The sequence below is a fragment of the Lepidochelys kempii genome, chromosome 8 (genome assembly GCF_965140285.1).
Source record: "Lepidochelys kempii isolate rLepKem1 chromosome 8, rLepKem1.hap1, whole genome shotgun sequence".
Lineage (NCBI taxonomy): Eukaryota > Metazoa > Chordata > Testudines > Cheloniidae > Lepidochelys > Lepidochelys kempii.
This window is the reverse complement of record NC_136387.1, coordinates 35,466,864-35,538,952: the sequence shown is the minus strand read 5'-3', so window position 1 is coordinate 35,538,952 and position 72,089 is coordinate 35,466,864. Positions and strand designations below refer to the sequence as shown.

The following is a 72,089-nucleotide window of genomic DNA, read 5'->3' as shown; positions in this document are numbered from 1 at the left end:
CCACTGAGGCTAGCTGCTGCTCTATTTGAAGATTCAGCTGAAATGAGCATTAATCAAATCTCTTTCCTGTCCCCCTCCTTGTATTTCCCAGGGAAGATGTGAAGACTGGAGACACTTGCCCTCCTAAATGTAAATGTAAGATGCCTCTCTCCCCAGCCAGCTGAGGGATATGTTCCTCCCTTTCCACACAGTTTAAGTTTAGACTCATACGGGGAGGAAGAGCTGGCCTTAAACTGCGCAGGGCACAAATAGCCCTGTGCTAGCTTCTGCTCCTACCTAATGGTGCTACAGCAATTCATCTGCCAAGCTTGAGCTCTCCGCTCTGGTGTTGCTCCCACTGAACCCTAAATCAAGACAGGAAGCAGCACTCCTCAGCCCCGGGAGGAGTTGGGGGGCACTGATGTAGAAAGGACAGTGTCCCCATTTAAATTTAAAGACATGTCCTGTACATTTATACTTAGCAGATAGTAGGGTGTGTTTTGCCCTGACACCTGAGCAACGCCCATTCAAACACAGGGTGACTCAGGCCAGTGCTAGCTGTGATGCTGGAGACAGAGTGAGCAGGAGAGCCTGACGCTGCATCCTGAATGTAGCCATGAGGGCATGGGTGGGCTGTCCAAGCACTAGGCAGTGCAACTCCAGGCATGAACACTGAGCACTCCAGCAAGCAGCCGCTCCTGGGATGGAGGGAGGAAGAGAAGTGCTGTCTGTCTGTTACCAGGGCTCAGAGCAGGTAGGGGCTCATGGGCTCTGGCCAATACCTTGCATCACAGCCTGACATGCAGTGCCTGGAGCCCTAGCATTATGTGCCGCTTCTAACTTGCTCTGCTCCGAAGGGGGGAGGGATAGCTCAGTGGTTTGAGTATTGGTCTGCTAAACCCAGGGTTGTGAGTTCAATCCCTGAGGGGGCCATTTCGGGATCTGGGGCAAAAATTGGGATTGGTCCTGCTTTGAGCAGGGGGTTGAACTAGATGACCTCCTGAGGTCCCTTCCAACCCTGATATTCTATGAAAGCAGATAAGTTCTGCCCCTCTGCATTCCTGACACTTCAGTGGTAGCCAGAGGTGGAGCACAGTGCAGCAACCCATCCTCAACAGATGTGGGGTAACTGCAGGGAGGCCTGCAGCAGAGAGGAAGGAGCACTGCCTCCTAGCCACCCCTAGAGAGAAACTAAGCACCTTGGTCGCTGTCAGTAGAGTCCTGTGGCTGAGAGCTATACTGAAAAGGGAAGCGATACAACCCCCAAAGCCAGTGCAGATCCAGCTCTTGCCCATCCCTCTAGATGCTCCCCAAAGCAAGTAGCATCACTTCCATCTCCTCTAGGCTAGGCACCTGTCACAGTGCTCTGCTCCCAGTGCCCAGTCATATCACTGGGAAAGCACAGAGACTACAGCCTATGGGTTTGATGAAACAGTTTCCCATCACAATGCCTCATACATCCCTGTGACCTTACCTATACGTTGGGCAGGAAGGGGTGGCAAGATCAGACCCAGTGAATCTTGCACACCAAAGTCTAGGGGGAACCAGCGTTCTAGGATCTCTTTGAGATGAAGGCAGGTTCTGTGTCCTCCCTGAAGAGCAGCTGTGCAAGCTCAAGAGCTTATCTCTTTTCACCAACAGCAGTTGGTCCAATAAGAGATTGCCTCACCCACCTTGTGTGTCTCTAATAGCCAGGGACTAACACAGCTACAACACTGCAAACTTCTCAGCAGCCTCAGGTGAATTAACTCCCAGCTAGTCACATGACAATGGGTGGCTACTTAAACAGTGTCTCAACTGAAGCAAGACAAGCCCTGAACTTGGGTCTTGGTAGGTAGGTAAAGGAAGAAGTGACTTTTCCCCTTTTCCTGTTGTGAAGATGCATGTATTTAGAAGCAATGCCCAGTTCTATCACGCTACCCCTGTATATTTTATGCTTTGAGATATTAAACAGTCCGTACCAATTACGGAAGAGCACTGGGATGGCAACTCTGACCTCAGCAGTTCGTCTTCTATCCACATGACTGGTGTGTGGCTCTTAATCCCGGGATACTTATCTTTACATATTTCAGAGTGGTAGCCATTTTAGTCTGTATTTGCAAAAAGGAGGAGTCCTTGCGGCACCGTAGAGACTAACAAATTTCTTTGAGCATAAGCTTTCGTGTCAGTCTAAGGTGCCACAAGTACTCCTTTTCTTTTATATGCAAGTGAGATTCCTTAGCTCTCTGCATTCTCTTAGGAAAAGGATTTACACATGGCACAGCTATCTACAGTAACCATCTGGCATGCCCATTGTTGGGAGGCATTACTGCCTCGCATGAAAGGCGATTTTTAAAACCTGGAGATTTGAGCTCAGTCATAGTGCCTGGTCTCAGTACTGGGGCAAACTCACAGGCAAAACAAACAAGTTTCCTTTTAAAAGGAAGAAAAGAAAGACTATGAGAAAATCTAACACTAAGGACAGTCTCACAGCTAAATATCTATTTACAATTATCTACAGAACAATGGGTAAAACACACAGTGAGCCAACAAACTCAGACACTGCAAGTTCCAACTCACAGCCATGATGGCAAGAAGGAACTGAGGGGCAGTTGGGGTTGCCCCACCCTTTATGGCCTTGGCAAAAGGCACAAGAACAGTTGGGGTGCAGGCATAGGCCCAATGGACAGCCCTGGCCAAAATCTGACTCCAAACTCAGACAGCAGTGGAATATGGATAAGCACACAGAGGAGGAAAACTTCCAAATGTAACTTGAATATAAACCACTATAATGCTATCTGCCTGCAGCTATAGACAGCTTGAAACAATAGTTCTGAGAGATGTAAACTTCCACCTTCCAGCACTGTGAACTCAAATCTAATCAGAGTATGGCTGGGGTGCTGCTGATTGTCTAAACCTATATTCTGATTTGGCTGGCCGGGCCTTTTGAATGTCGTCACGTCATGCATCAACTCACAGGAGTTTAAAGGTAGCACCTTGGACTCAAACATATAATATTCCTACACTTATTCCCCACAATTCAGGATAACACTTTCGCATGTGCTTAAATGCTACCCTGAATAGGGTTTCTTGAGTCAGGGGCATTATATTTAATGAGGGAGGGAGAGGAATGAGGCCACAGATTTTTAAAAAAGAAAAAATAAAATACTTCCCTCTGTATTAATGATATAAACAATTAACCATTTAGCTGCTTCTGGTTTTCATGAGAGCACTTCTCATTTGATCATTAGCATCCACCATTTTCTCCTCTTACAAAACTGGAGACACAAAGTAACACTGAAGGAACAAAGACTAAATCTTTCAGTTTTTAAGCAAGTGTGTTAACCGGATAGATTAATTTCCCATAAATGGCATTTGGAATTTCCATTGGCAGGAGCATGGAGCCAGTGACAGGGCACGGCTGGAAAAAACAAATATTCTCACTTGTAACATCTCAGGCAGCACCCAGTGAGGATGGGGCTGAAGCGGCAGGTGACAGGGCTGGAATAGTGAGCAGCTGGAAGAGGAAAACAGAGCTTTAAAGTGATCACAAAATGCCAAGCTGCAACAGTATAGTCCTTGAGCCACTTCAAACTCCTTTGCTAGAGTTAAAGCCAAAACCTGGGAGCTGTTCCCTGTTCCAAATTCAGGCTGAGATTTAGAAAGCAACTCAAGGGCTGTAGATATCCAATTTCCAGGCATCCAAACCCCTTTGGCAGCTTTGAAAAATCAGCCTGAACTCATATAAGAGACAGTGCACTACAATTAGTTGCTGGATTACTGCTGAAAAGGGTAGCTGGGATTCTGTGGATACAGGGTGGTGGGATGGAAGGGGGTCCAAATAATACAAGATATCTTAACAAAAGCAAGAAGATTATAAAACAGAAAAAGCACCAATATCTCCAAATTAGCAGAGAAAAATCTATTTTTCTCCAATGATTTTTCAGCATTATTAGGAACTACTTTTCCAGAGTGCAAGTATATTGTATATGTCATATAAAATCCATTCATTCAAATTTATACAACTAGTGAACCACCTAATGACATTATTGCAGGCTGTGCATAAATAGGCTCCTTCCGCTGTCTCTCTCAGCACACCAATGGCATTCAACCCTATCCCACTACTTCCATACTCAGAAGGGCCTTATGGCTCTATTTAAATAGCTCACCATTGTTATCTATTGCACAGCTGTTCATTTTAGTACCACTGGCCAGGGACCATCCTTACTCATTGCTGCTGGATACTGTGACAGATACTGGGGTGGGAAACTGGTTGCTGGAGTGGGGATGAGGACTTCTACACTCTTGTCTGAAAAAAGGAAACAGTCACCTCTGCCCTCGACTAGAGGGAGAGTGAACAAAGAGATGCATCCCCTCCTGAGAATCAAAAGTTTCAATTGATTCCTGGGTACCAAAAAACCAGACCACCTTCCCAGGTGCCTCCTACCATTGCAGGGGCCTCAGGCTCTGCTGCACCTTTTGTCCTCCCTGTTATCTGTTTAAGATACACAATAGTTTAGTCTAATTCTGGTTTGGGAGCTTGGTGTGAGGGGTGGCTAGTTAGTGTTTGGTGGCCTGTGATCTACAGGAGGTCAGACTAGATGATCTGGTGGTCCCTTCTGCCTTAAAACACCACATACAACTTTACTGTCCCCCACGCAGCTTCTTTCATTCCCAAACTTCCATAATACAGTTGTACATTGTCAATATAAAATTCTGCTACACTTACAAATTTTATGTACCAATGGCACTGTCCAGTTTCATGCTGGAGTCAACTATTACCTTGAGTTTGTTTTCCTAAATCTGCCACAAAATTTTTAATCTACTGCCCCCAAGCGCAATGGGAGCCTGGGGCTCTGCAGCAGAAGCTGGGCTTATTTTGCCAAAGAGAACATGGGGCCTTAAGTATAGCTTGTAAGCTAGCTGAATGACATCTAATAAAGTATGTTACTACTGATAAGGAACAACAAAGCCAGTTTAAAAGAAAAAGATACTGCAGCAAAAAAGAAGAGTTGGACCAAATGCACGGAAATCTGAAAGCAGATCTTGACTTAAAAAAATTAAGATGCTCCTAAAGCAGAGAACTTCACATCACAGAGAGCCTTGTCAGACATGGGTTGGGAACAGCCAATTAGGGTCCAGCACCAGAGCCCACTGAAATCAAAGGAAAAATTCTCATTAAGCACTGGATCAGGTCCAACCAGGGAATTCCACATTACCCAACTTACCCATGGAATCCTTTCTTGACATAATGGGTCAATTGCCATTAGCACAGGTGCTGGAGATGCATCTCCCTTGGTAGGCATCGGATGGAGCTGCTCTGCAAGGCGTTCAGTGCCAGGACTCTGGACTTCACTCACTACTTGCTCATCAGAGCTCATATTTGTCCGCCTTTCAGACACACTGCAAAGCCCCTCTCTTCTCTAGAGGATTTGGAGTGTTTGTGCTTGGGGCTGGAAGGTTGTTCCTTACATGCTTACCGTCCACAGAGAGAGAGAGTTCTATTGTGTGTTTTATAAAAGCCAGTTGAACACCCATCAGATGAAATGAGGTATTTGAATATCACAAGATAAACATAGGTGAAGGTTCCAAAGAGTCAGAATTTAAGGCCAGAAGGGATCAGATCATGTAGTCTGTCTGTATGTCACCGGCTATTAAAATTTCACTGTTACCTACAGATCCTATTATCAGTATAGCTGTAGTCTTAACAGCCTTAGTGATGGATCAGGACCCCTCTGGCTAAAGCATATCTTCCAGAAAGGCACCCAGTCTTGATTTGGCAACCAAACTCAAAGGAGTCACATGTTTATAAATCAACAATGCTAGTAACTGATGACTATAAATGTAGCTATTTAATTTCATAGTCAACAGCTACCAGAACGTACTCGAGAAGTAGGACCACCATCTATGCTGTAAGCACCACCTTATCCTCGTAACCAGATTGACTCTCACCTGCCTGTGTACAGTTGAGCTCTGTTCATGCCACAGGTTTAGGTTGTAAAAACCACACAACACAATAGTGTCACCTGTGCTTGTGCATCTACACCAGATACTCTGTTCAACTTTGTGCACGCATCCTGGGAAAATCTAAGCTCTTTGGCTGAGGCACTGTAGGATAAAGAGTGCCTGCAGGCTAGTGGGTGAGTGTACACAAAGTAGCATCAGTAGCGTATCAGGTCACACATTCTGGATGCCGTTCTTCATAGGCAGCTGGGTGGACGGGGGACCAGTCAATATAGTTACACAGGCCTATCTACACTGCAAATCAGTGAGACAACCTGTAAGATAAACAAGCTGCCCAGGAGGACAAAACTATGAGCTGCCATGATTACCCAGGCCCCTACGAAGTTATGTACATGCTTTACTCACCTCCATAGTCCTGTTGACCTCAATGGAACGATTCAAATGCATAAAATAAAGCAGGTGCAGAACACTTTGCAAAGTTGAGGCCTCAGAGTATTATCCACATTGCATGTTGCCACATTTAAAGCAGACCACAGCACTAGCAGCTCAAACACGGTTAAAAGCTGTAGTGAGACAGGGTGTTAGGCAATGATTCAAATGGGGGAATCCCCAAGCTATAGGAGCGCTTTGATACAATATGATAAGCGCCATGTTAATGGAAATCCAACACCCTAGACCAGAGAGCTACTGTGGAATTTTCAAACAAAACCAACCTGTCTGGTTAGAGAGATCCCAGTTTTATTTATAACAAGCACCTCATACTCCTTTCTCTTGCCCAAGGGAACGAGCATTAATACTCTCCACAGCTATGAACAGAATTGCTTCAGACTATTTTCTCAAAATTACTGTACCTCTAAAGAATCTGAGGCACATTGGACCCTTCTTACATGCTAATTTGCTTTCTGTATTTAAAACAGAACAGACCATAGTATTGCAATTTCTCCTGGTTAGGCAACCTGTCAAACAAGAGCCTCAAACCACTTCCATGACCCTAGCTCACTTTTTCCCTGTTTCCCCTCATCAGCCCAGCTGAATGCTGTACAGCTGAGAGAGCCCACAGCACCACACCCAATCCCCTAACGATGATCAGGCTGCTAGCCATCTTGAATTAGTCTTGTGAGTCAGCCTTCAGCTGATTTCAGGGGCAGTAGTGCCTGTAACCATCTGGGCAGGACCCAGAGACCAAATATGCAGTTAAGAGGAGAAATTAACCATACAATGTCTTGTCAAATCAGAGAAAGGGGAAGAAAGATGTATGCTAATGCCAGGGTATGGAGAATGTATCCTGAGTAAGTTCATTGGTGAACCTTTGTATTGCTCTCAGATGCAAAAATAGAGAAGTCACAGGAGATGCCCACTGATTGCCTAATGGGGCTAGAGTCCTCTGCCCACTGCTCTCAAAAAAAAAAAAATTCACTGCTCCTGGAGACTGAGCTTTCCAGGACCCGGAGAGTCTCGAGGGATTTGAGTTTGGCCTCAGCTAACCTAAACAGACCTGTTTACTTAATGAAGTTCCTGCCTCATGCCCCAATGTCAACAGATAGACAACTATCATGTCGGCCAATCTCCCCCCAATGTTCAACTTTTTAGTGATCCTTTAGGACAGGCACCACCAGTATGACAGCATGCAGCTGCAGGTTTGAGTGACAACCCTACACAGTGTGACATGCCTCGACCCTGATAGACCAGCACCTGGAGTAGTTCAAATCATGGTGAGAGCTTACTGAAGGTCATGTGGGGTTCAGCACCACATGAATGAGATCCAAGTTCCTTTCTGGTCTGAATCCTAAGGACTAGTTTTCCCTCAATGCCTCAAAGATGGCTCCACACAACACTTAAATCCATTCATGAAATGGACCCCAAGAAGCAGGTCTAAAAGGGAAACCATTATACCCCCTCACCAAAGAGGGGATGGACAACTAGTCTTGGTCTATCTTTTAAGGTTAAACTGTTTCTCCAGACTTCACCTTCAGTACAAAGGGGGAAAGCCTTTCAGCTGATGGCTCAGACATGTGGAGAGAGTTGCCTAGATGTGGCTCTTAATGGCCCAACTACCCAATGGGAATGCAGAGACCCTGTTTTCCCCCAAGAACAACTGTGAGCATTGCTAGCCCTCTGAATGTTCTTGCAGCTGACAAATGGGAACAACATGATACAGGAAATTCAAGTGGCCCAGGGAGAACTAAAGACTTTTAGTTGGAGATTGCAAAACAGGGGTATGAAAGTAGGGATCCTTCTATGTAGATACAAAAAGATCACCTCTCCCAGCTTGATTCTTCAGGTAGTGGCACAAAGTCTGCATCCAAAGATTCCATTTGGAGAGACCCTGCAAATTTCATGGGGACTAAGTAGCACTGGAACACATCCTCAGGAATTTGTGATTCACTCATGGCTCCAATTTCCAGAAGATTAAAATGACAACTTTTTTCCCCCACCACAGATTAACAGATTTGGGACACGAGTATTGTAGGGGTGGAGAGATGTGCGCACCATGTAAATGAGTTCTATAAAGCAAACTTGACCCATTAAGAATGTCCACTGGCCCCAAAAGAAACAGATCTCCCCTGGGGCGGGCATGGACAGTCAAAAGGACACAGACTAACTTAGGCAAGGGAGAGATGCTAAACTATCAGGCTACTGAGTTATCTATTACACTCATGCCAAATCTCAGACTGATGCCAATACATGACAAACTTTTGAGGAAGAATGGGAACCGTCAGGCAAGAACTCAAACTGTGGTTGGGGGCATCATGAGGCCTGCTGTGGGCACCAGCGATGCCACAGATAGCTCTGTGCTCCAAAGCATGGGTTTACTGCAGTGAGCGGGCCTGTAAAAATTGCCTTATGCTGAAAGGAGAAGGCAGCTATCAGCTCTGGCCTCCCTGCTGCTCACTGGAAAGTAAGGGGTGGTACTAGGGGGTGATGTTGCTCTCAGCTCCACCCCCTTTTCTTCCTGGGGAAGGAGAGCACAGAGCTGGAGGGAATGCCTATAGTAACTCCCCACAGCACAGGGACCAGGCAGAAACTGGATTTACAGGCAGCTAGCTAGTGCTACTGCATTCAGCCCTGGAAGCACTGTTCGTCTTTGAAAGACATCCTAGATTGGGGGAGGAAGTGGAACCAGATTAGGACTGCTGGATATGGCAACACCACCAATGATGGATGAAAGGAAGGAAGGGGCTTGTGATTGGATATAAGTGAATGTAGAGAAGTGAATGGATTAGGTAGAAGAATCTAGTCAGACAGAAGGAATGAGAGACCAGTTTAAAAAAGGAAAACACCAAAGTTAAGCAAAAGAAGCAGTCAAGCCACAGTAAATTTAATGTAATTATTTAATGGAGAGGCATTGTAAGACATTACAATCACACATGCAGATTTATGAACATACTCCCTGATTCAGAGGGGCAGTGACAATAGGGATTTCCCCCGTACTCTGTCTGTGGCTGCTGTTATTCATGCCTGGTTTGGCCTTTGCACCTCCAGAATGCTCAAGATTGTACTAAAATGGCAGGTTCTTTTTAAAATTCCCACAAGAATAACTTTAGATCCTTCAAAAAAAAAAAAAAGTCTTGCTCCTTGTAGCTTTGGCAGAAGTGGTCACCTGGAACAACTTCCATCTACAACCCCAACAGCGAAAAGTGCTCAGGACTCACAGAAGGGATGGAGGGGAGAAGAATCAATTTTGGTTAAAAGTATTAAAGACAGGGGCAATGCATGAGGTAGGGATCTATAGGCGAGGGAATCTAAGAGCTTCGGAGTAGCTAACCCGAGCACGGGTGGGGAGGGGGCAGAAGAGAGAAGACAGGCTTGTTATTCATCGTTTAAAAAGTTATGGAACTAAGATGTTACTGAAGATAAATTGCCATCCTCTGCTAGAAGATGTCACCCACAGGCCTCTGCTAGCTGCACTGTAATTACATTCACTGTCAGCAGCAGCGAAGCTTGTGTCATGCCCTTCAAACTCTCTACAGCAAAGCGATATTTTGACAGATTCCTAACTGCTCTGAGCAAAAAGATGCACTGACTTTTCCACTGCACCTCTCACATGCCCAGGTGCCAGAGCAGGCAGCTAGTGCTGCTCCCACAAGTGCATGTGGGTGAAGTGCGATGGGACAAAGAGGCATATGATCTGTTCTCCACGTCATCAAAACTCCAGGTCAGCAGGGCATCACTGGAGCTGCTTAACTGCTCTAAACAGCAGGAACATGGACTGGGATCATGGAGAAGGCAAGTAGGGCAAGACATATGTCTGTGACTGGCTGCTGCAGTCTGTGTGGAAACCACTACTGCTTGGCCTGCAGTAGCAAGGGCGAGACCACCATTTGCTTAACACCTACTCTAATACAGTGGTGGATATAAGGAAAGAACCTAGATGGACGCTGACAAGGACATTTTATGGTACATTACTTGACTAGTGCAGACAATATTTTAATAGAAAGTCTCTAAACACACACTCAAACATGCAGCTTTAGAGTATCAGCCCAATTACTTAATAGTCTCAGTTGTAAGTGCCAGAGCAGATCATCCTTTAACTACTGTTTGGTAAGAAGCGCAGCAGTGTCCTACAATTTAGGAACAAATTGGAGGATATACCAGATATAACACAGATACCTGTGTTAAAAGTTTAGAACCTACCCTAGAGACAATTTCATCCTGTTACATGCAAATCCCATCTTCTCAAGTTAAGTAACTAGGAAGATTTGAATAGATTTAGGCTAAAATTTGTAAGTTTATTTAGGCATTGCAACACAGAGCACAGCTACACCTGATTTAGAAGCCTACATCTCATTTTCAAAATATCTATATCCCACTGAAGTGCCTAAGCCCCTTTTAAAAATGATTGTAGACTCCTAAATCAGTTAAGCGTTGCAATGCTAAATGTAGCAGTGCCTAGATAACCAAAGCCCAGATTTTTAAAGGTATTAAATATAATCCTTTAAAAGCAAATCCCAGTGTGAAGAGGTTTAAGAATCAGGATTGTTTTAAGCTATCCTACCCCCAAAAACCCTAATGAAAAAACATCCAGATTCATTCCAAGACAAGTATTCCACAATGAAATTCAGACTAAATCATTATAACCATTTAATACAACAGACCAAGTGGAGTTCTTCTGTAAAGTGGAGTTTTCACAATTCAACATCCAGAACTGTGTGATTTAGGTTTATCCAGAAGTGACAGAATAAAGCACCAATTTGACTGAATTCTCAGGAGTTACAATTATAGAACATAACACATTGTTAAAGCTACAGGTAGAGAATTGGCAGATGATTTCATGAGGCTGCTGAAATTAAGATAGCTGGATGACGTTTTAGTGACAGTTCACCAGCTGAAACCATTTATCTTTAATCTGGTTTACTGCAGTATATCCCAGTCTTCATAAAAACATTTAAGTGATTAGCTCGATCAGATATCTTTACAGCCAGAGTTTTCAAGAAGGCTCAGACACCCACAATGTGGCCTTTTTTTTAATATAAGTAAACATTAGCACGCAGCAAAATGGGAACTGTTAGATGCAGAGTGCTTCTGAAGGTACAGCCCTATAAGTCACAGTTGTATCAGTTAAAGTGAACTAGTTAACTGAAACTGTAAAGTCATGACAAGCTCTCTGTTAGCTGCTTGGTTGGGCAAACTGCTGCAAAAAAACCCAGAAACAAAAGCTTCTTGCTACATGTAATGCTTCAGTATAGGTCTACTTTGTAGCCAGGGATGTGAATGCAAGCCCATGTAGACAGACGTTGGTTATCTGTACTCCAATTTGCATCAAGCTAATTTAAGTGTACATCATGGAATGGGCTTTAGCACAGGGTGCACCAGCCTGCTGGCCTCCACAAGTACATGCGTAACTGTGCTGAAGCCCCATGCCATAGCATCCTCACTGCTATTTTTAAATGAGTTAGCTAGAATACAACTAGCATGCACACATCTACACAAGGTGCTATTCACACCTGCGGATGCATGAACTCAGGTCCCAATAGATTAAAAGCCTTCACTTCGCCTACAGAGGGTAGAAGTCACTTTACTACAAGCGATGATATCCATGTGTAAGCTCGAATTTTGCAGAAGATTGAACACCCCCATGATTTTGCATTAGCTTAGATCTTATCTACTTTTACCTAGAACAGACTTCTGCCACCCTTTCTATCACAACTGACCATGCAAGAGCTTCATCACAGCTTTGAAACAGGCTCCCTTTGTTTCTTCATCTCTTCTTATAACCCTCCTCTACCCTTGCCCCTCAATCTCTCCCCCACCACACACACTTTGGTCTTCATCAGTAATTTAATCCATGACCACAAAAAGGATTGATTTAGATTATATATTCCACTCTCTGGCACTTACAGCAGACTATGGAGACTTTATACAAGATACTCAAAACAGATATGCGGTTAAAGGCAAGTAGTTGTTTAGTTATGCTTATCATTGAAGGTGGCAAGGAAGATCAAACATGGTATAGGAAGCTGTGCTGGTGACTTCACAGTACCCTGTGCTTTCCCCCAAGTGCCACAGTAGGTTACCAGCACAGTTCACACTGGAGCTTTTTTTTTTTTTTAAATTACTATTAAATATAAGGCCCCCATTATGGCTCATTTTTCTATGGCCGTAATATCATATGAACATAGGCAAATGCAATTATGCTCTTGGAGAATGCTTCAATAATGCAAGCCTTTCCCAAGTTCTTTTGTCCTTTCAGTGCAAGTTACTTCACATAAAATTGTACACCACTGTACTTTTTCCAAGAAGCAATCTATGTTCTTAGCACATCACCTGTTCAATATATGGCCATACATTCTATAGTTCTCTGCAAGTGAAACTCTGCTCTGTTTCAGAGCCATTTTAATCAGAATACTTCTCTTTTTCCCCATGCAATAACTATAAAAACCTCCAAGTGTAAACCATAGCAGTTACCATGTGCCTGCTATCAAGACTCATTTGTATATGCAAGTTTTTCTTGTAGCCTGCTGCACAGAAAACTCCAGAGGCTGCTAACATTTACATGCAGATGTGCATAACCAAGGACATTGAGAGATGAGACAACTGGAACAAATTTAGACCAAACGCAGTGGACATTTATTCCTCATTTGTGCAAGTGCGTAAAGATGCATTTGAAAATGGATGGGACAGACCCCTGTGGCTGGAGACTATAGCCTCTCCTTCATTTTGATGGCTTGGTTTACAGTTATACTAAAGGAGATAAAATTGCAGACTCACCTACTTCACATGAATGTTGCTGGCAAATACACTTGTTTACAAAGTAAAATTTCAAACTACATTTTCACTAAATTCAAGTGAAGACTTTGTTCAAATAAAAGACACATACAAGTACAATTTAAAACCATATGAACATTTGCAAATGTTTAGTGCAAAGTAAGCATGTAAAAGCTACATTTTATGAAAGTTTGTGCTGATGTGTGATCATTTTTACCCTTTTACATCCATTACTTTTAGTTACATAAGGTTTCACTTACCTACATATGCATTGTGTTAAGTCCCATGCAAATGGGAATAATACCATTAGGTTTTGTAAAATGTTGCTCAGATCTTCATTAAGTAAACTGCTTTTTTGGTTTAACAGTCAAGTTGCTGGCACACTACATCTCTGGAGTTCATGTAAGTGCTTTAACCTTACGTTGGTCTTGTTCAGGCGAATAGCCTTTTCTGATGCAAACTGAATTGCTCCATGATTCTGAAATGCAACTGTTTGTGAATGCAGACATTTAAGGACAAGCCACCATTAATTTTAGCCTGTAACAAACTGGTTTTAAAATTAAAAGCCTATTCACACAAAGTTATATGTAATGACTGTAGTAATCAGTTTATTACACAGATTAATCATTCTTGAACGTACAAGCCCCAGGGGAGCAGTTGGGTCTTTAAATATACACGAGTTTTCTGTCAAATGAATTTTTACCCTTACATCCAGAAAGACCTAAGCAGTTAAAAAAACTTAAGAAAAATAAGAGCTATTAGCTATGTATTAACTGAGAAACCACATACAAACCAAAAAAGTATGAGGGAGGGGAGAGAAGAGTTGAAATAAATCAACATCACTTGATGCACTAATAGCTCCAATCCATTTAAATGTTGACCATTTAAACTTAGACCTTAAACACAGGATGTGGGTACAGGTTAATCTTGTTGGTCGTAATTTTTACCTAAGATGTAGATCCTTCAGAATAAAATGAATACAGAAACAGCTTTGAGTTCTTCACCTTGGTTTTCCATAACTGTTATGAGTTTAAAAGGATTCCATTTAAAAAAAAATCCTCCCACAAGTCAGTGAACTGTCTCCAGAAAAAACGATGAAACCCACCACTCCTCCCCACTCATTTTATTACCCAATTTAAATCATTAAGGAATGCTTTTAGGCTCACAACTAAGTTATGACTGAAGAACTGGCTTTTCACACACACACTTCTTTGCTAGGAGTCAATGTTGGTACGGGGAAATACAGTATTTCTATTTTGTTGTTCCAAGTATGTACAACACGCAGCACTGCTGTATCAGGTAAACATGTGCACAGGGGAAGATGAGGCGTGGGCTCATAGAAAGCAGTCAAATGGAAATCAAAAGGACTTTCTCTTTCAGAGTTCCCCTATCTTTATTTGTAGAGGTTATCCAATAATTTCTTTAATTACATCGCATACTTCTGAGTCCATTCCCGAGCTATTCTGTTGTACCTGTATACATAAAAAGAGGATTTGCTTAACATATATCATCCACTCAAATGCAAGAGCTATTTTTAACTCCAGTGGAATGTTCTACACATGCCTTTCAGTTAAGTTCTCTTCAGCAACATCAGAGCTTTCAGGCAGGTAATTTGAAGAGCAAAATAAAGTTTCATGCAAATAAGTGACACAACTTAACCCTTTATCAGGGCAGAGAGAGTAATCTTTGCTGTGTTTATAATTATTTCAGCAAGCAGCAACAAAACAAAGTCTTTGGGGCAGAATTACATAAAAGATCTAGTGTTTTGACAGGAAGACTTAAATTTACATGTTTTCTAACCACTATCTTTGGGCAACAGTATGTTATTGTTGTAAATTTTATCTTCATAATAGTCTGAAAGCTCAGTATGATGTAATAACTACTTTGCAATGTTTTGCTTCTGCTTTCTCTCCAACCTTCATCAGTTGTAAGGAAAAAGTAATAGTTTCCCATAGATGCTGAGCTGCAAGATATTGCCAGATTCAAAATAGTGTTACAGCATTTGTTTATTTTGCCTCCAGCTATTATGGTTGACTAATTTGACAGAGCAAAAGAGGGACGAAACCTGGGCCATGACAACTTTCAAGGTGCAACCTGCTCCTTACAGACCCAATCCTACAGTCTTTTTGCACCCAGTGCATCCACTGGGGTCAGGAATTATGTACACAGAACATTTTGGATAGAGTCTTCAGTAAAAACTGCAATACCATCATGTTCAATGCACTACTAATATTTGGGACATCTCAATTCCACCTGTCACAAAAAAAGTGAGATATATTTCTTTTGCAAACACTTCACTCTAGAGAGTACATTCTATTAGCTAGAGGACACTTGGCCGCCTTATAATACAGAATTCCAACTGCATCTTTGTTCCAATAAAGCTATTTAGTCAACTTAACCCAAGAATGGTTCTTTGCAACATAACAGGTTTTACTAAGACAACCCATTATATCAACTTCAACATTGTTTAAACTGTTCAAAAGCCAAGTTCAAATGTGTTGATAGCACAAGACTAATATATTTTCATATTCCTTCCCAGAATATATGAACAGAACGGAATATATAAACTCAGCGGATTTGTCACTTTTACAGTTGTACCTCTTGCCGAACTGCTGAATACTAATCACGCAGCTTTGATGGCAGACAAGAATCACTGACTTTGCCCAGTATCTGCTTCTGAATTACCAAACATATTATCCAGAAATTTGCTTAATTTCACCTCCCTCCCTACTCACAGGTTGCTGAAGTGCTGTCTTGACTTCATTAGATGGTCGTGTAAGGGAACTGCTGATCAGTTCTGGAGTGGGAACAGCTCAAGGTGGGGAATTAGTTTACAATCATCATCATCAAGCAATTGCTCAGACAAGAAGTTCCCTTTTAAACTGAAGCAGTTTGAGTTACATTAATGCAATTTTTAATTTTTGCAATTTGCTCCTTAAAAGCTTTTAAGTCTTCCCCACATCTCTCTACCACTTTTATCCTTCCCTTGCACCCTAAGTGTGCTGTCAATGAAGCTGAATCAGAGGTATTGGTTACCTCCGTGTTCATGCCCCACTATCTAGAACATTAGTGCTTCCTGTAATAGTGTTTAGCTTGTTCCTTCTGCCAACTATATAGAATTGAAGCACAGACAGTGAAGGGCTTTTGAAGTGTGTGACTCAAACTGATGCTGCAAAATCTGTATAAAATATGGTTCTTAGTACAGATTACATTTGTGAGATTTTCACAGGTTTATCAGGGTATCAATCATGAAGGTAAACCTGTAGTTAAAGCAACTAAACAGATATAGATTTGCTTATGGGCTGAGAATTTAGTACACGGTTTTGTTTTGTTTTTTTGGTGGGGTGGGGGGTTATGGCTTACTTAGAAGTCCCTCAATACAGACGAACTGGAAATACAGACTTCCCTGTAGCAATGCCATTAGGTACTACTATATTAAGACTAGTGTCAGTGTGCACTGTATCTACAGTGCCTCTTCTAAGCAATATCCTTAGAAGACCAAGGCTTCCAACTGATCAAGACTACTTTAACAAATTCAGAGATTAGTTTTTTGTAAAGTAATCCCATTTTCTTTTACCTCTGGCTCTGAGTACAGATTCTGCTGTTTTCATATTAACTGAAGCATTTAACAGGTTTTTGGCTTCCATACTCACTTTTCTCTATCTGTTTTGTAGATCCGTGCAATCTCAGGCACTAAAGGATCATCTGGATTGGGATCACACAACAGAGAACAGATGGACAAAAGTACTAGAGAGAAAAAAACACTGCATTAGAATTTAAGTGCTGCTGAAAACACCTGTAGAAAGTAAACCTACTTGGTTGCTATTTTAACCCTTGATGTCTGGAGTCAAGATGTGACCACCACAACAAAATAGACATTAAACTCTAATAGTAAATTCCAGAAAATTTAGCCAGATTACTTTATATACTAAAGTAATTACCATTTCACACCTAAACTAAGGCTTTGCAGGACCATAACATTGTTATTTTGAGTACACCAGGCCAGTATGGAGACAGCTGGACAGAACTGTTCAATTACAAGTTGGAATCACCTTTAAAAAGGTGTCATGCAATTAAAAAAAATTTGCAAATATTATGTATAAAATTGCCAGAAAGGTCTTAAGACAAGATTTAAAACAAGAAAAACCACACCACTTAATAGAAATTTAGGTCCTGATTTGCCTGGAAGATAACTGGAGAACTAATGTTATGACATAGTCAAAGAGTGAAAGAGCAACCGAGAAGGGGATGAGATTTTAAGACCAACTGTTCACAACTTCATTTTAATGTTTCAATATTCTTTGTCCATATTGCTACTCATTTAAACTTAAGATTAGACAACTGAGGCCATGTCTAGAACAGGAAGAGCCATCATATTTGCCAACGTTTTGAACAATTTTAAAACACTGCTCTGCATCAAGTGTAAACAGGGAAAATCATATTTAGAATGTAGCACAACCTTCCCTGTTTGAACTAAGTGCAAAGTCGTACTTAAAGCCATTTGCTAAAACTTTCGCTAAGTATTTAATATGACTAATCTTCCAAGACTAGACATAGCCTGAGACATCCAATGGACCCTCCAGCAAAGCCAGGAAAGAACAGAGTTGACATTCTGATATTTCTGAGGTTTAAAAACAAGCAGGAAAAAAATCTTGAACTTATTAATACAGAGGAATAATATTAAGCAAGTTTTTAAAAATACACATCTTTACATCTTGCTATGACCTTGTCCATCTTATCCTTTGATGCTGCCACAGTAGTATAGACAAAGGCTCCCCCTGCCTCCTAGATGTCCCATAATTCCTACCACCAGCTCAGCTCCATTCATGGTAGCAACAGAATGAGTCTTAGTACACACAAGGCCTGCTCTGGGCAAGTTTAGACATGACATTAGCAGTGCTGGAAAATCTTAAACTTTGTATCTACACTAGCAGCTTGGAGTGCAAAATGAAATTAAATATTTGTCTAATCGTACTATTTGATGTTTGCTCCATGATGGTTTTGGAAACTCCTTGTACAAAAGGGTCTTCTACAAGACAGCACATACTGTTGTCCCATACGCTGAGTGCAAGAGTAGGACGGATTTCTCACATTCTTCTTAGCATGACAAATTAAAGATGAACTTCATAGCTAGAGTGAAAAAAGAAATGATCCCAGGTATTTGGGCCAGGTGCTTTCACTAGCAAAGTTGTATTGGGTGGGGATGAGAAAACAAGAGGTGATCACAGATGCTTGAGTTAATGCAGTTTTCACTGTATTATGGTAGACTCTTTACTAGTGGAGTATATTAATGTCAAACTATAATCCCAGGTTTCTAGAACTATTTTAGGAAAGAAATTTATTGATTGGTATAAAATTCAGGTTCTGTATTGGATAAATTCCTGCAGATGTGGGGTCTCTGAAAAGGTCAACCTATTTCTTGTTCTGGGTTAGATTAGTACCTCTTCTCCTCCAGCACCATGTTACAAGTCTACTAAAGGTCACTCTTCAGCCGTTTCCGGGTTATAATACCTGTGATATTCCAACAGATTAGTTGAATTTTCATTGGACACACTATGTTCAGGAAACAAAATCCTTAAAGTAGTTGTCAGTGAGAAAAAGTATGACAAAACAGTATTCTGCATTAACAGAATTTCTGCACCCTCATCAGTATCTGTACATGCAATTTTAAAAACCTTTAAAAAGTTCAGGAATAATCACTGTTTCAGACTAGTGGTCCCAATGGTCCAATATCCTGACAGGCCAGTCAGTACCCGATGTTTTGGAGGAAGGTCCAAGAAATTCCGTAGCAGGCAGTTATGGAATAGGAAAAATACTTCCCATACAAGCAGACTAATACATGTCAGAGGTTGGCTTGACATGACATGGTTTATCCTTTCCAAAAAACTAATATCCTTATTACTGTAAGATCTGGGTGTTATGCATAAAACATCCAGCCCTTTCAGAATTTTGCTAAACTCACCTTGTAGTTCCATAGGCTAAATGTACATTATGTGAAAGAGTATTTCCTTTTATCAATTTTTCAATTTCATTCAATGTTCCCTTATTCTGCTGTTATAAGATGGTGAAAAGCAGTGCCAGTTCCATCTTCTCTATGCCATTGTTCTGAATATCAAGCCCTTTATTCACCTCCTTTCTGAAGTAGTTTGTCTTTTCAATCTCTTCACATGAAGTTTCTGCTTGGCTGTAGTCACTCACTGCCTCAACTTATTCCACTTCCCCAAACCCTCCCCCCCCCCCTTTTTTTTTTTTAAAGTGTGACCTGAATAGAACGCAATATTCCAGGTGAGGTAATCTCATTGGTTTATATAGTAGCTTTATTTTCAGTTTTCAGAGTAGCAGCCGTGTTAGTCTGTATTTGCAAAAAGAAAAGGTGCCACAAGTACTCCTTTTCTTTTTGTTTTCAGTGTTGTCCATCCCTTTCCCCTAAGGATTTTAACATTACCTTTTAATCCTCGCAACAGCAGAGATTGGATTTCAGCTGTCGACAATGGAGAGAGGATAGCTCAGTGGTTTGAGCATTGGCCTGCTAAACCCAGGGTTGTGAGTTCAATCCTTGAGGGGGCCATTTAGGGATCTGGGGCAAAAATTGGGGATTGGTCCTGCTTTGAGCAGGGGGTTGGACTAGATGACCTCCTGAGGTCCCTTCCAACCCTGATATTCTATGATCTTCAGATTTCCCCCCAAATACTTAAGTTGTTAGACAATTTAGAACCCAGCAAGGTTCATGAACAGGTTTTTCCCATTTTGCACCACTGTGCATTTGTTAAGACTTTCATCTGCCATTATGCAGCCCATTCACATCAGTTGGTTAGGTCGGTCTTTGACAAAGACATTTGCAAGTTTTTCTCCCTTATTCTTTGTCTTGATTTTGTAGATCATTCATTACTATAGACACTGGTCTTTGTATAGACCCTTAGGACACCATTGTTAACTTTTTGTTGGTCTTAATCACAATATAGCCTGTAGGCCTTTAAAAGAAAAAGGCAAACCTACACATCTGCCATGCTCCAATCCCTCAGCTGAGTAGCTGTTTTAATGAGGTCATTTGGTTTGCTAGCACTCAAGCACTGCCATTCCTAAGTGCTTTCAGAACTCTTGGATATAGACAAACCTGGTGACTTGTGCTTTACTTTAATCAAGTTGGTGCAGGCACTTCAGTTCTTGACAGCACCTCAATACCTGAGATGAGCGGATATCTCTGAAACTGCAGTGGTAGGGTTCCCCCCTCCAGGATTGTCCTGGAGTCTCCAGAAATTAAAGTTTAATCTTTTTAATTAAAGATTATGACATGTGATGAAACCTCCAGGAATACATTCAGCCAAAACTGGCAACCCTACTCGGTGGTGAACGCTGATGCAAACAAGTCATTTGGCTTCCCTACCATATCCTTCTTGTTCAATTGTTCCGTTTAATCTCTGGAGATCCAGGATACCTCCTAGTTCTCCTGTAAACTTCCTGCTGCTGGTACATTGTTAGCTCATGTAAAAAAGCTTATTTGCTCTTCATAGTCCATTTTAGTTTTCTTAATTTCCTTCCTAGGTGTTTTGTCTACTGAAGTTAAGTGTTCTTCTCTTCACTAGGCTTGGCTTTCATTTTCTGAAAGATAACAGTTTTGCTCAAGTAACCTCTTGAACATAGCTATTTATCCATATTTGTTTACTATGTGGCTTTCCACTTCCCTTTCTTCTTTTTGTTAAGTGTAGGCATCCTTTGTGACACTTATGGTTCATTTAAGAAATCTCCATATCAGTTTCAAGGATGAGGGTTTTGTCTACTTTTTGTTTAGAGGGAATTTAACTTTAATCCCCCTCACTCCCCTTCTAAACTTTAGCATGCTAGTTTGTCATTTTCTTCACTGAAGAGGAACTTAATTATGCTGCAGTCATTATTACCTAGTGCTCAACCATAGTTACTTCCTGAACCAGTTATTGTGTATTACTTTGGACTAAGAAGCAGCTTCTCCTCATACTCTGGAGCTAGCTGTTCTAAAAAAACCATTTAAGGTGTCACAACATTGCTTCTCTATACCACATCAGTTAAAGTATGCTTGATGCACCTGGCAGAATTCCGTTCAATAATTATTTCTTTTTAAGCAAGACCAAATTGAGCACAGCAAAGAATCTGAGTGTTAAAAATTGCAGTTTCTTAATTTGAGGGAATAAGCTCAATTGCGAGGACAACTTAATTTCCTGACTTGAAACTTTCAAGAGTTATAAATTGGAATGTAGTCTACTTTAAATTTGCTATTTTTTTTTTAAAAAAAAACATAGGGGAAGAGTATAGTAGGCTCAACCTACTATATCTGAATCCAGATATTTTAGCCAAGCTTACTTAAAGCAAGCTTCCCATTAAGTAAGATCTCATGTATAGGGAGGGTACACAAAACAAGTCTAATGATATTTTACTGTAGTTTTCATAAGGAAAAAGAAGAGGCAAGAACCAGTAGCTCCAAAATCCTGCTGGATGATGTTACAGTCACTAGGGAAGAGGAAAAACAGATTCAAAACACCCTTCCACAAGCCTAGCAAGCACCAAATTTGAGTCTGAAAATATTCAGGCTTTCAAACTTAGGTTTACAAATTTAACCTTTTCAGGAACAATTTCATGAGGAAATTAACAAGAGGCCATCTGAACAGGAATATGACAAAATGAAATTACTGTCAATTAGGGTTGTATTTCTGCACAGTGATGACGAATAAAATGAAACCCAGATGGATATGATTCAGGGTAAATTCTTTAAGCTCAGAGTCAAAGTGCTTCCATTCAGAGTGCAGGAAATACTTTGTTATGAAGGTCCTATTTCTTGGCCATGATGACCTGTTCAAGAAAGAGAATCCTCCAGCACCATAGCAATCTAACTACTCAGACATCTGTTGGGAAAACAACACAGCAGGGCACAGATTATCCGACAAGTTCTTGGAATGTATTGGAGACTTATTTCAGAAGGTGGAGAAAGCTACTAGGGGAGATGCTGTTCTAGATTTGATTTTGACAAAGAGAGGAACTGGTTGAGAATTTGAAAGTGGAAGGCAGCTTGGGTAAAAGTGATCATGAAATGGTAGAGTTCATGATTCTAAGGAATGGTAGAAGGGAGAACAGTAAAATAAAGACCATGGATTTCAAGAAGGCAGACTTTAGCAAACCCAGGGTGTTGGTAGGTAAGATCCCATGGGAAGCAAGTCCTAAGGGGAAAAACAATTGACAGTTTTTCAAAGACATTTTTAAGGGCACAAGAGCAATCTATCCCACTGTGTAGGAAAGATAGGAAGTATGGCAAGAGATCACCCTGGCTTAACCAGGAGATCTTCAATGATCTAAAAATCAAAAGAGTGTTCTACAAAAAGTGGAAACTAGGTCAAATTACGAAGGATGAATATAGACAAATAACACAAGTATGCAGGGACAAAATTAGAAAGGCCAAGGCATAAAACGAGATCAAACTAACTAGAGATATAAAGGATAAGACAACATTCTACAAATACATTAGAAGCAAGAGGAAAGTCAGGGACAGGGTAGGCCCTTTACTCAATGAGGAGGGGAAAAACAGTAACAGAAAATGTGGAAATGGCAGAGGTGCTTAATGACTCCTTTGTTTTGGTTTTCACCAAGAAGGCTGGTGGAGATTGGATCTCTAACAGTGAATGCCAGTGAAAATGAGGTAGGACCATAGGCTAAAATAGGGAAAGAACAAGTTAAAAATTACTTAGATGATCTTCAAGTCACCAGGGCCTGATGAAATGCATCCTAGAATACTCAAGGAGCTAGCTGAGGAGATATCTGAGCCATTAGCGATTATCTTTGGGGAAAAAAAAGTCTTGAAATACAGGACAGATTCCAGAAGATTGGAAAAGGGCAAATATACTGCTAATCTATAAAAAGGGAAACAAGGACAACCCAGGGAATTACAGACCAGTCAGTTTAACTTCTGTACCTGGAAAGATAATGGAGCAAATAATTAAGCAATCAATTTGAAAACATCTAGAAAATAGTAAGGTGATAAGTAACAGTCAGCATGGATTTGTCAAGAACAAAATCACATCAAATCAACCTGATAGCTTTCTTTGACAGGGTAACAAGCTTTGTGAATAGGGGGGACATGGTATATCTGGACCTCAGTAAAGCTTCTGATACTGTCTCACATGACAGTCTCAAACTAGGGAAATGCAACCTAGATGGAGCTACTATAAGGTGGGTGCAAAACTAGTTGGAAAACTGTTCCCAGAGAGTAATCAGTTCTGCATCTGGTTCTGTTCAATATCTTCATCATGATTTAGATAATGGCATAGAGAGTACACTTATAACATTTGCAGGTGATAACAAGCTGAGAGGGGTTGCAAGTGCTTTGAAGGATAGGATTAAAATTCAGAATGATCTGGACAAACTGGTCTGAAGTAAACAGGATGAAATTCAATAAGGACAAATGCAAAGTACTCCATTTAGGAAGAAACAATCAGTTGCACACATACAAAACAGGAAATGACTGCCTAGAAAGGAGTACTGTGGAAAGAGATCTAGGGTCATAGTGGACCACAAGTTAAATATGAGTCAACAGCGTAATGCTGTTGCAAAAAAAGTGAACATCATTCTAAGATGTATTAGCAGGAGTGTTGTAAACAAGACATGAGAAGTAATTCTTCCACTCTACTCCACGCTGATAAGGCCTCAACTGGAGTAGTGTGTCTAGTTCTGGGCGCCACATTTCAGGAAAGATGGACAAATTGGAGAACGTCCAGAGAAGAGTGACAAAAATGATTAAAGGTCTAGAAAACAATGACCTCTGACGGAAGATTGGGAAAAAAAAGAAAAGGGTTTGTTTAGCCTGGAAAGGAGAAGACCGAGAGGGGACATGATAACAGTTTTCTAGTATATAAAAGGTTTTTATAAAGAGGAGGGAGAAGAACTGTTCTTAACCTCAGAGGACAGGACAAGAAGCAATGGGCTTAAATTGCAGCAAGGGAGTTTAGGTTGGACATGCTCCTTCTCCCTCATTTAACATACAGCAGAACTTCAGCGTTACTAACACTCAGGAATGGAGGCTGTTCATAACTCTGAACAAAACATTAAGATTATTCTTTCAAAAGTTTACAACTGAACGTTGATGATACAGCTTTGAAACTTTACAGAAGAAAAATGCTGCTTTTAAACATTTTAATTTAAATGAAACAAGCACAGAAACTGTTTCCTTACCTTGTCTATTTTTAACCCCCGCCACCCCCTTTTTTTTGTAGTTTACATTTAACACAGGACTGTGCAGTATTTGCTCTTTGTTGTTTGTCTCTGTTGCCTGATTGCATACTTCCGGTTCTAAATGAAGTGTGTGACTGATCTGTCAGTTTGTAACTCTTGTGTTCAGAACTCTGAGGTTCTACTGTATCAGTTTAAAAACTAATGAGTCTCAAATTGTCTAAAGGCATTTTAAAGCTGCCATCACCCATCCTATTAAAGCCTTTTTCCTGCTGCTGTCCACTAGACAGACTGGAAATAAGTTTCCCCAATACAGAGAAGTACAGTGATAAAGTAGCAGAGCACTATTACATTCATCAGCTCTTCTCAGGACAGGCTATTTTTATTCTGCCTACACTGAATTACACTTGCCTGCTATTGACAGTAACTTAAAACCATCCAAGTCCTCTTGAATCTGGCTATGGTCTCACCATTTGTTCCACCCCCAATATCAGTTATAAGCTTACAGATTCCATTCCCACATCCCAGCCAAATGGTTGCATGGTATGACAGCCTCCCTTGCAATTAGATTTTTAGCTATATTTCCAAACCCTCCTACACCAAGTTAAGATACATTTGTGCTATTCTGGCCATGTCCAAGTTACATTCGGAAAGTGAACAGGTTTACTGACCATGTCATGAATTAAAAGGACTTTCAAACAGAGAACAATCCTGGAATCAGAGTCTTGGAATTTAAGGGGAATAAGTTTATGATTGCTGGCATACTATGCTCATTTGTCTAAGGTGAGTATCCAGCCTCTTGTGTGTGTCCATCACGCCCCCAGTTAGACTATTGTAATACACTCTACGTGGGGCTAAAAGACTACATACAAGCTCCAGTTCGTATAATGCAGCAGTTTTTTCCACTTCAGAGGAGAGCTGCTAAGATTATTTTACAAGTGCTCCATGCTCCCCACCTCCCACAGAGGCCTCCCAAGAGTTTCTGGATATAATTAAAAAACTTGATCCTATTCTTGAAGGCCCCAGTGGGCTCTGAATTTCAATGTCAGACCACCATGACATTCATTCCCTACTGGGACAGCTGCACCCACTGCAAATGCTGTAGCAATAAGGGTACAAGGGTGAAAGTTTCAGGAGCTAGCTAGAGGCAGCGTTTTCCTGAAGGCCCTCAAATTCATGGAGCTCTAGTTGAGAGCCTTAGCCAAATGTTGTAACAGAATGATGCAAAAAACCTCATGAATTCATGTTACCGATAACTCAAGCCAAAGGAAAAGTGAACAAAATCTTGGATTATTACTGAAATTCTGTTATAGGTGGGGCAGATAATAATGCCTATAGTAAAGGTTGCCCAGCACTTTCAGTATCAGAAATGGAAAATAGGGTCTTAACTCTGTTAAACCAGCCATTTAGGGTGAAGTTCTTCATGACAGGTATCTGCCTCAAGAGCTGAATGTATTTTCAGTGAGATCTCCAGCTAACAGTTCAGCTATTTATGAGAATGAGATTAGGGGAAAGTTTTGCCTGTGCTTAAAAACATTACAACTACCTCACTGAGAAGTGCCAGTGCCGCCATACTGAAATCTGACAAGGGATCACTTTAATGTCAGTCAAATTTGGGAAGATTTTTATAGGAATGGTGAAAAACCTCAGCTTACACATACTCAGTAAAAACTTGTTAAGAGCATGGCAACTAAATTCTTCAAAGATTTATCTGTAGTGAGCATGCACGTTCCCTAGATCAGCATTTTTCAAAGTTTGGGTTGCGACTCAGTTATAAGGCACTGGGTTGCTCTGGTCAGCACCGCCGACCGGGACATTAAAAGTCCAGTTGGCGGGGCTGGCCAGCTAAGGCAGGCTAGTGCTTACCTGTTCCAACACCATGCTGAACGCTGGAAGTGGTTAGCGGCAGGGCCGGCTTCTAGGCAAGGGGGCCATGGGGCTCTGCATGCTGCCCCCAATCTGAGCACCGCACTCCAGTTCCTGGCCAATGGGAGCTTGGGGGGCGGTAGGGCAGTGTCTGCAGGCGAGAGCCGCTTGCGCATCTCTGCCTAGGAGCTGGACCTGCTGCTGGCCCTTTCAGGTGCAGCGCAGGACCAGGACAGGTGGGAAGCCTGCCTCTGCACCCTAGTTGTGCTGCCAGAGGCAAGTATGCACCCCATCCCTGTGCCCCAATCCCCTGCCCCAGCCCTGAGTCCCCCAAACCTCTTCTTGCACCCCAAACTCCTCATCTGCACCCCAACCCCCCCAAATGCAGAGCCCCTCATCCCTGGCCCCACCCCAGAGCCTGCACCCCAAGCCCAGAGCCCTGTTGCCCTCCTGCAGCCCAAACCCCTGCCCCAGCCTTGAGCCTCCCACACCCTGAACCTCTCATTCCCAGCCCCACCCCACAGATCTGGGCCCCTCCCAAACCCCTTATCCCCAGCTCCATTGGGTCACGGGCATCAACAATTTTCTTCAACTGGGTCCCCAGAATAGAAGTTTGAAAACCACTGCCCTAAATAACGGATTATGCTCCAGCTCAGGGATGCAGGAATGGGATACTCCCTGCAACTGCTCCTCCACACCACTAGGGGCACTGTGGTGCTGGGCACAAGAATGTGCAGTGCTTTCAATGCTTCCCATGCCTGCTAGTACACAGGAACTCACCTAATACAGAGGAGGATTGGGGCAGAAGGGACTACCTACCATTAGAGCCCACCCCCTTCCAGAATTTGCAGTCAAACCCATCATTTCCCAGTTTAAACATTCCTTTGCTGCTGTCAAGCAAAGAGCTGTAAAACCCACTGGCAAAGCGAGAGAGAGCGAGCGCACGCATGCACAGGCTCCATGCAGAGATAGCAGGAGAAAACTTATCAGTTACTTTAATTCGCTCAAATCACAGAACGCTGTGCTGAAGAAATAAAGATCCCAACGCCAGTAATTACTCATGTGAAGGAGAGGTCAGTAAGGTTCTACACAGTTAAAGAAAATCAATTATCTTTTCAAGTTAAGTTTCATACTTAAGAAATTACACAAAAAACTACAGTGAAAAACATTAAGGTTGCTAAATCAACTCAAAAGCTAAGAAATGCCAGAGAATCAAAGTTGCCCATGCAACCTTAGTTCAGCCCCCTTGCGTATATGCATTATGCTAGAATATTTATTAGATGAACACAAAGAATCCCTTCCTCCCATGACCCCTCCCTAATTCAATGCACAGGTACTGTCCTCTGGGAATGAATCAGGGTTGCATAGTGAAGGAGACTGTAGGACTTCTGCTTCCTTTGTTGAGGAAACTGGAAGATGTGTAGTGAATTTGGCAGGATGTTGAAGGAAGAGAGGATGATCTCCTGGTTAAGATAGCTGAATGTTGCCGTAAGGAATTTGTTTCTATTCCTGCATCTGCCACAGAGGTCTTGTGATGCTGAGCAAGAGAAAGTTTTGATGTTTTACAGGTGGCCAATAATTGTGTGTTCATTTTCCAGGTGCCCAATCTGAGAGACCTGAGGTTTGAATTGCAAAAGTGCTGAGTGAGCACTCAACTGCAACTCCCATTGGCATCATTGGAAGCTATGAACATATCTATATATAAAAATTCCAGGATTGTCACTCTGAAGCCTAGAGTGACTGCTGAGTCAGTATGAAGCAATGGAAACAGCTACATTACAGGGGTTCTCAAACTGGGGGTCTGGTCCCCTGAGGGGGGTCAAGAGGTTATTACATGGGGGTCACAAGCTGTCAGCCTCCATCCCAAGCCCTGCTTTGCCTCCAACGTTTATAACAGTGTTAAATATATATATAAAAAAAGTGTTTTTAATTTATAAGGGGCGGGGAGGGTCGCACTCAGTGGCTTACTATGCGAAAGGGGTCACCAGTACAAAACTGAGAACCTCTGAGCTACAAGCATGGCTGAAAGCTCTTTGTTTAGAATATCACCAGGTTCAAACACTGGGATTCATGGTCTGTTACCATCCAATTTTTAAATACTCAGACATTTTGAATTTACAAATTATACCTGTGTGACAGCAGAGACTTTCAACCATTAGTAAAATCATAAAATGCCGAGTATTCTGAAAATTCAGATCCTAGGCTTCTCAAATGGGGCACCCAAAACTAGTGGGCATTAATAATTTTGGCTTTAATCTTTGTGCACCAGTTCCCCATGTATAAAATGGGGATGTCGTCTCACTTCACATGGGTTGTGTGAAGATAACTCATTAAGATACTAAGACAGAGCTTAGTATTCAGTGCAGGTTTTAAATGGTGTGAAGTAATGTGCAGAGCCACACTGAAAAAGGTTAAAGAGAAATATTGAATAGCTACCCATTCAGTGGGTATAGTCCATACCGTGCATTGCATTAGGCAATGATCCTGTGGGACTGTATGTGATCATGTACTTAAAGACTGTAGCAGAATACACACACACACACAGGGACTGAATTAAGATCGCATGGGCAACCTTCACTGACATTTGCCTTAACAAAAAACTCATACATGAAAAGAATGTAATTTGGCAAGTGAAGTCATTGCACTCAGCACATGCAAGAAAAGCCCCAGAAGTGGTTAAAGGGTAAGTTGCATTAAATTTGTCCAAAATAAGAGGTCTTCATTTATCCTTCCCTTATATCCTATGGTGATAGGAATTGCTAATAAGAAAGGAGGTCCACCTATACAGTAGAACTTCAGAATTATGAACACCAGAGTTACGAACTGACAGGTCAACCACAAATCTCATCTGGAACCAGAAGTATGCAATCAGGCATCAGCAGAGACAAAAAAGCAAATGCAATACAGTACTGTGTTAAATGTAAACTACTGAAAAATAAAGGGAAAGTTTAAAAAAAGATTTAACAAGATAAGGAAACTGTTTCCATGCTTGTTTCATTAAAATTAAGATGGCTAAAAGCAGCATTTTTCTTCTGCATAATACAGCTTTGAAACTTTACTAAGTCAATACATTTTTGAAAGAACCATATTGTTCAGAGTTACAAACCTCCATTCCTCAGATTTTCGTAACTGAGGTTCTACTGTAACTGAAATCTACATATCGTTGCTGATGTAACACGCAACTTAAAGAACTTGCAGCCTGAGTCTACAGCTACCATTGTTACTAGACCAAATATTATAAAACAGCTTACAGAAAGCTTCTCCATTTCAGTTTATGAAAAATTAAAGAAAGCTATACAAACAGGGAAGAGAAATTAAGACAAGCCACTGCCCTGCAAGTTGGCAAGACATCTCCAAGGTGTAATACCCAAAAGTACCTTTGGGAACATGCCTGACCAGACCAGTAATGTCTAGCCCTGCAGTCTCATCAGTGCCAGATGACTCAGAACGTTATGTAAGGAGTCTTGTAGCGCAGTTAAGCTAGAACCTGACCTAGGCAAAGATTCTTCCTAACTCTTCCCCTCATCTCCATCAGTTAGTGGTTGGCTTATGCCACGGTGAATAAAGCTTTATACACTATTTTCTGCTAAGCTCTTAACCAATTTGGAACACAACAAACTTCAAAAATGTTGGAATTTCCATGGAACACCTTCTATTTCCTGATGAACTGTACTAATTGTGTACTAAGAACAAAGTTTCTCTAAGGTCCCTGAACGTCTTCCAGGGAACTTAGTCAATTCCCCACTCTGCCTCTACATTGAGAACTGGCATTCAGAGAGGACATGGCAGAGCTAATATTTCCACTGCCTCCTTTTTAGTAGGCATTTGGTGGTTTGTCCTTGTATGACCATTTGGGTAAGCTGTGTAAATTTATGAATTCCAGTTTGGGAGGATGAGCTCTTTATCAAACAACTCCATCTTGAATGTGGGGCTGAATGCTTTGTTGATTTTTACTTCCATGCTAAGCTGAATTTCCAAGGGATATTGACAGGGCTAACAAGGGAGGGTCATTAAATCTTGATGATCTCTAGTCACATGGAGGCTCCCTGGGATAACAAAAAAAAAAAAAAAAAAACCACCAAACAGCTATCACTCAGTAAATCCCAGTTTTTTAAGTCTGGACTCCAGGAGAACATAACTAAACAATAGATTATCTAGTTGGGGACTGCATCTCATGAGACTGATCAGGAGTCCTCTGAAAAAAAGGGGACTGGAAGTTATCAAAGAAAGGATCTCTGGCAATTTTGGAAAGAGATGGAAAAGAGACCAGAGAAATTCCATGTTGCAGAGAAGAAGCCATCTACAGGAGGGCAGAGGTGATAAAAGACTGACTCAAGTCCCAAAGAACACAGAGTGGTGAGGAAACTGAAGAAGGGAAACGCATACACAAATCTGTTAACATAAGAATAGCCATACTGGGTCAGACCAAAGGTCCATCCAGCCCAGTATCCTGTCTGCCAACAGTGGCCAATGCCAGGCACCCCAGAGGGCGTGAACCTAACAGGTAATGATCAAGTGATCTCTCTCCTGCCATCCATCTCCACCCTCTGACAATCAGAGGCTAGGGACACCATTCCTTACCCATCCTGGCTAATAGCCATTAAGGGACTTAACCTCCATGAATGTATCCAGTTCTCTTTTGAACGCTGTTATAGTCCTAACCTTCACAACCTCCTCAGGCAAGGAGTTCCCCAGGTTGACTGTGCGCCGAGTGAAGAAGAACTTCCTTTTATTTGTTTTAAACCTGCTGCCCATTAATTTCATTTGGTGGCCCCTAGTTCTTTTATTATGGGAAGAAATAAATAACTTTTCCTTATTCACTTTCTTCACACCACTCATGATTTTATATACTTCTATCAGATCCCCCCTTAGTCTCCTCTTTTCCAAGCTGAAAAGTCCTAGCCTCTTTAATCTCTTTTCACATGGGACCCGTTGCAAACCCCTAAACCTTTTCTAATGCCACTATCTTTTTTGAGATGAGGGGACCACATCTGTATGCAGTATTCAAGATGTGGGCGTACCATGGATTTATATAAGGGCAATAAGATATTCTCTGTCTTATTCTCTATCCCTTTTTTAATGATTCCTAACATCCCATGTACTTTGACTGCTGCTGCACACTGCGTGGACATCTTCAGAGAACTATCCATGACGACTCCAAGATCTTTCTCCTGATTAGTTGTAGCTAAATTAGCCCCCCATCATATTGTATGTATAGTTGGGGTTATTTTTTCCAATGTGCATTACTTTACATTTATCCACATTAAATTTCATTTGCCATTTTGCTGCCCAATCACTTAGTTTTGTTAGATCATTTTGAAGTTCTTCATAGTCTGCTTTAGTCTTAACTATCTTGAGCAGTTTAGTATCATCTGCAAACTTTGCCACCTCACTGTTTACCCCTTTCTCCAGATCATTTATGAGTAAGTTGAATAGGATTGGTCCTACGATTGACCCTTGGGGAACACCACTAGCTACCCCTCTCCATTCTGAAAATTTACCATTTATTTTGACCATTCGTTCCCTGTCTTAACCAGTTCTCAATCTATGAAAGGAGCTTCCCTCTTACCCCATGACAACTTAATTTATGTAAGAGCCTTTGGTGAAGGACCTTGTCAAAGGCTTTCTGGAAATCTAAGTACACTATGTCCACTAGATCCCCCTTGTCCACATGCTTGTTGACCCCCTCCAAGAACTCTACTAGATTAGTAAGACATGATTTCCTTTTACAGAAACCATGTTGACTTTTGCACAACAATTTTTCTTCTATGTGTCTGACAATTTTATTCTTTACTATTGTTTCAACTGATTTGCCCTGTACTGACATTAGACTTACCCATCTGTAATTGCTAGGATCACCTTTAGGGCCCTTCTTAAATACTGGCATTACATTAGCTATCTTCCAGTCATTGGGTATGGTAGCTGACTTAAAAGGACAGGTTACAAACCATAGTTAATAGTTCCGCAATTTCACATTTGAGTTCTTTCAGAACTCTTGGGTGAATGCCATCTGGTCCTGGTGACTTGTTACTGTTAAGTTTCTCAATTAATTCCAAAACCTCCTCTAGTGACACTTCAATCTGTGACAATTCCTCAGATTTATCACCTACAAAAGACAGCTCAGGTTTGGGAACCTCCCTAACATAGTCAGCCGTGAAGACTGAAGCAAAGAATTCATTTAGTTTCTCTGCAATGACTTTATTGTCTTTAAGTGCTCCTTTTGTATCTCAATCGTACAGGGACCCCACTGGTTGTTTAGCAGGCTTCCTGCTTGTGATGTATTTAAAAAAAACATTGTTATTACCTTCTGAGTTTTTGGCTAGCTGTTCTTCAAACTCCTTTTTGGCTTTTCTTATTACGTTTTTACATTTAATTTGGCAGTGTTTATTCTCCTTTCTATTTACCTCACTAGGATTTGACTTCCACTTTTTAAAGATGCCTTTTTATCTCTCACTGCTTCTTTTACATGGTTAAGCCACAGTGGCTTTTTTTAATTTGGGATATACATTTAAGTTACCCCTCTATTATGGTGTCTTTGAAAAGTGTTCATGCAGCTTGCAGGGATTTCACTTTAGTCACTGTACCTTTTAATTTCTGTTTAACTAACCTTCTCATTTTTGCATAGTTCCCCTTTCTGAAATTAAATGCCACAGTGCTGGGCTGTTGAGATGTTCTTCCCACCACAGAAATGTTATTATATTATGGTCACTATTTCCAAGTGGTCCTGTTATAGGTACCTCTTGGACCAGATCCTGCGCTCCGCTCAGGACTAGATCGAGAGTTGTCTCTCCCCTTGTGGGTTCCTGTACCAGCTGCTCCAAAAAGCAGTCATTTAAAGTATTGAGAAATTTTGTCTCTGCATTTCATCCTGAGGTGACATGTACCCAGTCAATATGGGGATAACTGAAATCCCCCACTATTACTGAGTTCTTTATTTTGATAGCATTTCATCGTCACTATGACTGTTTAGAGATGTATATTTCTTGTACTTATCAATATAAGGAATAATTGCGTTCAAACTCTTTGCAAAGCCTGTGTATTATGTGCTTCACTTATGTGCCCCTGGAGAGGTACTGTAAACTAAAGTGCTCAAAAGGTTGGATTTCTTGAAGGGTGTGCTTGAGCTACTGTGGTATCTTGGGGGTCAGAACAGACCTGGTCCCTAGACCTGCTGGACCTGGAAGACCCACTTCCATGAAGAATTAAACAATCTGTTTGAGGAAGCGTGCAAGGGAATATTGAGCCAGAGATGGTGGTTGGAGCTCACCGAGACCCAGGGAAGCTTAAGAAGTGTATAGGTTCCAATATGTTGGCACCCAAACAGCAGCCTGAGGAGTTTTACCAGAGCTGTCACACCCTGCCTTTTATTTTACACATATTAAACATAAACCAGCCATTTGCAATTGTCCTGTTATCTTATACTTTAAACTGTTTTGTTTCCAGCTTCTCTAGTTTCCTTTTTTCTACTTTATATATGCTATTTATACTCTTTGCTCCTTTTAGAATCCTCCCTGTATAGAGAAAAATGTATTAGCTTTGGAGAAGACTGAGCTCTGTGTGCTAAAGTACACAAAGAAAACTAGATGGTGATCAGAGTTTCTGTAGGCAAAGGTCATAAGTAAGGAAATTGGGATTTTAATTTGACAGTCAGAAGACTGAGATCTAGCTTATTTTCCCTGTTGATGCTGGATCTTCACTTCATAGCAGTGATAATTTAACTTTCAGCTTCATGAACTAATCGTGATCCCTGGTGAGCCAGCAGGTCATGTGGTACTAGCTCTTTGTTTCCAACAGCTTCTGCAAACAAACATACAGGTTCTTGAAGGCCACACTATATATTATAGACTATCTGGAAGTGAGCTAGCCTAACTGCCCCCATTAGGAGCTTCAGTACACAAGAGAAGAGGTAGCAGGAGCTGCCTTCATGGACCACCACCACCAGCATTAGGTGAACATTTAGAGAGAAGGGTTTCCAGGTTCATTCTTCCCATGTAGTGATGTGGGAGAGAGAGGTTATGTCAAATTGAACATGAATAGCCCTTTAACATGTGATGTATTACTTGCCCAATATTTCACAAATTATGATCCTCTAGTTTGAGAGAAAGCAAAATGTGCCCCACACAATGGCATAGATGGTCATAAAAACAGGACATACCAAGCTGAGATTTTTCAGGACACATAGGGCAGTAGTTGAGAATATTGCAAGACAATTTGTTTTCGAACAATGATCTTAGCAAACCCATGCCTCCATGGTTTTATCATCGAGTCACACTAAAAGATAAGAGTTTGTCCCTATGTATGTTTTCCTCTGAATAAAGGAAGTCTGCTTTAAGATGTTTTACTCATGTAAATTGACTTAAGTAGTCTGATTTTAACAGCTTGTTTTGTTAGATATGGCTATATTATTCTAGAATAGCACCTATACACCATGAATTATTCCCTTCCAAGTAAAAAACCTACCAAAACAAGAGACTCTCCAATGCACATGCATCTCCCCATGGAGAAAAGATAAGAGAACCAAAACCACATGACAGATGCATAGTCACACTGCTAAGCACACTATTGGAAAGTGCTTATACTAGTCATCAGTGTAGTATGAAAATTCATCACTACAGGCACTTTCCCGCCCCATGTTCTTAAACTCCTAAACATAAGTTCATTGTTCAAATGGATTTGAACAAAAGCTAGAGACGAGCAAGACTGGGTAATGAGATAAGAGTTACCTCTGCTTACATCACTGGGATAAATCAAGGACTCATTGGTGTAACTGGACCATAGGGACAGTGTTTAAGATTCTATATGAAAAGTATATGCAGCACTCATGGAATTAGATATTGAGCTAGAATTGTTGACCACATGAGTAATCAGTAATAGGCAGGCAACAGTTTTTCACATTAATAAATCCAAATCGATAATTTAACAAAAGTAAGATTACCTCCAATGCTCATTTAGTTACCTTTTGAAATAGTTAGTGCTGGGGACCACTGTGACCGTAGAATATCAAGACAAATGCTGCCATTACTGTTAATATTTGGATGATAGATTCTTGTTGTAAATGCAACCTGCAGAAGAGGGGAAATTTCAGTTTAGGCTCACCGATGTAGGCTATACAACATACCACCATGTAGATTTATAGAAGCCACTCACCTTAGGTGGTTTGAAAGGGTAATCTGTTGGGAAGTGAATTGTCAGGAAAAATACTCCACCCTGATAGGGACTGTCATTCTGTTAAAATAAAGAATCATTATTAGAAGAGAATCAACTTCAAGAGAATCAACTTTACATGGAGTTGTGAAATTCATATACTTACCGGTCCCATTATTGTAGCTTGCCAATGGAACACTGAAAAGAGGAAAACACAAGTTACTTACTATAATTTCTAATCTGAAAAAGTTCAAGTATTTGCCATTAATCACCAAAGCACTGGTCAGTAAACCGTATGCATATGTAAAACTATCTTTTGAAGAAGGGGTAGAGCGGGGGTGGGCAGAGGGCCACATCTGGGAATAGAAATTTCATGGCCCGCCATACATGTTCACAAAATTGGGGTTGGGGTGCAGCAGCGGGTGAGGGCACAGGCTCCAGGGTGGGGACAGAAATGTGGAGTTCAGGGTGCAGGAGTTGGCTCATGCAGGGAAACAGAATGCGAAGGGAGGGGGAGGGCTCCGGATGGGGGTGCGGATTAGGGTGCAGGAGGGTAATCCAGGCTGGGACAGAGGGGTTCAGAGAGCAGGAGGGGGAATCAGGGCTGGGAGAGGGAGTTGGGGCACGCGGAGAGGCTCAGGGATGCAGACTCCGGGAAGCACTTACCTTAAGCAGCTCCTGGAAGCAGTGGCTATGTCTCCACTCCGGCTCCTATGGGGAGCGGTGGCCAGGCAGCTCTGCACACTTCCCTATCCGCAGGCACCACCCCTGCAGCTCCCATTGGCCTCAGTTCCCAGCCAATAGGAGCTGCGGGGGTGGTGCTTGGGGCAGGGACAGTGTGGAGAGCAGAGCCCCCTGGCTGCCCCTACTTGTAGAAGCAGGGTGATGCCGCTGCTTCCAGGAGCAGCCCCAGACCCTGCTCCCCAGCTGGAGCTTGAGGACCGACTTAAAACGGCCTGTGGGCCAGATCCAGCCCATGGGCTGTAGTTTGCTCACCCCTGGGGTAGTGTAGTAAGCCAGGAAACTCCTACATGAAGGCCCAAGACTCCACACTTACATGAGCTGAAATACTTAGTACCACACCAGCAATGCAATCCCTAGAAGTCTAAATCAAACCATTCACATACCATCTATCCATACTCCCATCCTATAAGACACCATACATTTTGCTACAGTACAAATCTACACTGCTACACATCCAATTGTACAAGATCAAGGTCAAATATTCAACTACATAGGGACAGTTGACAAGATTTTTTTAAACTAGTTTTTAAGCTACAAGAGTGAATAATCTTTAAAAAAAATCTAAAGAAAAGTTTGAGCAAGAAAAAAGCCTGACCGACTATACAGGCAAAGAGTGAAACTGACTGTACAAGTTATCAACTGCACAAAGTTAGTACTTTTTGCTAGCTTCTTTCAGTTCTAATGATACTGAGGTATTAATTCTAGTACCATGGTACCAGTACAAGTAACAACTTAGAATACAAGATTCAGACAGACTTAATAAGGCCCTAACAGTGAAACTAGACCAATTTTGGATGTGTAGGGAGGTGTGTGGGAAGACAGTATCTAGACAGAAGCCCTGGGGCTCCAGGCAGGCGTAAGGGTCTGCCTGCATGGGTCTATTTGCAAGCTCTAGGTCTAAGTTTAGTGTTAAGACAATGGCAACAAACATGAAGAGTATGAGTATACGAAAGACTGATATTTCAGAGGGATTGTAAGTTGGCTGTAGATCAAAGAACGTATATGGTTAGTTCAGGTTATGCACTTGACTATTGGTTGTACATTATGTAGAGTGTTTAGAGTTGCCCAGGATAAAAGACTGCTAAAAAGTCAGCAAGTCTCAACATTTGGGCTCAAAATACATTTGTAAACCTTGATGGCTTGTCACAACCCAAAGATTTCTCCCCTGCCGAGGCTACCCCAGACCAGATGTCCCCCCTCCCCTGCAGGGGTCCATCAGGGTGCTCAGAGCTAAGATTCCAGATGCTCTGGCCAGATGTGAACAGCGGAGGACCTCATACAGTGGCAACTGGGAGTGGCAAGCTGAGATACCCCAAAAATAGCCTCTCCCCCATAGCCCAGGGAAGCAAATGGCATTATGGGGCAGGTGAGATTTGGGGACCTGGAGGTGAAGTGGGGAGATTAGGGTATAGTGTGGAAGGAGTTGTGGGTTTGGAGAAGGAATGGGGCAAAGAGGTGGCGAGCCAATAGCTCCTCCCCAAAAAAATACAGCCCCCACATAAGGCCCATGGGGGCAGAGGGTAAAGAGGTGGTATGACAGAAGGAATCATCCAACTATGAGGGAGAACCACCTCAGGGGCTTGGGATGGGGGCAGGCATATGGAAGACTGCCAGGGTTGCAGGGCAGGGGTTACATCGGGGCCAGTATTTCCCAGCTGCCCCCTCCTTGCTCTTGTCCCATGGGTCTGGGTGGGCTCAGCTCCCCGCTTCAGGTATCACAACCTTTGAGGTCACAGCACCACTCAGGTTTGACCCAGATCCCAACAGGAGCTGGCTAGGCCTGGATTGATGAGAGTGGCATTGTGACCTGGCAAAGGGGGTCAGAGCACCACTCACACAAATTTGGCCTGATTTTCATAATGATGCGGAGCCAGAGAGAGAGCTTGGCCAAACCCAAGCAGCGCTGCAACTATGTGCAACAGGTCGCAATGCTCAGAGTAGGGAGCCCAGCTGGTGACTCTCAGGTTGAGAAACCCTGCTATAAAGGAATATAAGACCGCATGCTGTAGGACATAGGCAAAAACTTTATGGGGTTAGAAAGAAGTTTCTCCCACACAGGAGATTTAATAAAATATTCTCTTTGGCATTTCTTGCTTCCTCTGCAAGATGTTAGTCAGAGTTCAAGACAGGACACTGGACTAGACCACCATTAGTCTGATATCCTACCTTCCTGTGAATGTGTATGTTTGTGTGGAAAGGAATTTGTCCAGGAGTCTGTCCTGCCCCCATCGCTCCTCAGCTGGGGGGGGGGGGGGGGGGAAGGGGGTCACTGTATGGGGACCTGCTCCCCCATCCACCCAACCCCAGTGCATCTGGACCCACCTCATACCCAGATTGCCCTGCCAAGCCTCACACCCTGCACCCAGAACCACCACTGACCCCGAACTCACACTGCAACAAGCCTCACCCTCTGCATCTGGAGCTCCCCTGCACCTAGACCCTCCCACCCCTGCCAAGCCCTACCTCCCTGCATCTGGACCTCACCTTGCAGCCAGACTGCCCCCTGCACTCAAACCCCCACCCCAACAAGTCCCATCCCACAGGCACCTGGATGACCCTCACTAGCTCCCCACACACAGACTCCCACCTCACTGAACCCTACCAAGCCAGCACCCAGACCTGCACCTCATCAAGCCAGTGCCTGGACCCCCCCTCCCTCAGCTGAGCCCTCCAAACCCAGACACCACCCCCCACCAAGCCCCAGCCACCTTCACCAGGACCCTCCTGCAGAGCCCTATTGTGTCTGCACTCAGACCCCACCCCCAACGAGCCCGTTCATCCAGATCTCCCCGCGCACTTGGAACCCCACCACCACCAGGCCACCCACAGCCATACTGCCCCACACAGAACCCGGTCACCCGGATCTCCCCTCACTAAGCCCATCCATACTTTGACCCTGCTCGGCTGAGCCTGCCTGCCTGCATCTAGCATGCTTGGCACAGAGGGGCAGGGCCCCAGGGTGTTTCTGGGACAGTCCTGGTCCTTGTACTGTGTCAGGGTCAGGTGCAACTTTACCACTGAACCCATGTTCCGGGAGGGGGAAGAGGGAGCACAGGGTGATCTACCAGTGTAGAGCCAGTGGCCTGTGCTCCCCACTGCCATGCTGGAGCCTCCACATTTATTTACTGACAAATAAAATTTGTCAAATTTTAAAATATGGTGTGCAGAATTTTTTGGCACAGAATACCCTCAGGAGTATATAGAGCAGTATAAACAAGTCACTGACTGTATGAAATTTTAGTTTGTACTGACTTCACTAGTGCTTTTTATGTAGCCTGTTGCAAAAGTAGGCAAATATCTAGATGAGCTGATATACCCCCGAAAGACCTCTGCGTCCCACCAAGGGTACACATACCCCAGTTGAGAACCACTGCTCTAAAAGAAGTCAGACTCCTAGATGTTAACATCCTGTTTTAATATGTATGGTGGATCCCCAATTTTTCTTCCCTACTTTAAAAACAAAACAAAAAAACACAAGTATGACCCAGATATCCCCTTAATACAACCATAGCTTGATGTGGAGATTGAGGATGGAGGTTCTTTCGGTGTCTAAGTTGTTTGACCACACTAAGAATGTGCCCTCACATTCTTCCTCAGAGAGGATGATATGGAGCCCTCTTCAAGGCTAAAGTAGAGGTAACTGGGGATGTGCAATTTGTATCAAACTACAACAATGCATTTCTGTTATTAATGCTTTAAGGGGTTTTTTTAAGCCAAGATTCTTGTCATGCATCTTTTGTGCAAAGGTTATATTATTTTATGTAAGGGTTATATTTAGTGTGACAACCTTATTTCAAAGCTGCTCCTGTATACACCGTAGTCCTGACTGCATCCTCTATATAAAGGCAGATAACGCATCACAAGAGATGTTAAGTCTGGGTATCTTGCTGGTTTAGATAGGAACTCTGATAGCTACTCCAGCATTTTACCTGCTGTTGTAGCAGTAAGTCATGTTTTCCACTGTTCATACAAGAGAATTTAAGATGTCTGCAATAATTAAAGAGTGACTGGAAGATCTCCACTACCAGGAGAAAAATATTAAGGTGTTGGAGTAGTATCTGGAAGCGTACATGGAGTAACATCTAGCATTATTTACGATTTTCCACTCAGATAAGACTTTCTCCAGCTTCAGGAAATACTTGTACTCTTGTGAGTTAGGAATTCCCATTTTAGAGATAAGAAAGTGGAGGCCAGTGCCAGTATTGCCTATGAATGTGCATGCTAGATGCCTTATTACTCAGGCAGTACTTACTGTCATCTCCAACAGGCCCTGCTGAACACTGTGCTGGGGGATCACGTGCCAGGTCATTCAACTCCTAAAAGAAAGAATGGATGGACAGTTGATGTTTCACTTAATCCAAAAATCAAATCACATTTTGCCTCCCTAACAAAAGACTGACGGTACTTCAGCAGCACTTTTCCCTCAATGGTGTATTCCTAAACTTCAAATGAAACTTTGTTTATCTGGTGAGGATAATTTCTTACTATGTGAAGTTGGTTTTGAAGTTTAACCAAAACCTACACTCATGACATCAATCTTTTGTCCCCTGTAAGCAGTGCTGAACTAGCTTCCTTTTCAGCCAACATACTCAGAAGACCATGTTCCATCTTAGCCTTAAATTCCTTGCACTTGCATCTTCAGTTCCTTCCTTTAGATTGTTCTCTACCATTTTAATAAATTAGGGATAGGATCTCAGATAATATAGAAACTAATCAGGTCTGAAAAGTCGATTATCCTGCTTCAAGTTATTTCCATTTAGCTATTTGTGCTTTGATAGGGCATTCTTAAATGTTCACAAAGTTAAAATAGGTGACATTAAATCCCACTTTTTAAGCCTGGGCCATGTAACAAAAAGGACGTTAGGAACACAGCCTTAATCCATACCAGACCTCCCAAAAATCAGACCTTTACCCAAAAGGTAAAAATGGCCTACGAATAGGGAAATGAAAGTTACCTGCATGCTTCTGCTGTAGTGACCAGCAGCTATTAGTTCAGTGTATGAAGTAGCAGTACCTTCCCTGCACGATCTACAGCATTAAGGACAGAGATACCTTTTTGCTGGCCCATCCTCCTTCACTCCCACAGACTAGGGAAAGAATGTTATCTTCAGAATTTGAACTTGTTATGCATGAAGTTGCTGACAAGCATGTAGCCCTCAAACTTAAAGAAAGTAAAGAGTGTGTACTAAATGCCCAACCAATGGTCAAGTTAGACTGAAGACTCTCATTTTGGAAGTCTCAGGCTCCCATGGGCGCTGGAGTCAGCGTTTCATGGTTCAGAACATTTCTGAAGGAATTTCAATACAGTTTTAAGTAGCCACAGAATTTTGAACTTCAGTCCAGAACACAAATAAAAAAATCCTAAAAGTTGCATGCTTTATGAAGATTTCCAAAAATGACTATTACAGATTTACATTTTATGTAAGTAATAGATTATCATGGATAATCCAAATGTTAACAAGTTGGTCCCACTAGATTTTCCTAGACATCTTACTGTGTTTGAGACACTTTCTCTTACAGTTCAGGGTATTGGGGATTTAAGCAGGAAGCAGTGCCGCCCAGTAGACAGAGCTACTAACAAACTCAGATGTGGGTTCTATTTCTGACTCTGCCACAGACAAGCTAGGTGACCTTAGGTCTCTGACTCAGCTTCCCCACCCGTGAAATGGGGATAGATACTGACTTCCTTTGTCAAGCACTCAGATCTACTGAAGAAAGGTGCTATGAGCTAGGTGTTAGGTAGATTGGAGAGGTTTAGTGCCAAAAGGGGTTCTTGTTACGAGTTTCCCTGCATTTACTGAACTCCTTAATTTCAAGGTGTTATAAATTAGCTGTTTTGATTAAGCATTAAGGTGGTTTTGAGAATTTTAGGTTAGGGTATTGTGCTTTTAGTTAACTTTTGGAAGCATTGGTTTATTGCCTAGAATGCTACATAAACATCATGAAATTATTTTCCATTTGGAACATCTACCACGCTTCTTTCTAGTCAGACTATGCTTAACCAAGTACCAAGATCCAGCACACTCTACCCTACCCCATAAACAGAGGGTTCATTGTGTGTGTGTGTAAAGAGAGGTCAGTCTTCCCCTTGGAACTTCTGCTCCTTCTCATACCCAAGTCTGGAAAACTCAGAGCTCCCAAGCCCCTACTGCTGAGAGAAGTGCAGCATCTGACTATTGTTTTCTGGATGACAACAAATTTGGGGAGAGGAACAGAGCTTCCTTTCCTCCTCACATCCAGGGTTTTGTGCCTCCTCAGAAATTCAGTTATACCTCTGCTGCTTACAGTTTTCCATGAAATTTACAGAATATAAATCATCTTTTGCTGAAGTATTGTTCAGGTTGTAACAGCCAAGAACAAGTGGAAAAGAAGCATCGCCCAGGAAGCATTCATATGGAAACTCAGCTTTAAGAACCTTCTACTATTTGCAAGTTTCTGGCAAATCCAGAAGTTACACCTCTACCCCGATATAACGCGGTCCTCAGGAGACAAAAAAATCTCACGGTGAGACCGTGTTATATCCAACTTGCTTTGGTCCTTCTGTTCCTTGTTCCCTGACCGCCCCCTCCAGAGACCCCCATCCCTAATCACCCCCAGGACCCCACCCAACCCCCCACACCCTGCCCCCTGATTGCTCCAACCCCTATCTACACCTTCCCCCCCCGCCCCAACAGGCGCTCACCAGCAGCGCTCCACTCCGCCACCTCCCAGCTGCAGCACTCCGTTTCCCGCCACCAGTGAGTGCAGGGAGGTTGGGGAAAGGAAGACCTCTGCACTCACCGGCGGTGGGAAGCGGAGCTCTGCTTTTCTTGCCCCAGCCATGTCACTTGGTGGTTGTGGTGGTGTGAGAGAGAATTGCATTGGGGATAGGTTCCACACCCACCTGCGGCGGGAAGTGGAGCACAGCAGCTGGGAGCTGGCGGAGTGGAGTGGGCTGGGGCCAGGCTGCTCCGCTTCCGATGAGTGCAGGGGGGAGAAATCCCTGAGCGACACAGCCGGGGCAAGGGAAGCGAAGCGGACTGCTCCCAGCCCCCCGCTAATCCCCTGGGCCACTCTGGGACTGCGGGGCCCCCAAAACTGCCCCCCCCCAGGCCCTGGGGGCGTGGGGAGGGGAAGAGAGCCCCTGACTGCCCCCAACACCGTCTGCCCCTTAGCCAACCCCTTGGTCCCGGCCCAGCACCCTTAACATGCTGCTCAGAACAGCGTGTTGGAGCTTTACCGCGTTGTATGTGAACCCGTGTTATATCAGGTTGCGTTGTATCGGGGTAGAGGTGTATTGTGGGTTTTTAATCTAATCAATACTTTGACACTGGATTACATTTTTAGCTACAACTGAACTGAAACCAGTCATCTAATAAATCAAGAAATATTCGCATTAAACAGTTCCATCAAAGATTTACTTACAGTAACCTATTTACGCACGTTTCCTCTATAAATGTCACTAGAATAGGTCTCTAAAATAAATCCTTTATGACTTAACTTCTACCTCCCATAGCACAGCCTGCCAGGGTTTATACACAAGCCTTAAAAAGAGGCCTTGAATCAAAACTGGCTCCACTAAAACTTTCATTCTGGTTCTTAGTAGGACTAACCCACATTTGAATATCTATAGTCAGATCACTGACAGTATTTGAGGCCTATGTGGAAACAGTGGTATTGAAGAGCAAGAATCAAGATAGGTAGCTGTAATGGGAGGAAAGCTTGCAATGTAAATGCCACCAATGGATATATAGCTAATACCTTTTCAAAAGTTAAAGTACATTTTAAAATCCCTATCTATCCCCTACCTACCATCTTTGGAGAGGCAGTTTAACAAAGCCCACATCTAATTAAGGGTCAAATATACTACTTAACAAAAGGAAGTGAAGCTTTATTTAGATTTACTTGCTGTTTCATTTCTGTACTGTGACTTTGCAACACAAGGGGCAAATAAAGGCTTTTAGATCAGATCCTGTTCTCAAGTATTCCACAGTTTAAATGCTTCCAAAATTGGATTAAGTCTCTCCTAGGCTGTATGTACATACCTACACAGGGACTCCCATGGCTCCACTTGTGCTTGGGGCAGTGGTAGTTTGCTTAAGTGATCTCTACCATCTGCTGGGGAGCCTACAACCATTCCTCAGGCCAGGCTGAGGGGTTTCCAAGATGTGCTGCTCATCAAGCTTGTGCCCCTTCAGGAAAAGCAATGCTTCAGCCCCACTCCATGCCAGCAAAAGGACTTATGCACCTCATGCTGTCTGAAAACAACTCTGGAGTCGCATGGGACTGAGGTCCCATCCCTGCCCCTCCATCTCCTTGACTGGACAGAAGAGGGAGCTGCAGGGACTCCGGCCAGCCTGAAGACAAGCAGTAGAAAACCCACTGCCTGTTGTCAGTGGAGAGATTAAAGAGGCTAGGACTTTTCGGCTTGGAAAAGAGGAGACTAAGGAGGGATACAATAGAGATATATAAAATCATGAGTGGTGTGGAGAAAGTGAATAAGGAAAAGTTATTTACTTGTTCCCATAATATAAGAACTAGGGGCCACCAAATGAAATTAATGGGTAGCAGGTTTAAAACAAATAAAAGGAAGTTCTTCTTCACACAGCCAATCTGTGGAACTCCTTGCCTGAGGAAGTTGTGAAGGCTAGGATGGGTAAGGAATGGGGTCCCTAGCCTCTGATTGTCAGAGGGTGGAGATGGCTGGCAGGAGAGAGATCACTTGATCATTACCTGTTACGTTCACTCCCTCTGGGGCACCTGGCATTGGCCACCGTCAGTAGACAGGATACTGGGCCGGATGGACCTTTGGTCTGATCCAGTATGGCCATTCTTATGTCCTGTACAAGAAAGGCCCCTTTATGCACCACTACAGCAGAACCACCAATGCTTGAATGGTATAGTGTTGGCAGCCCACAATAAAGCCCTATAAGTATTAGTGGCTGCATGCCCCTGCCACCCTAACAGCAGCGTCACACAACTCTGCCCCAGCCACTGTAACTGCAGCAGCAGCCCTCAAACTCTCAAGTGCTTAGCTGAATGCCTGAGCCACCCAGGCCTCCTGCACTGCAGACTGCTCTGATGCAAGCACTGGGCTCGATCCACACCATTCAGGCTGTATGTGATGATACCCCATGACCCCAATCCCAGCGAGGACCCTAGGGGTTAATACAATCCTGACTATCTCACTTTGAAATAGATATTAACCCAAAACAAAGACTAAAGACTGAGATACCTTTAAAGTGACAGGGGGTCTATATCATGATGGTGTCATTATTTGAATGAGGTAACTAAACCAATCTAGGACTGATCATACTCAAAATTAAGCCCCACAACCATATCTTTTACCCCAGACTAGACCTCCCTCTTACCACTCTTCAACCCATCTACTCCATCTTAGCTATGCACTTGTATAGCTGGACCACTACTATACCTCCCTCACAAACTACAACGCCTTATTTGAGTTTTCACATACAGGCCATAAACTACTGGGGCAGTCTGATGCATAAATTCACTGAAACTGGTAAATGTAAGTAACCCAAGTCCTTTATTTCAGACCTTGCTTCAGCAAAAAGTAATATCACAGTTCTTGAAGCTTTAGAATGATAAATATGAGGAATTAACGTCCACAAGACATTCTCTTTAGAGATCTGGTCATATTAACATCAGTAGGCAAATGACTGACTTTGAACCCTGAAGAGACTAAGATTACAAGATCTGCTGGGAAAGCAGAGGCACTAGTAATCTTTATGTGCCACTGTGTTCGTACCAGCATGCTGGCAGTTTGATTTCCACTAATCATTTTCCCCACAATTGAGAGGAGCTGCATTTGCCCATGCAGTTACAATTGCACATGAAACCAGTGTTGGTGGGTGCTCATATTTTTGGCACACTTAAGAAATGGGCCTGCCCCAAGTGGTTGTCTGCCTTTTGAAAACATGGTGCACAATACTTAAAAAGCACTTCCAGCAAAGTTCCAGAATTTAGAATCTGTGCATCATTTCTAGATGCCTTTGACTTTTCAAGTCTGAGAATCTGTTTGGGCTTCCATGACCTAAAATGAATGATTCAAGACTATAAAGCGTGATCTTAACTCGAGATGCTCAAAGTACTCAGTTATGGGTCAATTGGCACAAAAATTGTCACCACGTATGCCAGAGACTTACATGTGATACAAGACCCACTAAAGCCTCCAGCAGTTTCTAAGCACCTTGATCCAAGATGAATGAATAATGAAATCTGCCATCTTGCTGACACTAATTCTAAAACTAATTCCTGACAAATGGTTCTTGAGGGTTACTAGCTTTAGCAGAGAGGTAGTCGTGTTAGTCTGTATCCACAAAAACAAGGAGTCCAGTGGCACTTTAAAGACTAACAGATTTATTAGGGCATAAGCTTTCATGAAGTGGGTTTTTTACCCATGAAAGCTTATGCCCAAATACATCTGTTAGTCTTAATGATGGCACTGGACTCCTCATTGTTTTAGCTCTACTAGTTTACCTGCACTACGTGTAATAAACCCTCAGATGAAGGGCTGATGGAAATAAAGTTCATCTTTATAACACCTTTTAAGAACCCTCTAGCCTCCAGGAGGAATGTGGTTTCAAGTTCTGCCAGCTCACCTGCAAGAGATTCCATGAACCACTAGTCCTAAGTTAAATCCTCATAACTTCTGAAAAACATCAAGAGCTTGATCAAGGTTAACGTCTATCTAGAACAGATGTAAAAAGACCAGACGTATTCTGCAACTTAACCCACAGTCGTACAGTCCTATCCCAAGCCCCAAAAACATAATAGTGGTGTCTCTCCTCTAACTAGGGTGACAAGGTCCCTCACCAAAGCCTCTTAAGTAAAGTAAGCAGTCATGGGATAAGAGGGAAGGTCCTCTCACGGATTGGTAACTGGTTAGAAGATAGGAAACAAAGGTTAGGGATAAATGTTTAGCTTTCGGAATGGAGAGAGGTAAATAGTGGTGTCCCCCAAGGGTCTGTACTTTGATCAGTCCTATTCAACATATTCATAAATGATCTGGAAAAAGAGGGAAACAGTGAGGTGGCAAAATCTGCAGATGATACACAAGTACTCAGTGTGGTTAAGTCCCAGGCAGACTGCGAAGAGCTACTAAAGGATCTCTCATAACTAGGTGATTGGGCAACAAAATGGCAGATGAAATTCAATGTTGATAAATGCAAAGTAATGCACATTGGAAAACATAATCCCAACTATTCATATAAAATTATGGGGGTCTAAATTAGCTGTTACCACTCAAGAAAGATCTTGAAGTCATTTTGGATAGTTCTCTGCACACATCCACTCAATGTGCAGCGGCAGTCAAAATGTTGGAAATTATTAAGAAAAGGATAGATAATAAGACAGAAAATATCATATGCCTCTATATAAATCCATGGTATGCCCACATCTTGAATACTGCATGCAGATGGTGGTAGCCCGATCTCAAAAAAGACATATTGGAGTTGGAAAAGGTTCAGAAAAGGGCATCAAAAATGATCAGGGGAAATGGAACGGCTTCCGTATGAGAAGAGATTAATAAAACCGGGACTTTTCAGCTTAGTCGTCTTTTCCAAGGAGGGATATGATTGAGGTCTATAAAATCATGACTGGTGTGGAGAGAGTAAATAAGGAATTGTTATTTACTCCTTCTCATAATACAAGAACTAGGGGTCACCAAATGAAATTAAGAGGCAGCAGGTTTAAAACAAACAAAAGGAAGTATTTCTTCAACAATGCACAGTCAACCTATGGAACTCTTGGCCAGAGGATGTTGTGAAGACCACGACTATAACAAGGTTCAAAGAAGAACTAGATAAATTCATGGAGAATAGGTCCATCAATGGCTATTAGCCAGGATGAGCAGGGATGGTGTCCCTAGCCTCCGTATGCCAGAAGCAGGGAATGAGCGACAGGGAATGGATCACTTGATGATACCTGTTCTGTTCATTCCCTCTGGGGCACCTGGCATTAGCCACCGTAAGAAGACAGGATACTGGGCTTTCGTCTGACCCAGTATGGCCGTTCTTATGCAAGTCACAGGGTCCACCAGTTTTGCTGCTAAAACCACATTAATACCATCAGCTGGAGATATGAGCTTCTTTGCCAACATATACTATTTGTAAGAGTTAGGAACCACATTTATTTCTCGTAGAAGTTATAAGCTCTGCATGTGCCTAGCTGTCAATAATCATATCTACTTCTCTGTGTGCTTTCAAACTCTACCAGCTTTGCCAGCAAAGCTTTAAAGTACTATGTACTATAAACCTCAGAAAATTTACAGTTTGCTGTCATAGCTCATGATCACCATGAAACATCCCTCATGGGACATAAAGCAAATTCTCTTTTCACCTTCATCTGTAGCTTTGACTTACTGAATTTCAACCCCACAGATATTCGAGTTACTGTTCACTTTAACAGAATTTAAACAAGATCTATGAAGATAATAGGTGCAGCTGTTTAAAGTTATGCAGCCAAAATAACTAAATTGTTCCCCACACAGCCTTAGTAAAGAGTAGCTCTCATTAAGGATTTAATATTAGGCAAGTGTGAAGTTTAGGCAAAGTTGCTGGTATGGTAAACAGAATAGTGAGGGAAACTTGCCTGTACCTTAAAATTGGTCAGAGCAACTTCCAACTTTCTGAAAAACATATTCTCTGGAAAGAAGAGATAAGGGATTACATACCAGTTGTATTACTTGTACAGAAACTATTTCATGTGCCTGGCCACAGAACATCGACTATTAGTTGACAGTATATGGGCACATTACCAGGACAAGCCCTACATTCTATAGGTTGAGGGTATAACAAATAACCTTCCTTCTCCCACTGACTCAAGTTACTCTACACCTGTAAATGCCTTTGGACCTGGATTCCAGAATGGAGGAGTGGGAAGAACAGATTATTTCCATATAGACATCTTGTTTTGATGAATACTGCTGCTTTGGTCCGTTTTTAAATTTTATCACCTGCTTGTATAGGTCTCAATATATGTCAAGAATGCACATGGCTTTATATAGTCTCCCTTTGGTGTTGAATTTTAATAAAATTGAAGTCTAAATAACCAGTTAATGCTTAACCAGTACAGACTTATCTGAATCTACACTGACACCAGTTCAGATGATATGGTTCACTTAGTCCTTCCACTACTGTCCCACAATACATCAGTGGCCTTCTGAAGTCTCCCAAAATGCACTGCTTCTGGAGCAGAATTGGAGTTGTAGGATAAGTACCCACAGGGTATTACAAGTGAAAGTGTTTGAGTATAGTGTGAACACAGGACAAAATTTAAATTCATTCAGCACAGTTAGTGCACACAGTGATTTGCGCTTGAGCTAACTCAAGCAATTCATTCAGTTACCAGTGATTCAATTCTCTGGTTACAACAAGGTCTGATGGTAGCACCTTGTGCTGGCAATTACTGTTGTCCACTTTGAATCAGAGCTGGTACTTGAGCCTTTCCGTGCTTCCACATGTTAAGTTACCTCCAAAGCAGAGATGCCCTAAAGCTGTCCTTCGGGTGGGTTGTAGGTATTATCCTCTGCAAAGAAGCTACAGATTTTGATTTCTTCAGATGTTTGCAGTGATCCAGAGTCTAGCCACAGACTACTGATCCTCTTGGGGATAAGGAAATACTAGAATAAAAGTCCTTTCCCTTTGTAAAGCTCAGGCATCGCTTCTAGAGTTTTTCTTCAACAGAACTAAGATCATTTCTCAATGTTTCCCATAAGGAATCCATGAAAAGCAGATGAGCTAGAATTTGGCACACTACTGTGAACAGGACGTCAAGCAAAATATTTTCCCTTGCCTGAAAGAGTTGGGACAAGTGTTCCCCAGTTAGTGGGGAGGAAGGAGGAGACTCTGGATCTCCTGACCAGTTTGAGGTCATCCTGCACATTCTCAGGTTTGTCCTAAGATCAGCTTCTTCCAACAGGGAAGTGCTTCCCAAACTTTCTAGATATGTAAGCCAGCAGGCATATAGATAAGGTCTGCTGAGATTGCCCCTTGTGCAACCTGAAGGAAAATTTTCTGCAAGGAACAGACTAACACAACCCAAGAGATCTGACAGTTTATCTTATAGCCTTTAATTTATCCAAGACTTCATCTGTTTTAGGACTAACATTTCTTCAAAGCACTCTGACTAGAGAATACAGAATTCCAAAGCAAGTCTCTCTCGTGGATACGAGCTGAATGAGATGTGAACACTGTATCGGATTTCATACTTCATATAAGACCTTCTAGGAGCATCTACAACTCCTGACAGTCACGACTTCAAGCAACTTTGCTTTTCCCTCTGAAGTGACCCGACTCCCAAGAGGCCATCTCAGGCCATAACCCCACCAGGGGACTGTCCTTGTAAACTGATCAGTGGCTTCAACTTTTGGATCACAAACATAAGTACCATCACAGGGCCTAATAACATCAGCCACACTATCAGAGGCTCGTTCACCTGCACATCCACCAATGTGATCTATGCCATCATGTGCCAGCAATGCCCCTCTGCCATGTACATTGGTCAAACTGGACAGTCTCTACGTAAAAGAATAAATGGACACAAATCAGATGTCAAGAATTATAACATTCATAAACCAGTCGGAGAACACTTCAATCTCTCTGGTCACGCAATCACAGACATGAAGGTCGCTATCTTAAAACAAAAAAACTTCAAATCCAGACTCCAGCGAGAAACTGCTGAATTGGAATTCATTTGCAAATTGGATACTATTAATTTAGGCTTAAATAGAGACTGGGAGTGGCTAAGTCATTATGCAAGGTAGCCTGTTTCCTCTTGTTTTTTCCTACCCCCCCCCCCCCCCAGATGTTCTGGTTTAACTTGGATTTAAACCTGGAGAATGGTCAGTTTAGATGAGCTATTACCAGCAGGAGAGTGAGTTTGTGTGTGTATGGGGGTGGGGGGGATGTGAGAAAACCTTGATCTATGCAGGAAATAGCCCGACTTGATTATGTAAAGAGTTGTCACTTTGGATGGGCTAGCACCAACAGGAGAGTAAATTTGTGTGGGGGGGTGGAGGGTGAGAAAACCTGGATTTGTGCTGGAAATGGCCCACCTGTTGATCACTTTAGATAAGCTATTACCAGCAGGACAGTGGGGTGGGAGGAGGTATTGTTTCATGATTTCTGTGTGTATATAAAGTCTGCTGCAGTTTCCACGGTAAACATCTGATGAAGTGAGCTGTAGCTCACGAAAGCTCATGCTCAAATAAATTGGTTAGTCTCTAAGGTGCCACAAGTACTCCTTTTCTTTTTATAAGTACTTCTGTAACTCCCATCCCCACAGTATCAGAATGTATCATTAGTGAGCTGACCACCCAACCCCCCGCTTCAAGGCAAGGACAAATTAGACAAATTGACTTTGCCCAGTGTCACAAAGAAATTCTGTGGCAGAACTAGGAACTGAACCTTGATATCTCAAATCCCAGTTCACAGCACCTTACCTACAATGAACATCTTTCTACAGGCCAGAGACCGATACCCCTATTTCCTAATGTAGCTAAGAACTTTCATCTTCCTTACCCCATACTCCAAAGTCTATGGACTGCTGCTACATTAGCCACTTCTCACAACTTTCTCCTCTAGTAAAGTTTGAGAGAGAGAATTTGCTATTCCAGCTTCTGAGGTGGTTTTTAAGGGAGGTCTTCTCCATGAAGAATTCTGCTGCTTCTCCAGGACTACTTCAGTGCAAAGTACAAACCTTTATGTTAGCGTCTGCAGCATCAACACAGGAATTACTGCACAGCACTTTAGCGCACACTGCTATTCACTCCCCATGGTCCAAACTGCAAAGCACTACAGACACGGCCTAAGCGTCACAATATTTTAAAGCGCTAGAAACTTTTTCAATAGAAGCTTGAATTCTGTAGAAATTTATGGCTTAGGAGCCCTTCCCACACAAAGGGATTTGGTTTCCCTCCCAACAACCCCCTATTTAAAGTTAGCATTTTAGAATGTGCATTTCACTCTACTGGAATGCCTCCTATGTTAGAATAAAAAGGCTATATGTAGTTTTAGTTGCTATAGAGATAAATTGTCTATGGCCAACATTTGGCTTATATGGCTATTTTAAAGTGCCCCATCCTTCCCCAAAATTATAATTATCTTGGAATATGAGACCAGCATTCATGGGCAGCCACCATACCAACACCCTCCTGAACAGATGAAACAACAGTTATTCAGTTTCAGTCTTCCATCTGTTACAAGGACTGAAATTTCTTCAAGTCTTGAGTTGTTAAAACACAAAGAATTAAAGGTTGAGTGAATGAGCCATGTTATGACCTAACCACTTCAGCCTAGACTTCAGCATTGAAAGTGCCAAGTACAAATGATAAAGTCTACACTAACCATGCCTACTAGTGTTCTGCATGATATTTACGCTAGTGCTGTTCTACAGTTGGCCAGAACTCCCTCTGGGTACGTCTCAGTTCCTGACACAAATCCGCAGAGACAGTGGACTCTTGAGTCTAGGAGACTTTGAAAAGGCCACTGGGAGAGAACTGTCTGAACCACTTGTCATTTTAGTGCTTTCTACAGGGGCATTAGACTGGTGCAGACTGAAATGATACCAATTAAACTGGAATTTAACCCAGCTGAAAGCAAAGGTAATCCAAATGGTATTTGACAGGTGTATCAGTTTGGTGAACATGCGTAGACCCAGTGCTACCCTTAGCATATCTGCAAAGTCACAGACATTTTCAACATGGGAAATTATCAGCTAACTATAGTGGTTTAATTCCAGAAGAAGAGTGCCTTTTTCCAAGTTATCTTAAGACACAAAAGTTCCGCCAAAGCAACATACGCTATACCAGAAGAAGGCACTCTTACTCCTTAAGTACAGGTCCACATGGGGGAATTATATTGCTGTAGGTAACCTGGTATAATTATGCCAATAAATTTCCCCATGTAGACATATCTTAAGCTTACAAGCTTTTTCGAAGTGGTGCTTTTTGGCACTCAATGAGCTACTTTAATTTGATCAATGGAAGACATTAAAAGAAAGCTTCCTGAACACTTACAAATGCCATGCAATGACAGCAGAAAAAAGTTAGTCTGCATCTGTGATGCAAGTCCACTGCTCGATGCATCAGAACAGAAATGGCATCAAAGATCTCCACATCAGCCACCAGCTATACGCTAAAAGAAAAGGAGGACTTGTGGCTTGTTTCATGTTCTCCGTGTATATAAATCTCCCCACTGTATTTTCCACTGAAGACATCCGATGAAGTGGGCTGTAGCTCACAAAAGCTTATGCTCAAATAAATTTATTAGTCTCTAAGATGCCACAAGTCCTCCTTTTCTTTTTGCGGATACAGACTAACACGGCTGCTACTCTGAAACCAGCTATACACTTTATCCAACTTTTGAGTTAGAATTGAAACACATAATCCACACTTGAAAACACACAGGAAGGTTGCACACATGGGGCTTGGACTTAAAAGTCAGTTCAGGGCTGGATTTTGTTTTGGAGAAGTGTTCCATTTGTTTGGCAGACTAAGTAGGGTAGCAAAAGATTCCTCAATAGTTTACTCTTGGATAGCTGTCCTTTGCAGATCTTTATTAGGTACTATGGGGATGACTACTTAAGAATTTAAACTTGTAAACGAACAATAGCATTGTACTATTATGTCTAGCTGAATGAATTCAGCTAATCAGTTTGACAACTATGGTCACTTCACCCTCCACTAACAGACAACCCAGTAGTGGTATAGGGGATGAAAAGGGAGGAATAGATTATGAAAATCCACCTTCCAAAATACAAGAATCTGATACAGCGTAGCCTCTGATTAACAGAAATTAAAACTGAAACTGTGCAGACCCAAAATGTTTGTGCAGAGTAACAATATACTAGATACAACAGTTACAAAGCTCAATTAAGGCTTTCCCTAGAAGGTTTAAAATTCTTACTGGGTAAATTTTCCAGCTGAGGAAAAATACAAGCTCATACAGCAAGTACATGTGCCTATTAATGTTGCCACACTCAACACTGAAGTTAAACAAAAGCAAACTTACACCTGTGAAGGACTTCCTGAGTTCTAGGGTTTGGGGTTAGATAACTCCTACAAAAAGGATTACCTTCACCCTCAAAAGAAAACTCCTGGGCAGCACCTTACATGTCCTCCATGGAGGAGGGAGACTTTTGGGGCCTTCCTCAGATCCTAACAGGCTTTCTGCTTAGAATGACTAAAAAATACTGCCTTCTTACTCAGTATTCTTACTCCCTGTATTAGAGTTTTATCTGTTTAACTTTAATAATCAAAATGAGTTTACTTTTTACACTTGAGGATTACGCAGAGATCATGTAACTAAGTGAGCAAACAGGATTCTCTTCTGCCTCAGATTTTGTCACCCAGTTTAAAAAAAATATAGTTGATTTTGGTCCTTCAACTCATAAAAGATCAAGAGGTTTTTCTACTTGTTTACCATTACAAATTTCAGCTTCTGTGGGTGCATATTTGAGCACTAACCCCCTAATAGAAGGCAAAGCGTTCAAGATTTAATAATGGCTCTCTTTAGTCAAGAAAAGTTATTGACCTTAAATACGTGTTGATAAAAACGCAGGTTTGAGGAGTCTGGCTACAATCCCTCAGCGTCACTTTTTCAGCTTTCGCTTTCTGCTCTAACAATGTCACTCCTCTCTCTAGGCTACGTTTCTCTCGCTACTTGGGTCTTCAACACTCCAAACAACAAAGAGATGCAAAAGCCCCAAACCGCCCCGTGCAGGGGTCCCTTCAGGCCAGCCCGGTTCGCCTCGCGATGGCTGAGAAGGGACGGCCCAGGGCCAGCCAGAGCCCGCGGGGCTGACAGCGACAACGAACACCTCTACTTCGGCCACGCCAGTCGGCTGGCTCCCGATTCAGAGCCGCCTGCGCGGAGCCCCGCTCGGGGGCTGCGGGAAGCCCCTTCCCGAGTAGGCTCCCTCTCGGCGCAGCTCACACGGGCCGACGGGCAGCCGGGGAGGCCCAGCTCCTGCGCGGGTAGCCCCTGCCAGCGAGGTTACGTAAGGGGGGGCGGGGTGCCCCCCACCCGGCCTCCCTCCCCACGAGGCCGCCTCCAGCCCCCTGATGGGGAGCAAAGGAGGAAGCCAGGGAGCACCCCCCGCCCAATACACGGGAGCCGGATCCCTGCGCTCCCCGGGGGGCGAGGCCAGGCCCTTCGCGGGGCCTACCGCACAGCCGAGGCCCAGCCCCTAGCTGCGGCCTGAGCTCAGCCGAGAGGGAACGAGAAGCCCGAGGTGGCGGCCGGGAACAGGAGAGAGCCGCTCTCCTGGGCGGCCGAGCCGGAGCCCGACCGGGCCCTGCCTGCGCGCGACACCCCAGCCCGGGAGCCCTTACCTTATGGATTCTCTTCAGCGCCATTGTGTGTGTGAGGGGCTCGGCGCGGGGAGGGGGGCGCGCGGCTCGGGCGGTGCGGGGGAGGGAGGGGAGCTCGCTCGGGATTATTTCGCGGGGGGAGGGGCGCGGCGGTGGCGGCGCTGTTGGGAGGCGGCGCGGCGGCTATCTCGGTGCGGCGGGCGGGCCTCACTCTCTGTTTCCCCGGCAGCCGCTGGGTTCTCGCTCGCTGCCGCAGCTGCTACCGCATCACACCGCGGGCCCTTTATGCGCTGCCGCCTCCGAGGCCGTATCACTCCGCCACCATCCCAATAGTCACCAGCGGGGCAGCCGGGCGGAGGAGCAGCAGCACCTGGTGATGGGGCCCGCTCGGGCACAGGGACTATTTCCTCACTCTCCTTTCACACAGAACTCTCCAGAAAGGGGCTCGGAGAAGCGGAAGGATACGATCAGGGAGGGAAGGGGGTGGAGTGAAGTAACTGCTCGCGAGAAGAGAAATAAAGAGGTTCCGGATAGTAGAGGGGCAGAGTAGCGGAGAGACTTAGAGCGGCTGCGCGGTGCGGGGGGGCCGGGCCGGGGGCCGGTTGGCGGCTGTAGCCGCGCGCATGGCTGCAGTACGTATCGGGACCTGGCGCTGCAGGGAAAGGGGAGAGCCGACTCCTCCCCGTCCGGGGACAGGTCCCGTCCTCTCTCCGGCCTGGGCCCATGCCCCTGCCGCTACCCTTTCCCCTCCAGGAGCCCCCGTCCCCTCCTCTCTCCGGCCTAGGCCCGTGCCGCCCCTCCCCCTTCCCCCCCAAGGGCCCCCTTCCCCTCTCTCCGGCCTGGGTCCGTGCCGCCCCTCCCCCCGTCTCCCTTTCCTTTCCAGGAGCCCCCGTTCCCTCCTCTCTCCGACCTAGGCCCGTGCCGCCCCTCCCCCCATCTCCCTTCCCCCCCCAGGGCCCCCGTCCCCTCTCTCCGGCCTAGGCCCGTGCTGCCTCTCCCCCTCAGGGCCCCCGTCCCCTTTCTGCAGCCTGGGCCTGTGCCGCCCCTCCCCCCGTCTCCCTCCCCCCCCGGGCCCCCGTCCCCTCTCTCCGGCCTGGGTCCGTGCCGCCCCTCACCCCGTCCCAGGGCCCCCGCGTCCCCTCTCTCCGGCATAGGCCCGTGCTGCCCCTCACCCCGTCCCAGGGCCCCCGCGTCCCCTCTCTCCGGCCTGGGTCCGTGCTGCCCCTCACCCCGTCCCAGGGCCCCCGCGTCCCCTCTCTCCGGCCTAGGCCCGTGCTGCCTCTCCCCCCCCCAGGGCCCCCGTCCCCTTTCTGCGGCCTGGGCCCGTGCCGCCCCTCCCCCCGTCTCCCTTCTTCCCTGCCCCTGTCCCCTCTCTGTGGCCTGGGCCTGTGACCATCCTGCCTCCCTTGCCTTTCCCCAGGGGGCCCGTGCTGCCCCCGCTCCCCTCTTCCCCGTTCCCCCTGGCCCCCTGCTCCTCGCTTTCGGGCTGGAGGCCATGCTCTAGCTCCCTGAGCAAGTACCTGCATGCACTAGGGTTCCTTCCCCCTGGCTCCTGCCAGGGCCTGTGCCCAGAGGTGCTGGTGGGCAAGGTCAGGTGCACTTTGGCCTACCCCTTAAGGGCTCTGAATGGTAAGCCTTTGGCCCTGCCCTCTTGGCTGGTAAACCACAACACGATCTAAGCCATGGAGGTGACAAGGGAGATAGATCCTCTCATAGACTTTCTCTGAAAGTCCAGCTGAAAGGAGAAGTTGGAGGTCTCTAGGAGTAATGGGCGTCTGCACAAAGGCTGGTCCTGTGAAAGTCTAGACTTTCTGCTCTACAGGCAGTACTGAAAGGACTTGAGGCCTAGTTGGGGACAGGGGGTGGGAGGAGGTTCATCTTTAAATGTATGTTCTAAAGGCTGTAATAATACTTGTTTGTTCTTCTCCTTACCCCTCCCCCCATGGTTGTAGGTAACCTTGCAGTAGGGAAAAGCAGGAATAGGGGAGCCTGTCATCATGCAGACCAGGCTGAGAAGCTATCTTTTCTTCCACATAGCATAATTTCTTGCCACTCAGCTGAAAAAATGTGAAATGTCTGGAAGAATGCATCTTTGGGTTGCTCTTGTTCTCTGTGCCTCTCCTTTTCCTGCTTTTCTGTTGCTTGCCCTCTTTGATGTACATTTGGTGACTTGTTCATAGTATGCCATGTATCAGTATTTGCAAGTAGTTTAAAATGAGTTAAAAGAACACATTAAAAATCATGCAATTGAGTACCTGAAGGGATAAATTCATAGCAAAGTTTGAGCTGTTAAATACACACAGAAAGCCATGTGGCACTCAGTCTTCTGGCAAATTGTTCTCAACCATAGTTCTACAGTATTATTGAACAGTAATTCATCTCATTTATTACAGCAGTGCCTTAGGGCCAGTGGCATTGTACAAACACAGTAGTCAATTCCTGCCCTGAAGAGTTAACAATCTAAATAGATAAGACACTTGCACTGGGAGGGAAGGGCTAGGACATGCACGGAGAGTGAACAAGGTGATGGCAGCAAGTGTCATGTTCTGTGATTTTTGGAGTGGGATGGGTTTACTTAGGAGGGGATAAACTAAATGAAAAGGTAATCGGGTGGGGAATGGGACAGGTGAGAGGAGCTGAGGTGAAGAGTGAGGGAGAGGGAGCAAACAGCCAATTAACACAAGGCAGAGAAAGTCCAGTTGAAAGTGTAGAAAGTGCTGCTATAGTTTAAATTATAGCATGGACAATTTGTCATCAGCAGCTTTGGAGAAGAATAGCTACCACTAGGTATTTTCTCAGCTTTGTCATGTGCTGTATGGAAATAAAACAGCAATTCCAGCTATTTAACCAGCTGCCTAGCTGGAAGTATCTTTTTTTTTTTTAACTGATTGTGTAGCAACAGTTATTTTCTGGTTTCAGAGTAGGAACCCTGTTAGTCTGTATTCGCAAAAAGAAAAGGAGTACTTGTGGCACCTTAGAGACTAATCAATTTGAGCATAAGCTTTCGTGAGCTACAGCTCACTTCATCGGATATGATTTTTCTGTGATATTTTCTGTGATCCTAGCACTTCCACCACTAACAGTGGAAATCATGACTTATTATATATTATGAGTCACTACATTTGCATAAGGAAAAGAAAAACAATCAAATTGCTTTATTGGTCTTACCATTTGATTCTGTATGATTTCTGGTTAGGGGCATGCAATCCTATCACTACTTACTTTAGTGGTGTCCTTCTGCAAGGGAGCCACCATGGTGCTTCAGGAAGAAGATACTTCCCTTGCAAGGATCCTCCTCCTATGTGACAGTTGCAAGCCAGCTGGAGACCTAAACCTGAGGAAATGGCTCATTAGTTCAAGTGAGCTGGTAGATGAATCATTGTCATGTAATCGACTCTTGCTGACACACAATTGGGAGGATTGGACAAAACAATGTGGAAACTTCCTTAATCACACTCTGCCTAATACAATCCAGGTTAAACGTTCCCCACCCTTGCAGGATGGGGCTGTAACAACTACAGCCCATGCTCACTGGGGACCCCATCCTGAAAGAAAGCTTTCCTGAACTAGAGATGTAAAATATTAAATGGTTAACTGGTAAGCATTAGTCTTACTGGTTAACCCACCCTAACCGTTAGCACCCTGAGCCGCGCCAGCCAGAGCAACCACAGCCCCGTGCCAGTTGGTTAGAGCAGCCCTAGCTGCGCCTGCCAGCCCCAGCCAGCTGGAGCAACCCCAGCCCCTCTCCCTTATATTGGTTAACCAATTCAATTTTAATTGTTTAAACGGTTAACTTTTTAAACAATATTTACATCCCTATCCTGAATCCCTGCTTCTGGTCTTCAAACCCTCAAAGGCTGGGGGAAAACCGACAGGTGTGGAGGAGCATGTGGTTCAGATAGAGACATCCTTTAGGGGAGGATCTATTAATGGAAATTCTCTATGTCCTAGTAAGGAGGAGAGGATGGAAGATGACAAAATACAGGTAGGATCTGATGAGAAACAGTCAAATGAAAAATCCCATTCAATGACATCATGTAATGGCAGACAGCTAAAAAGTGACAAGATTTTAAAGTGCTTATATACCAATGCTAGAAGTCTAAATAAGATGCGTGAACTAGAGTGTCTTGTATTAAATGAGGATATTGATATAATAGGCATCACAGAAACTTGGTGGAATGAGGATAATCAATGGGACGCAGTAATATCAGGGTACAACATATATCAGAAGGACAGAACTGGTCTTGCTGGTAGGGGAGTGGCATATGTGAAAGAAAGCATAGACTCAAATGAAGTAAAAATCTTAAATGAACCAAACTGCACAATAGAATCTCTGTGGATAGTAATTCCATGCTCTAATAATAAAAATATTACAGTAGGGATATTTTTACCAACCACCTGACCAGGATGTTGATAGTGACTCTGAAATGTGCGGGAGATTAGAGAGGCTATTAAAATAAAAAAAAAATGGGGGATTTCAGCTATCCCCATATTGACTGGGTACATGTCACCTCAGGACAGGATGCAGAGATAAAGTTTCTTGACACCTTAAATGACTACTTCTTTGAGCAGCTAGTCCTGGAACCCACAAGAGGAGAGGCAATTCTTAATTTAGACCTAAGTGGAGCACAGGATCTGGTCCAAGAGATTAATATAGCTGGACTGCTTGGTAATAGTGACCATAATATAATTAAATTTAACATCTCTGTGGCAGGGAAAGCACCACAGCAGCCCAACACTGTAGCATTTAATTGCAGAAAGGGGGACTATACAAAAACAAGGAAGTTAGTTGAACAGAAATTAAACACTATTGTGCCAAAAGTGAAATCCCTACAAGCTGCATGGAAACTTTTTAAAGACACCATAATAGAGGCTCAACTTAAATGAATACCCCAAATTAAAAAACATAATAAGAGAACCAAAAAAGTGCCACCATGGCTAAACAACAAAGTAAAAGAAACAGTGAGAGGCAAAAAGGCATCCTTTAAAAAGTGGAAGTTAAATCCTATTAATGAGGAAAACAGAAAAGAACATGAACTCTGGCAAATGAAGTGTAAAAATATAATTAGGAAGGCAGAAAAAGAATTTGAAGAACATCTAGCCAAAGACTCAAAAAGTAATAGCAAAAAAAATTTTAAATACATCAGAAGCAGGAAGCCTGCTAAACAATCAGTGGGGCCATTGGATGATCAAGATGCTAAAGGAGCACTCAAGGACAATAAGGCCACTGTGGAGAAACTAAATGAATTATTTTCATCAGTCTTCACGACTGAGGATGTGAGGGAGATTTCCAAACCTGAGCCATTCTTTTTAGGTGACAAATCAGAGGAACTGTCCCAGATTGAGGTGTCATTAGGGGAGGTTTTGGAACAAATTGATAAACTAAACAGTAATAAGTCACCAGGACCAGATGGTATTTGCCCAAGAGTTCTGAAGGAACTCAAATGTGAAATTGTAGAACTAATAACTGTAGTCCATAACCTATCATTTAAGTCACCTTCTGTACCAAATGACCGGAAGATAGCTAATGTGACGCCAATTTTTAAAAAGAGCTTCAGAGGTGATCCTGTCAATTACAGGCCAATAAGCTTGACTTCAGTACCGGGCAAACTGGTTGACACTATAGTAAAGAACAAAATTGTCAGATACATAGATGAACATAATTTGTTGTGGAGGAGTCAACATGTTTTTTGTAAAGGGAAATCATGCCTCACCAGTCTACTAGAATTCTTGGAGGGGGTCAACAAGCATGTGGACAAGGGGCATCCAGTGGACATAGTGTACTTAGATTTTCCGAAAGCCTTTGACAAGGTCCCTCACCAAAGGCTCTTAAGCAAAGTAAGCTGTCATGGGATAACAGGGAGTCCTCTTATGGACTGTTAACTAGTTAAAAGATAGGAAACAATGGGTAGGAATAAAGGGTCAGTTTTCAGAATGGAGAGAGTGTCCCCGCAAGGTCTGTACGGGGCCCAGTCCTATTCAACAAATTCATAAATGATCTGAAAGAAGGGGCAAAAAGTGAGACGGCAGAATTTGCAGATTCATAGATATTTAGGTCAGAAGGGACCATTATGATCATCTAGTCTGACCTCCTGCACAATGCAGGCCACAGAATTTCACCCACCACTCCTAAAAAAGACCTCACACCTATATCTGTGCTATTGAAGTCCTCAAATTGTAGTTTGAAGACCTCAAGGAGCAGAGAATCCTCCAGCAAGTGACCCGTGCCCCATGCTACAGAGGAAGGCGAAAAACCTCCAGGGCCTTCCAATCTGCCCTGGAGGAAAATTCCTTCCCGACCCCAAATATGGCGATCAGCTAAACCCTGAGCATATGGGCAAGATTCATCAGCCAGATACTACAGAAAATTCTTTCCCGGGTAACTTGGATCTTACCCCATCTAAAAACCCATCACAGGCCATTGGGCCTATTTACCATGAATATTTAATTACCAAAACCATGTTATCCCATCATACCATCTCCTCCATAAACTTATCGAGTTTAATCTTAAAGCAAGATAGATCTTTTGCCCCCACTACTTCCCTCGGAAGGCTATTCCAAAACTTCACTCCTCTGATGGTTAGAAACCTTCGTCTAATTTCTAATCTAAATTTCCTAGTGGCCAGTTTATATCCATTTGTTCTTGTGTCCACATTGGTATTGAGTTTAAATAATTCCTCTCCCTCTCTGGTATTTATCCCTCTGATATATTTATAGAGAGCAATCATATCTCCCCTCAACCTTCTTTTAGTTAGGCTAAACAAGCCAAGCTCCCTGAGTCTCCTTTCATAAGACAAGTTTTCCATTCCTCGGATCATCCTAGTAGCCCTTCTCTGTACCTGTTCCAGTTTGAATTCATCCTTCTTAAACATGGGAGACCAGAACTGCACACAGTATTCCAGGTGAGGTCTCACCAGTGCCTTATATAACGGTACTAAAACCTCCTTATCCCTACTGGAAATACCTCTCCTGATTCATCCCAAGACGACATTAGCTTTTTTCACAGCCATATCACATTGGCAGCTCATAGTCAACCTATGATCAACCAATACTCCAAGGTCCTTTTCCTCCTCCGTTACTTCTAGTTGATGCGTCCCTAGCTTATAACTAAAATTCTTGTTATTAATCCCTAAATGCATGACCTTACACTTCTCACTATTAAATTTCATCCTATTCCTATTACTCCAGTTTACAAGGTCATCCAGATCCTCCTGTAGGGTATCCCTGTCCTTCTCTAAATTAGCAATACCTCCCAGCTTTGTATCATCTGCAAACTTTATTAGCACACTCCCACTTTTTGTGCCCAGGTCAGTAATAAAAAGATTAAATAAGATTGGTCCCAAAACTGATCCTTGAGGAACTCCACTGGTAACCTCCCTCCAACTTGACAGTTCACCTTTCAGTAGGACCCGTTGTAGTCTCCCCTTTAACCAATTCCCTATCCACCTTTCAATTTTCCTATTGATGCCCATCTTATCCAATTTAACTAATAATTCCCCATGTGGCACAGTATCAAACGCCTTACTAAAATCTAAATAAATTAGATCCACTGCGTTTCCTTTATCTAAAAAATCTGTTACTCTCTCAAAGAAGGAAATCAGGTTGGTTTGGCACGATCTACCTTTTGTAAAACCATGTTGTATTTTGTCCCATTTACCATTGACTTCAATGTCCTTAACTACCTTCTCCTTCAAAATTTTTTCCAAGACCTTGCATACTACAGATGTCAAACTAACAGGCCTATAATTACTTGGATCACTTTTTTTCCCTTTCTTAAAAATAGGAACTATGTTAGCAATTCTCCAATCATATGGTACAACCCCTGAATTTACAGATTCATTAAAAATTCTTGCTAATGGGCTTGCAATTTCTTGTGCCAATTCTTTTAATATTCTTGGATGAAGATTATCTGGGCCCCCCGATTTAGCCCCATTAAGCTGTTTGAGTTTCGCTTCTACCTCAGATATGGTGATGTCTACCTCCATATCCTCATTCCCATTTATCATGCTACCATTATCCCTAAGATCCTCTTTAGTCTTATTAAAGACTGAGGCAAAGTATTTGTTTAGATATTGGGCCATGCCTAGATTATCCTTGACCTCCACTCCATCCTCAGTTTTTAGCGGTCCCACTTCTTCTTTCTTTGTTTTTTTCCTATTTATATGACTATAGAACCTTTTACTATTGGTTTTAATTCCCTTTGCAAGGTCCAACTCTACTTGACTTTTAGCCTGTCTCACTTTATCCCTACATATTCTGACCTCAATAAGGTAGCTTTCCTTACTGATCCCTCCCTTCTTCCACTCCCTATATGCTTTCTGCTTTTTCTTAATTACCTCTCTAAGATGCTTGCTCATCCAGCTTGGTCTACAACTCCTGCCTATGAATTTTTTCCCCTTTCTTGGGATGCAGGCTTCCGATAGCTTCTGCAGCTTTAATTTAAAATAATCCCAGGCCTCCTCTACCTTTAAACCCATAAATTCTTCAGTCCAATCCACTTCCCTAACTAATTTCCTTAATTTTTGAAAGTCAGCCCTTTTGAAATCAAAAACCCTAGTTGCAGATTTATTTTTGTTAATCCTTCCATTCAGTTTGAACTGAATTAGCTCATGATCACTTGAGCCAAGATTATCCCCTACAACCATTTCCTCTATGAGATCCTCATTACTCGCCAAGACCAGATCTAAAATGGCATCCCCTCTAGTCGGTTCAGCAACTACTTGTTGAAGGAATCCATCAGCTATCGCATCTAGGAAAATCTGAGCCCTATTATTATTACTAGCACTCATCCTCCAGTCTATATCTGGGAAGTTAAAGTCTCCCATGATCACACAGTTTCCATTAGTATTTACTTTATTAAAAACATTAAAAAGGGCTCTATCCATATCCAAATTAGATCCCGGCGGTCTATAGCACACCCCAAGCACTATCCCAGGGGAGGCTCTAATAGTTTTCTTCCCCAATTTAATTATTGCCCAGACAGACTCAGTCATATCCATTTCATCGCTTCTTATTTCTTTACATTCTATCTCATCATTGATATACAGTGCTACTCCACCACCTTTACCTTTATTTCGGTCTTTCCTAAACAGCACATACCCTTCAATACCTGTAGCCCAGTCATGACTACTATTCCACCAGGTCTCTGTTATACCTATAATATCTGGTTTCACTTCCTGCACCAGTAACTCTAGTTCCTCCATTTTGTTACCTAGGCTCCTTGCATTAGTGTACAAACATCTTAATTTTTGCTGTTTGGCCTCACTCACATTCTGTACCCTATTAGGCACGGTTATTTTACTACCAGTATAACCTATTAGACTTGTATCTACACTGCCCTTCCTCCTACCTACAGCTGTATCCACTCTTACTTCATTTTCTTTCCACTCTATGCTAAATTCTGGCGTGGAGATTACCTGGACATCTCCCAACCATCTCCCCCAAATTCCTAGTTTAAAGCTCTCTTAATCAGTTGTGCCAGCCTCCATCCTAGAAGTCTATTTCCTTCCCTACTCAGATGAAGTCCATCCCGAGAGAACTGTCCTCTATCCATGAATGCCTCCCAATGGCCATACATCCCAAAGCCCTCCTTATAGCACCACTGCCTAAGCCATCTATTGATAGTCATAATCTTGTCACACCTTTGTTGCCCTTCTCTAGGAACAGGCAAAATCCCACTAAAGATCACCTGAGCCTCAATTTCCTTAAGCGTCCTCCCCAGCCTAACATAGTCTCCCTTAATACTTTCCAGTGAGAATCTAGCCATATCATTTGTTCCCACATGAAGGATAATTAGGGGATTCTTTCCCGCTCCCTTTAGAATCCTTTTTAACCTCAGGTCTACATCCCGTATCTTAGCACCTGGAAGACAGCACAGATACACAACTACTCAAGATAGTTAAATCCAAAGCAGACTGGAAAGAGCTACAAAAGGATTTCTCAAACCGGGTGACTGGGCAACAAAATGGAAGATAAAATTCACTGTTGATAAACACAAAATAATGCACATTGGAAAACATAATCCCAACTATATATATAAATGATGGGGTCTAATTTAGCTGCTACCACTCAAGAAAGAGATCTTGGAGTCATTGTGGATAATTCTCTAAAAACATCCACTCAATGTGCAGCAGCAGTCAAAAAAGTGAACAAAATGTTGGGAATCATTAACAAAGAGATAGATAATAAGACCGAAAATATCATATTGCCTCTGCATAAGTCCACGGTATGCCCACATCTTGAATACTGCATGCAGATGTGGCTGCCCCATCTCAAAAAAGATATATTGGAATTGGAAAAGGTTCAGAAAAGGGAAACAAAAATAATTAGGGGTATGGAACAGCTTCCATATGAGGAGAGATTAATAAGATTGGGACTTTTCAGCTTGGAAAAGGAATCACTAAGGGGGATATGATAGAGGTCTATAAAATCATGACTGGTGTGGAGAAAGTAAATAAGGAAGTGTTATTTACTCCTCATAACACAAGAACTAGGGGTCACCAAATCAAATTAATAGGCAGCAGATTTAAAACAAAAAAAAGGAAATATTTTTTCACACAATGCACAGTCAACCTGTGGAGCTCTTGCCAGAGGATGTTGTGAAGGCCAAGACTATATCAGGGTTAAAAAAAGAACTAGATAAGTTCATGGAGGAAGGTCCATCAATGGCAGTTAGCCAGGATGGACAGGGACGGTGTCTCCTAGCCTCTGTTTGCCAGAAGCTCGGAATTGGTGACAGGGGATGGATCACTTGATGGTTACCTGTTCTGTTCATTTCTTCTGGGGCACCTGGCATTGGCCACTGTCAGAAGACAACATACTAGCAAGATGGATCTTTGGTCTGACCCAGTATGGCCATTCTTATATTCTTATGTGCTAACTACTTGTGCTAAACTGTCCATTTAATCTATTTAGCTGTGACACTGTACCTTTCCCAGACCTGAAGAAGCGCTTTCTCTACATTGTTGATGGAGCAGTGGAAGAGTCTTGAAGGGAGATATATAAGCCCTAGGCTAATTAAGGCATGGTTCCCTGTAGACTAGGGAAGGTTACTCCAGATTAATTGAAGCACTTGTCAATTAAGGTCCTATCAGGAACCTAATTTAAAAAACCCTGCTTCAGGTAGACAGCGTGGAGTGAGGAAAGAGAGAGGACTGGAGTTTGGAGATATGTTGCTGAGAATTGAAAAACCAGAGATCTGGAGGAAGGGAGACTCCCTCCCCCAGCGTCAAGGACCGAGAGTAACCCTACCTCAGAGGGAAGAGGGTAAGAAACCCACAGTGGTTGAGAGGGGCTGGGGCTCAGAGTGAGGAGCAAACCCAGACCCCTTCCCTGCTTCCCTCCTCTACCACCTTCCTGGGCCACTAGTGGGGCCCTTGGTGCCCCAAGAGCAGGGGAAGAGGTGGTGTTCTAGCCCCCCTGCCAAGAAAGTTTTGGAACCCTCCAATATCAACGCTGGCCATTTGTCACATGATCAAAAGCTTGTCCCTCTCACCCAACAAAAGTTTGTCCAATAAAAGTTGTTAGAAACCCTGTTTCTCTACTATACCAGGACCAATATGGCTACAACAATGCTGCATATGAGCACCCTGTGAGTCAAATCAAATTCAGAACACTTGTTGAGTATGACACACCATGCAAAAGTTGCCAAACTTCTAAAAAGGATAGAACTCTCAGATCTCTATCTAAGTCAGATACAATGCTTCAAGGATTTGCCCACAATAGGGTTTACATTGGGTCTAGGGTTTAATCCCACATATCCATTTGTGATTAATGCTCATTTCTAATCCAGTGGCAGGTTGCCAAGTAAATGCTGGTATATTTGCTGTTTCTCCTTCCCCTCAGTTTCAGGTGAAATTAACAGTGGTAGGAGGGCTTGCTGATGTCCTCTTAGACTTACCACACTTACTAATTATTTGTATAGCTCTTAAAGACCTCAATTAGGAGGGGGGCCACATGCAAGGTGCCATACCGACATAGAAAGACAGTCTCTCTGCCCCCAAAAGCTTACGATCTTTAACCTGAATTCACAGCTGATATAAGCAGAGGTAGCTCTGTCAAAAGAAGTTGATCCCATCTATCTCAGTGCTGCCTTTGTCTTTGCATCACATCTTACACATTACCGAAAAAAGAATGAGTCATGGGAAAGGACAATGTTGAGGCGTTGTGATCACTATTGTATTATAAATGTGCAGGAGGTTGGACTAGATGATCATGATGGTCCCTTCTGATGTTAAAGTTTGAGTCTATATATAAACTCTGGTAGCATGAAACTGAAATCCATGCCCTTTCCTGTTTTTAACTCTCTATTATACCTGCACTATGACTTGTTATTATAGGGTTACTTGTGGCACCTTAGAGACTAACCCATTTATTTGAGCATGAGCTTTCGTGAGCTACAGCTGCTCATTAGTTAACTTTTTGTGTGTATATGAACATAGATCCAGAGTTTTTACATTGTGTTCTACCTGCACACCTAAAAATGGGCATTGGAGTGGACAGGTGGATTTTTCAAGCTGTGCAAAAGAAGGTGAAAATACGCAGCTGCCCTGTCAAAGGATTTATGGGCTGATCCTTCACCACTGAACTCATGGGGAGTTCTGCCATTGGCTTCAATGGGAGCAGGGTCAAGCCCTTATGCATCAACACTCAGAAATGGTGGAGAGTGGAGATGATATGGAACCTTGCAAGAAAGTGGTGAGAACAGCTGAGACAAATAAAGCCCATGACAGAAAATGGAGATATCCTAGAATTGTGTCAAATGACAGGAAAAATATTTCTGGCCACTCATTTAACGGCTAAAATGGCTCTAATGGGCTAAATTATGCCTTTCAAGGCTTAGGAGGCAAAATTCTGTGACTCATAGTAGACTTGCATTTTTTAACCACAAAGTGACTAGTTTTAGATGAAAGCATACCCAGCAGATCATTTTACAACTATTATAAAGATATCAAGCAAGCCATATTTTACCTGCAATATTAAAAAAAAAACCCTCCAATGTGTCAAACCTCAAGCTTATTGAACTTGTCAACAAAGCATTGTTGTAGTAAGGAAAACCAATCATTAAATTATTTAAGCAAAATTAATGCTTGTGAAAAGCACTAATCTGTTTAAACCTGGAGAGTGAAGTTTTCTATACACAGAGCAGTTACCGCATACATAGCAGTAATGCAAGATGCTCCTGGAGTGTTCTGCCAGTGCTCCTCAAATGTGCCCTGAAGGTTACCACTTTCAGCAGTGAAAGGAAAGTTCCATTCACTTGGTGGCCTCTCCATTGAGAGCACCAATAACGGTGAAGATTATAGTGGTAGTTTTGTGATGGATGTGCACATGACCCCTGTGCATTTGATTTTATGCAGGCTTTCAAAGAGTCAGATAGTAACTTTTGATCCCTACCAATCAGGGATGGAGTCAAACCAGTAACCATGAGCTGTGTCTTTTTACCAACCTTCTAAGCCATATAATCTTTTCCTATTTGCATAGCTACAACATCCAGGCATGAATGGATGATCATCATGAGTGAGATCGGAAACAAAAGAGCAGCCTATGCTGGATTATCTAGAAGCAGAGAGAGCCAGGGCTAGAAATAGTGGCAGGGACACTGACTAGATAAATATTACTTTAAAAACAAAATCCTTATACAGTCATGTCTATAGTCTCTTAAAAACCTTTAAATCAAACCTCTTACGAATCTTTATGCTTCTCCCCAAACCTCTGAGTTACTAAAATAGATGTTTTTAAGTCTCTCAGTTATAATAATCTAACATTTTCACTTGTTTCACCTCAAGCATCTTGGCACTGTGGAATGAGACTGTTCAGTTGCACCTCACCATTAGATTTTATTTTGGGTTCTTATGCTGTTGTGGTTGGGCTTCCAGCCCTGCAGGCAGGTTTTTCAATTTTTAGCTATTATTCTCTTGCTTTCTGAATGCTGAAAACATTTCATATTAATTTTTGTAACCCTTAAGCCCTCCAAAGAAGATATCTGTGTCTGTTCCCTTACATGTGTGCATGGCAGGTCAAGCATGAGTGGCATTGTGACAATAAACAGTTCTAAAGAAAATAGAAGATCCTGTGGTGAGCAAGGAGTGAAGGTCCCAATGGCATGTGCTTAACTTGAAGTCAGTGGGACTTAATGTTAAGCATAGTCATGATTGTAGCGTCTAGCCGACTGAATGGAAAGAACACCTCAGTCCTGTTTACTGATGTTCAGTATAACATTCCACCCATTGATTTTTAATTTATTTTGATTTAAAGCAATGTATGTTCAAACAAGCACCTATCCTACACTCTAGGTATCTCTGCCAATATTTAAGAATGCAATCAACAAAAGCAGAACCACAGCTGCTGTTTACTTCTAAGCCAAAAATAACCAACCACAGCAAAATCAAGTCTGACAGTACTGCCCATCCCCACACAAACAAGAGCCTCTGTTATGACCCTCTTTCCTCCAAAGGCCTGGGCAAAGAGATGTACCTTGCAGACAGCCATGAAGGTCACCAAATTCAGGCTAGTTTAGACCAGAAGTAGATTCTTTGTTGAAGGCCCTTCATGGAGAATGCTTAGACAGCATCATTCTCTGTTATTTAGTCCAATAAGCATCTCTGCTTATAACTGTGGCAGTAGGGCACTGAGGGAAAGGTGGTCCCTCAAGAAGACCAGTCTCAAGCCACTTAGGGTTTAATAGGTGAAAACCAACATATTAAATTCCATGCAGACACCAAAAGGCAGCCAAAACAGCTATCTATCCACCCCTGTCACAGGGCATCTCCATCACCACTTGGTGATCCTCAGTGCCTGATTAGTTCAGATGGTTTCACAGTCACAAACGTACCCCAGGCTGTTTATCTTTCACCAAGGTGTGTATTTTCCCCTGTCTTACATAGGAATACCAGGCAATACAGGCATACACCAAGGATAGGCTTCATAGGTACTAGAACAATTTTTATAGTTGGGGGTGCTGAAAACCATTGAACAAAACTGTAAATCCTGTGTATGATGGAAACCACTTCAAATGACAGGGTGCTGCCACACCCCCTGCACCTCTAGTTCCAGCACCTATAGTAGACTTCCCTGCAACACTCGCTCCCCGGCCCAGGTTCACCCTGTGAGCCTCCTTCTGAGCTACCCCTTGCTTCCTGTTTCATAGAATCATAGAAGATTAGGGTTGGAAGAGACCTCAGGAGGTCATCTAGTCTAACCCCCTGCTCAAAGCAGGACCAATACCAACTAAATCATCCCAGCCAGGGCTTTGTCAAGCCGGGCCTTAAAAACCTCTAAGGATGGAGATTCCACCACCTCCCTAGGTAACCCATTCCCGTGCTTCACCACCCTCCTTGTGAAATAGTGTTTCCTAATATCCAACCTAGACCTCCCCCACTGCAACTTAAGACCATTGCTCCTTGTTGTGTCATCTGCCACCACCAAGAACAGCCTAGCTCCATCCTCTTTGGAACCCCCCTTCAGGTATTTGAAGGCTGCTATCAAATCCCCCCTCACTCTTCTGCAGACTAAACAAGTTCAGTTCCCTTAGCCTTTGCTTGTAAGTCATGTGTCCCAGCCCCCTGATCATTTTCGTTGCCCTCCGCTGGACTCTCTCCAATTTGTCCACATCCTTTCTGTAGTGGGGGGCCCAAAACTGGATGCAATAGTCCAGATGTGGCCTCACCGGTGGCAAATAGAGGGGAATAATCACTTCCCTCAATATGCTGGCAATGCTCCTACTAACGCAGCCCAAGATGCCATTAGCCTTCCTGGCAACAAGGGCACACTGCTGGCTCATATCCAGCTTCTCATCCACTGCAATCCCCAGGTCCTTTTCTGCAGAACTGCTGCTTAGCTAGCCAGTCCCCAGTCTGTAGCAGTGCATGTGATTCTTCTATCCTAAATGCAGGATTCTGCACTTGTCCTTGTTGAATCTCATCAGATTTCTTTTGGCCCAGTCCTCCAATTTGTCTAGGTTACTCTGGACCCTATCCCTACCCTCCAGCGTATCTACCTCTCCCCCCAGCTTAGTGTCATCAGTGAACTTGCTGAAGGTGCAATCTATCCCATCATCCAGATCATTAATAAAGATGTTGAACAAAACTGGCCCCGGGACTGACCCCTGGGGCACTCCGCTTGATACTGGCTGCCAATTAGACATCGAGCTGTTGATCACTATCCGTTCAGCCCAACAATCTAGCCAGCTTTCTATTACAATGTATAGTACATTCATCCAATCCATACTTTTTTAACTTGCTGGCTTGAATACTGTGGGAGACCATATCAAAAGCTTTGCTAAAGTCAAGATATATCATGTCCACCACTTTCCCCATATCCACAGAGCCAGTTATTTCATCATAGAAGGCAATCAGGTTGGTCAGGCATGACTTGCTCTTGGTGAATCCATGTTGACTGTTCCTGATCACTTTCCTCTCTTCCAAGTGCTTTAAAATGGTTTCCTTGAGGACCTGCTCCATGATTTTTCCAGGGACTGAGGTGAGGCTGACCGGTCTGTAGTTCCCCAGGTTTTCTTCCTTCTCTTTTTTAAAGATGGGCAGTATATTTGCCTTTTTCCTATAATCCAGGACCTCCCCAGATTGCTACGTGTTTTCAAAGATAATGGCCAACGGCTCTGCAATCATATCAGCCCTCAGCACCCTCAGATGCGTTAGATTCAGACCCATGGACTTGTGCATATCCAGCTTTTCTAAATAGTCCTTAACCT

General features: G+C 43.1%; 1 protein-coding gene and 1 long non-coding RNA gene across 4 annotated transcripts; one reads left to right on the top strand and one right to left on the bottom strand.

Annotated features, from left to right (window-relative positions):
- Nucleotides 1–12,963: 12,963 nt before the first annotated feature.
- Nucleotides 12,964–55,819, bottom strand: UBE2D2 (ubiquitin conjugating enzyme E2 D2). 3 transcript variants are annotated; one of them, XM_073356033.2, is made up of 9 exons: nucleotides 55,403–55,819; nucleotides 41,025–41,156; nucleotides 40,322–40,385; nucleotides 35,492–35,523; nucleotides 35,329–35,406; nucleotides 35,138–35,243; nucleotides 16,782–16,875; nucleotides 15,864–15,940; nucleotides 12,964–14,600 (listed from the first exon to the last, which is right to left on the bottom strand). In XM_073356033.2, the coding sequence occupies exons 2-8, from the start codon at nucleotides 41,028–41,030 to the stop codon at nucleotides 15,892–15,894; spliced, it is 429 nt and encodes a 142-aa protein (XP_073212134.1). In that variant the 5' UTR covers nucleotides 41,031–41,156; nucleotides 55,403–55,819; the 3' UTR covers nucleotides 12,964–14,600; nucleotides 15,864–15,891. The 3 variants fall into 3 exon arrangements, with proteins under 3 accessions (XP_073212134.1, XP_073212132.1, XP_073212133.1); XM_073356031.2 differs by lacking the exon at nucleotides 41,025–41,156 and having other exon boundaries at nucleotides 55,403–55,818; XM_073356032.2 differs by lacking the exons at nucleotides 15,864–15,940; nucleotides 41,025–41,156 and having other exon boundaries at nucleotides 55,403–55,813.
- On the top strand, nucleotides 55,284–57,632 carry LOC140915770 (uncharacterized). Its single transcript, XR_012160279.1, has 2 exons — nucleotides 55,284–56,013; nucleotides 57,334–57,632. It is a non-coding gene; the product is annotated as an uncharacterized LOC140915770 (long non-coding RNA).
- The last annotated feature ends 14,457 nt before the right edge of the window (nucleotides 57,633–72,089 follow it).

What these genes read in the sequence shown, in the direction of transcription:
- UBE2D2 (XM_073356031.2), bottom strand. Translation starts at nt 55,426, where the DNA reads ATGGCGCTGAAGAGAATCCATAAG. An exon ending in AAGCTACAATAATGGGACCG is followed by an intron (nt 35,407 to 35,491) that starts GTAAGTATATGA and finishes TTATTTTAACAG; the next exon opens with AATGACAGTCCCTATCAGGG. An exon ending in AGCACTAACTATTTCAAAAG is followed by an intron (nt 16,876 to 35,137) that starts GTAACTAAATGA and finishes TTTTCTCTCTAG; the next exon opens with TACTTTTGTCCATCTGTTCT.